At 37.6% G+C, this 71,194-nt stretch overlaps 3 protein-coding genes across 4 annotated transcripts; 2 read left to right on the top strand and 1 right to left on the bottom strand.

Moving 5' to 3' along the window:
* Positions 1-21,379: 21,379 nt before the first annotated feature.
* On the top strand, positions 21,380-22,426 carry LOC121737810 (transcription factor BTF3 homolog 4). The gene has a single exon (XM_042129518.1). It carries the CDS (start codon positions 21,555-21,557, stop codon positions 22,062-22,064), a length of 510 nt encoding a protein of 169 aa, XP_041985452.1. The 5' UTR covers positions 21,380-21,554; the 3' UTR covers positions 22,065-22,426.
* Positions 22,427-24,519: 2,093 nt separating this feature from the next.
* Positions 24,520-34,980, top strand: LOC121737807 (TGF-beta-activated kinase 1 and MAP3K7-binding protein 1-like). 2 transcript variants are annotated; one of them, XM_042129515.1, is made up of 8 exons: positions 24,520-24,739; positions 25,395-25,529; positions 26,153-26,258; positions 27,899-28,060; positions 28,956-29,058; positions 29,267-29,423; positions 30,120-30,657; positions 34,947-34,980. In XM_042129515.1, the coding sequence occupies exons 1-7, from the start codon at positions 24,603-24,605 to the stop codon at positions 30,655-30,657; spliced, it is 1,338 nt and encodes a 445-aa protein (XP_041985449.1). In that variant the 5' UTR covers positions 24,520-24,602; the 3' UTR covers positions 34,947-34,980. The 2 variants fall into 2 exon arrangements, with proteins under 2 accessions (XP_041985449.1, XP_041985448.1); XM_042129514.1 differs by lacking the exon at positions 34,947-34,980 and having other exon boundaries at positions 30,120-30,900.
* LOC121737808 (26S proteasome regulatory subunit 10B) lies at positions 32,926-44,299 on the bottom strand. The gene is made up of 9 exons (XM_042129516.1): positions 44,143-44,299; positions 43,635-43,754; positions 42,799-42,935; positions 42,411-42,509; positions 40,885-41,034; positions 39,092-39,215; positions 35,380-35,590; positions 34,206-34,371; positions 32,926-33,174 (listed from the first exon to the last, which is right to left on the bottom strand). The coding sequence occupies exons 1-9, from the start codon at positions 44,225-44,227 to the stop codon at positions 33,097-33,099; spliced, it is 1,170 nt and encodes a 389-aa protein (XP_041985450.1). The 5' UTR covers positions 44,228-44,299; the 3' UTR covers positions 32,926-33,096.
* Between the last annotated feature and the right edge of the window lie 26,895 nt (positions 44,300-71,194).

Consider the following 71,194-nt stretch of genomic DNA (forward strand, 5'->3'; position numbering starts at 1 on the left):
AAGAAAGAAACCTACAAAAATGTAACGAAGGACCAAAGTATAAAAATGTATCATCTAAACGTCCTTATAACGCGCCCTAACCTTATTTTGACCGCTTGTAAATTCCTCTTTTTGTGGTTAGTGTGATTAATACGCTATTATATCTAACTTTAATAGGTGTTGCCCTCTCCCGGGCCCTTTTTTGCCCCTTTTTTACCCTCGCAGCCTTAAAATTAATAGTTTTATGATCATTGTGTTATTCTAACAAGCTTATCGAATGATTTGTGAAGTGGTCTATTATAATTAGTGATATAAATATGGTAATAAGCTTTGGAGAGTTTTTTTAAACAATTTGGATCAAGAATTTTTTGACGTTTCTACTAGCATTGTCGTCATGAACATCAGTCTCACCTTCTTCAATATTTTCATGAAGATTTGAGACAGTCGCCCGCAACTCCGTTTCGCCAAAATTAGTTTATCGCATGAGGACCGTACATTTTTCCGGGATAAAAAGTATCCTTTCCCGGGACTCAAAGTATCTCCATGCCAAATTTCAGGAAAATCGGTTCAGCGGTTTGGGCGTGAAGAGGTAGACAGACACACTTTCTTATAATATTAGTATGGAGTCCCAATACTAAGCACCTGTTGGAACTTGGAAGAGATCATTAGTAACGGTTATTTGTATGGAGCGATTAATTTGAATAGTTTTTTGTTTGTTATGTCCCTTTGTGGCGCAAGTTATAAGCGTTTGGATTGTAAAATTATAAGGAAACGCTTAAGCGGTTAGCGATTAGAACTCACATACCTGCAATTTGATCTCTAGCTCGAAAATTAAACTACGACGAATATTATATTTATCCAACCAAAATATTAATTTTATTTAAGCTATAATCTATGAGAAAAAGATGATATCTCTAAAAATTACAAATTAACTAACTTCACTAAGGCTTACTTTACTAACTCTACATATTAATCAAAATAAATTATTATTATTTATTTTGATTAATATGTACAGTTAGTAAAGTAAGGTAAAGTAAGGCAAAAGATATTAGGTATTTGTAGTAGTAAGTATAAAGTCTCACCTTCTTCAATATTTTCATAAAAGCTTGAGATAAAAAAATGATTAAAATTCCTTGTGTCTTCTGATTACATTCATGCCTTTCTGTTAAGAACAATTATTATTATTATTCGTGCATGAATAAAAGTCACCGACTTGATTTCTACATAAGATAATGCAGTGTGTACAGTTTTTATTATAATTACTTACAGTCCGCTACCGCTTATGCTTATTACCCCGCTACCGCCTGTACCTCGCGCCCGCTTGTTAGTGACGTGAGAATTTGGCTATTGACCATCTTAGTATGCTTTTTATGCTTGGGCATAAAAAAATATAATTATAAATTGTTATTAGTAATTTCTGATATTTTTGCTGTAATAATAGTTTTATAATATTACGATCACGATTAACTTTATTGGAATATTAGCAATCCGCTGCCGCTTATGCTACCGCTACTGCTTGTGCCTCGCGTCCGCTTATTAGTGACGTGAGAATTTGGTTATTGGCCGCTATCAATTACGGGTCAGAGTGTAAGCTCGTTACATCACTACGTGTTGGAATTTTATTAGTTTTTTTTTTCTTGGGAATTGTTTGAACAGTGTTGGAGATGAGGCTTTTTGTTTTTGAGAGGCTATTAAATATTATCCAACATACTAATAAATACACAGCGAATACGGCTTATTGTCTTTGTCTGGCACGTTATGATTTTGATTATATGATTTGAAAATTCGTAAGACAGATCGAGACTGCCGGCCTAGCGTCTCCCTTTTTGTCTACCGCATGGTGAAAATGTGGCATACATGTGGCGTGTGGCGTTCTACTGTATCGTTTTACTTCCTGCAGCACTGTAAGAGTGCAACACGTTGCATTTTTTTTTACAAAATATCTTCCTTTTGTCATCCAGACTGCATAAATACTTTGTAATTATATCTATGGTGGTTATACCATACATTATTTTTTTAATAGAATAGAATTAGAATAAAATAGAATTTTCATACCTTGGGAAAAATAAGCTGACAAACCATAGGCCGCTTCTATAATATAATTAATGGTACTACATTTTTACATACTGTGTAATTTTGCTTAAGCTATTATTGTTATTTTCCACCTTTTTGGTAAAAGGTGGCCCCGTGCGAGTTTCTTACGCCGGTTCTTCTCGGCGGGTTAGTTCCCGAGCCGGTGGTAGGCCTTATGTAGACGTTCTAAAAGTGTTAAATTTGTTATAACCTACTTAGAAATAAATATTTTTCATTTATTACAACATTATAAGTTATAACAAATACTTACTATGTAATTCTCTACTGCAAGCTTATTTCTTATTTTGTTTTTTTTTTATTTCTTTCTTTTGTCAATTAGCTATTGGTACACCGCTTATCGGACATCGCTTTTGGAATTCAGCGGCCATTCTCGAACAAATCAGCTAACTGGTATAATGTGTATAATGTGATGACAAAAAAGCGTCCGCTCAGACGTCCGCGAGATTCTCATAAATAAATACATATTAGCTGTGTGGCCCAAGTTACGAGATGAAGCTGGTTGGACTTTTAAAGTACAGCGTTGAAACGTCGATTATCCGAATAGGTCAAATGGCTCACTGGTTGAGTATGTGGCAGCTCTGCCGGGGGTCTCAAGTTCGAATCTAGACGACAAAGAAAAAAGTCTTTAATGTATAAAAGTATGAAATATTACCAGTTGTCTGGTACTCGTAACACAAGCCCTTCAGGTACTTAGCAAGGGGCCAGATTGACTTGGTGTGATGCGTCATATATAACAAATATTCGGATAACCGATTCGTTCGGATAATCGAACTTTAGATATTGTATTCGTAACCTAAACTTGCCGTGTTTTGACTTAAAATCTTATACATAGCATGTAAGACGAGGAACCCATCACATTGTTTTTTTACGTTAGGGACGTAACAAAACAAAACAAATTTTTACCAATTTCTTACCAATATTATAAATTCGAAAGTGCATCTGCCTATCATTATATCTGTTTGTCTGTCTGTCTGCTGCCTCTTCGCGCTTAAACATATAGCCGATGAAATTTGGTATGAAGATACTATAAGGTCCAGGAAAGGACATAGAATAGTTTTACTATGGCAAAACGTACGATTCCCGCGCGATAAATGAATTTCTGAGGAGCGGAGTTTATACAGGACTGGATGCCCCCAGTCCTGTATAAACGCTCTGCTTAGCGGTCGCGTTCCACTACCGCTCATCACCCAGCCCACATCACGGGAGACAGCCGCTCGCAATGCATGAGGCGTCGCGAAAAACCTGTGAAACCGCGCGTAATGGTCGCAGAACATTTGTACCATTATACCGCGGCGCGGGGGACGGGCGGCAGCGGATTTATAGCGGGCGAGAGCACAGGGTAGGTTGACGTAGAGCCTTTAAGGCCCTAGGGCTTAGAGCTAGATTAAGCGTAAATGGAGAGAGGTAGAATTTGTCCTACTTATGACGCAACCCCCTGTCGTATTTAGAGTATGAAATTATGCATTTATATTTAACTACAACTAGTGAAATAATAGGCGTGTCATTTCCAATTAGATAAACTTTTAATGTGATAAACAAATTTCAAGTTTTTTTAATTGGTTGACAATACGCTGACTAAAAAAATGAATCTTATATTAACAATAATTAGCTACAAGACAAGCTATGGTAAATAATTAATGGCCTAAGAAAATATACTTAACATCGTAGGATGTAGATTATTTCCTAGGATTTAGAGTACCGCGCCAAATATTATCCTAAACTGTATTGACTTATTACTTGAATAAATGAACAAAAAACTTTGTTTAAAAATGATTTAGCGTATATTTGTGCGGTGTCTGTAAGAAACCTACTCTGTGCCGATTCAAAGCTAATTTTTTGCCGGCCGATTCCTAAATAATTTAAGTTATATGTTTAATTTATATTGTCATTTATTAAATAGCGCGACACGTATTCGGAATACGCTGGACATATTTTATGACACTATGTTCACTATGTTGTGCCAAAAACACAAGGAATAAGCCGCTATAAGCACTTTTTTATATTAAGTTTAGTTGCTAAAAGATTGGCATTTTTTTAATAACTTAGAATAACATAGACTATAATATAGCCTATGTTCTATCTCCTATATCATATTATTATATTGTCAGGTAACCAATAGATAGCTGTTAATGTTTCTTGCAAGGCTGCTATTGAAAAAGTTCTACAGAAGAATAGGCACAGAGTCAGATTTAATATAGACAAACTGACAAATATTAGGGATAAAATTAGGAAATTATGCTAAGCAGAGTATGTCAAAAAAGTCATGGAATTAAAAAGTGGCAACATCGTAGTGTCATCCCTTTCAAATAAATCTAAGAAAAAAGGGATGACACTACGATGTTGCCACTTTTTAACTTCATGACTTTTTTGACAGACTGTACTCACATACGGTTTTGCTCGATAGTTTTACTCCAAATCGAGCAATAACCACCGTGTGGACCGCAAAACTGACAGCTCGAAGGCTCGCTTCGAGCCGGTTCGATGGAATTAAATATGTCAAATATGTCATTTCTTTCGATTCGGAGTAAAACTATCGAGCAAAACCGTATGTGAGTACTTAGCATTAAACATTTTTGAAATAACATTGCTGTCAGGGCAATACGCCGCAGCCCTCAACGAAATATTGTAGCCTGATGTACTTTATCTCGTTGGGCCATGTTGGATAGCCAAGATAGCTCTTTAAACAACCGATGTCGATCATAGCCAATAATCTCTACCGCTCTACGTTCGTGATCGAATGTACCTTTCCATTATGGACCAATGTGGAGGGACCGGGCTATGCTTTTTTGTGACGTCGTATGAACGTCTAAAATAGTGTTTCATAATATTTTTCATTTCATTTCTGTCGCAAAATGGGTATATGCAAGAAGTTTACGGTATATGTTAGATGAAATATGAAACATCCACGACAGACAGACAATTCATACAATGACAGAGCTGAAATCTTGAATTGTTAGAAATCACTGTAGAGGTCCTTTCAAAATTGCACGACTGACTCTTTCGCCACTCACACTAACATTGGCAAAACACCAAGGAGTCATTTGTAAAAAGAAGAAGAAGAACAAATTCTCTCTCTCTCTCTCACTCAATGGTCCCAATCTCACCATTTTAGTCTCTCTGAAATACCGTTAGCTCAACACAATCATTAGGGTCCAAAAAACCCAACATTTTGACCACATAACTCAGCGCTCGTGGTGTGAATCAGTCCATTAGGTTTTTGCGACGGCATTAAGTTGTCAGGCCTAAGCAGATACAATTTAGCGCGGCAAGGCGGCCATTTTGATTTTTCGAAAATGGAACTGGGTGATTTTTTTATAGATTTAAACAATCGGCATAGAATTTAGACATATGAACATGTTTACAAAGCCATACCAATATTTTAAAATATTATATATAATATAAGTGTGTCTGTCTGTCTGTTACCTCTCTACTCTACATCTCCATGCACTACTTCCGTGAAGTACGTTCTACGCTGAAGCCGCTAAACCGTCAGTCAAAGTCAGTTTTTTTTATAAGCAACCCACAGTTTATATTTTTAAACTACCCACAATATATCAACCCTTAGCTTAAGGGCGCTCTAGGGCATATTTTCCCTTAGGGACTATACCTACGCCTTCTGATTTACCCTTAACTTATTTATGGGGTATGTAATGGGTTTTATGGTTTAAATATAAATTGCGATGACATGATACCTTATTGAGGGCTAGGAATTCCTACTAATATTATAAATACGAAAGTGTGTCTGTCTGTTTTTCACGCCCAACCCACTGAACCGATTTTGCTGAAATTTGGTATGGAGATACTTTGAGTCACAGGAAAGAACATAGGATACTTTTTCTTCCTAGAAAATGTACGGTCCCTGTACGATAAAAGAATTTTGACGCAACGGAGTGTGTTCTTTTTGGGGTTCCGTACCCAAAGGGTAAAAACAGGACCCTATTACTACAACTTCGTTGTCTGTCCGTCTGTCTGTCTGTATGTCGCCAGGCTGTATCTCAAGAACCGCTATAGCTAGACTTTTGAAATTTTTAACAGATTGTGTATATCTGTTGCCGCTATAACAACAAATACTAAAAACAAAATAATATTAATATTTAAGAGGGGCTCCCATACAACAAACGTTATTGTTTTGGCCTTTTTTGCTCGATATCAATAATGGCAACAGATGCATACCTAAAACTTTCACAAAGGCCTTAGATATACGTGTACTTAAATAATAAATATGTAATAATATTTAACCCTCCGTGCACCACGTGAATAAAAGTTACACCGTGCACCACGTGGGGTTTGTCAAACCCCAAGACTTATCTGGGCAAGGAATGCGTAATTTGTATTTATTTGTTCATTTTATATTAAATAACTGTTTTTTGTCTATTTAATTGTAATATAAAACGATACTTACCGAGATAACTCCCATTTTTAATCCTTTACACACAAAAATGAAAATTTAGTAATCTTTTACCAAGTAAAACATAGACTCTTTTTTGGTGAGCTCCCACAATTGAAAAGTTACCTCTTATTTCCCTTACTGATTTAAAATTTTAAAACTAACTATATAAGGAATACAAATTGAATAATATTAACTTAATATAATCAGTCTATACGATATTCAAGCAACTTGAAATCAGTACATTTTTTACAATGAAAGTGGGCACGGTATGTGTAAGCAAATAGGTCTATTATTGTGCTCACAACCGTATTTGAATTTTTAATTTATCTTCCTGATACAATCTGAATACTTCTTTATTGATCTTGATAATTTTTCTGGTGGTCCAGGGGCTGCTTTGCCAAGAAATTGGTGAAACTGTTTCAAGAACCTCTTAGTATCCATGGTTTATATCTTTGCGATTTTTTAAATCTTCTCCTATGAAAGTCACACTTCATTTGTTCATAAACCTGTCCACGAGTACTTATTAAATCGAAATGAATTCAAATATGCGAGAAAAATAGATTTTTTCACATTTCACAATACTCTGCCTATACAACTTTTTAACGACGTCCTGAACTACGTGGGGTTTGTGGGACCCCAGCACACTTTGTACACGTCTGTTCGTTGCATCGGTGAAGAAAATCCTAAGCTACTGCCGCCGAACGGTAAGGCAATGTCTTAGCTCCAGCTACATAAAGCGTCAAGAAAATCACACGAGTATTAAGAAAATTTTTGTACGTCTGGGGTTTGTCAGACCCCACGTGGTGCACGGAGGGTTAAATAAAATTCAAATTTAAATCCCATACATAAAAACACAATTTTTGGCCTATTTTTGCTCTATAACGAAACGGGACCCTTTGTGCGCGAGTCCGACTCGCACTTGGCCGATTTTTTAGAGATGAATAAGACAATATTATGTCAAAATCGCGTAAAGGCAAGGCCTGACCGAAAATTCGTAAGACAAAGTACCTATCCCGAAAGATTGTTGTATAAAGTCAATGACCTAAATTCTATCGAAATTCGAAAGTAAAGGATTTGAAGAATTTGCTGTACCGCTACCGATGTTGTTTTGTCCCGCGGTTGTCTCGCATTAGCGAGCTCCCTTTGTTCCCGCGCGTGTGTCAATCACTGCCAATCTCGGAAACTGTTAGGTGGAGGACACATGACCGACATAATATATTTTACTTTTAAATATGAAAATAGCCTTTGACCGCGCCTTCGCTCGGGATAATGAGTATTTTTATAATATACAATCTTTCATCCCCTATTTTATCCCCTTAGGGATGTAATTTATCAAAATCCTTTTTAGGAGATGACTACGTCATAGTAGCTTTATGCATGCAAAGCCTCAGCCCGATCGATTTAAAATTTAAAATTGACAAAGTTTCATACGAACTTTCATCCCCTATTTTAAACTCCTTAGGGATAGAATTAATCAAAATCCTTTCTTAGCGGATGCCTACGTATGCTGCATGCTAAATTTCAGCCCGATCCGTCCAATGGTTTGGGCTGTGCGTTGATAGACCAGTGACCACTATGTCAGTTAGTCAGTAAGCCCGTTAGTCACATTTACCTTTATCACCTACCTTACCTTAGTCACCTTTAAAACTTTCAGATGATAACAGAGGCCGTAGCCAAAGCCTTTTTCGTTAAAAACGATGACGAAATTCGTTATCGAAATGTATGGACTATGGGATTTGACATTAGTCTTCGCAAGCGAAATGTCATTTAGCGATGACTTATGTCAAACCGCATACATTTTGATAAGAATTTCGTCATCGTTTTTAACGAAAGATACTTTGTCTAGGCGGGCTGAGCCTGTAGACAAGTGGCAAAGCGCTAACGCTAACGCTAACGCTAGCGCTACAAAATGTATGCGATTTGACATAAGTCATCGCTTCGCTAGCGAATACTAATGTCAAATCCATACATTTTGTAGCGCTAGCGTTAGCCTTAGCGTTAACGTTTTGCCACTTGTCTACGGGGGCAGGGTATGGTATAGTGGAAAGCAACTGTCATAACCTGGGATACGAGATTCCTCATAAAGTTAATATACCTAGCGGAATAGAGAAACAAAGGCCTGAGCAAGAGAGATGTCACTATCAGTAACACTGCGTGGTAATTTTATAGAAATCATATTCAATCATGCTTGTGTAAGTGTATAAGTACGTACACATATTTTTCACACAGATGAAAACCAATTTCGGTTTCGTTTGACAGCTCGAGATTGTTGTTCTATTCCGCTAGGTATATTAACTTTATGATATTCCTACAGCCACCTGAGCTGAGCTAAGCTGCGTTGCGAGGAATGTGTTTTACAAGAACCAATAGAATTGCTCCATTTGCACTTCACTCAGGGCAAGGAATAAGGATGTTATTGGATCTCAAAAAACACATTCCTAGCCACGCTACTTAGCTCAGCTTTGATGGAAACGCGGCCTTATACTTTATCGAAGGTTAGGTAGACCTTCAGAGCTGGATACCTCCTAAGATAACCGCGACCGAAACTCCATAGATGCTGGTCGTTCTTACCTCCATAGGGGTCATATACAGGCAAACTTTCAGCTTTTATAAAATGACGAAACTTAAAATTAAGGTTTGATTGAAATAAAGATCATGAAAATAAACATTTTTGTTCGCGATTCAAAGCAAAAGAGCAGTACTTTCGTGCAAATTAGTGCAAGAGACAATAAGAGGAGTCCACAACACCGTTTTTCCATACAAACGTTGTCCCCTGTTTCCTCCCTGGATAATGCCGGTAGAGTTATGATTTTTTTCCTGAATATCTATGGCCACTATTAGCATGTCCCTATGTTTTCTTTTTTTTTCATAACTTTATTATTAAAAAAGATAAGAACGTCCAAAAACCCAAAAAAATGGCCAGATTTTCCTCTGTGTTCAAACACCCAGAAAACAAAACTGGCTGAAATATACAAAAAAAAATAAAACATAGGAACACAGTTCAAGCCTTGCTTTAATTCCTAATGAAAAAAGTACTTAAATCGGTTAAGTTTTGGAGAAGGAATCAGCGGACAACGATTCGAAGATTTTCTGTTCTTTTATTAGAACTTTTGTCGTATTGTCTCTATCGCGCTCTGCGGTCGGAGACTTGAGATTGGTGAGACAGCAATACATTTTCAAATACCTATTTTCAATTTTTCAATTTCTCTCGCCCCTGGTGTATCCTCTTAAGTTGTGTTGTAAATGTTTTTTTTTCTGGCTTATAGAGACAGTCGACGGAGTTAGAGTCCTTTCGTTAGCGAGTAGAAATGACAATTTTTTTTTTATGGAAATAAAGGGGCAAACGATCAAACGGGTCACCTGGTGGAAAGCAACTTCCGTCGCCCATGGACACTCGCAGCATCAGAAGAGCTGCAGGTGCGTTGCCGGCCTTTTAAGAGGGAATAGGGTAATAGGGGAGTTTAGGGAAGGGAATAGGGTGGGGATTGGGCCTCCGGTAAACTCACTCACTCGGCGAAACACAGCGCAAGCGCTGTTTCACGCCGGTTTTCTGTGAGAACGTGGTATTTCTCCGGTCGAGCCGGCCCATTCGTGCCGAAGCATGGCTCTCTCACGTCAAAATCACAATTTCTACCTACTCCGTATAACAGTGTAGACTTAGCTTTAAAAGTTGTCGATATTATCGACATAAGTTAGTGTTGTGGCGGACATTAGCGAGTCTAATGTCGATTTACGATAGCACAACACTCGGACACACATAGTTTGTTATATTATAGACTCACCATTTGGGGTAGCTTCCCAAATCCCAATCATGGTGACAATCAATAATCATGGTTTCTGCTCAATAATCATGGTTTCTGCTCTGAGCTTCGATCAAATATTTCTGGCTCTAAGATAACTAGACAGCCATTAATCAGTAATAACACTATAATTGGGGTTTTACGATCTTAACGACGGTCATAACTAAGAACAAATAACTAAACTATAGCGCCATTATGAAATGCTTGCCAATTATGACCGAAACACGTAAAAATCCACCCTATTATTTCCTATGTAGAGTTTAATTTCAATAAAATAGAAAATATACAAGACATTGTCTCGATTAAAACTTGCTGAAATGAATTCAACCTTACTGCTATCAATATAAAGTTCAAAATAATCTGCGTGGAGTTTTCCCGCTCAATCTAATTTTCCGACGTCAAATACGGGCGAGATGGCTATACCTGTCTCGCTCTAACACGCGACATCGCGTATACTTCTATCTCTGTCTGCGAGGGAGCTCTATTGATTTTCGCGGGATAAAATCTACATAGCGCAATTTGTAGTGATGACAGATTATATTATGCCCATATTTATTGGTCTTTAAAATGGCGGGGTGATGCAGATAAAATCGAATTAGTATTCATTATTCATAATAATTTAACATCGAATTTTTTAGGTGATAGTGCTTATTTTGGCAATTTTTCGTTGATAGTGCATATTTCGGTCGTATAATGCCCTCGTAGTCTCCAAAGTCAAAACTAGCTATCATAATACTCGCCGAGGCCGCGAAACAGACGTACCATAGAACAAAATACTTTAAATAGTTATGTGGCCCCACCCCTTTTTAAAAGAAGAAGAAAAAACCTGGATTTGATGGAATTATGAAAATTGGCGCATTTTGTACCTATAGCTAGGCAACACCGGATTTTTTTATGATGTGTGACTTTTGATTGTGCATAATATTTTGTGCATATTTCGGCCATTTTTCGTGCATATTTGCATGCATATTTCAGCACTTTGATTGTGCATATAATCCGAAGTTTAATAATAACGCTTTTTTAAAAAAGAAACCTAGCATAACAAACGTTATCTAAACTAATATTATCCCACCAAAAACACTTCATGTAAAATATTGCCAAGACGACCACAATCATAAGGTTTACCATGTAAAAAATAATATAATATGAGATCTCATGTAGAGCCAAGCTTCTGAATCTACACGGCCTAACTCTACAAATTCTACATACCAGTAGGTAAATATGTATGGCTTCGCCGTTTCGGTACCGTCGCGGAGGTGATCCGAATATTTAGTTTTTGATCTGAAGCAAAGAATGCATTCTGAAGTTAGTAACGAAACAGCCGAGCCATACATATAATTACTGATGTTATGTAGAATTTGTTTAAGTTAGGGACTAGGGTCAGTAGAGTTAGGCCGACTAGATCCAGAAGCTTGGTTCCACATGAGATCTCATATCTTTTTCACAGGGTTCCTTATGTTGTCATCTCGGCAACATTTTACAAGAAATATTTTTGGTGGGATTTCAGTTATTTTTGTAAGTTGGTTCTTGTAAGTAGGTAAGTACTTATTTAAAGATTTTTAATCAACCCAAAATTTTGTATAAATCGGTTCAGCGGTTTAAGCATGACAAGGAAATAAACAGAATATAGTCTTCTGCATTATATCATGCACCTTCGCCACGTTAAAAATCTAACTCATAAGATGCTACGTAGATAAATATCACCAATATGGTTACGTAATAATTTAAAATCATTAAAAAAAAAACAGAATTAATTGAATCCAATTAAAACTATTCCGTCTATAATTAACACGTAATTTATCAAAATTTATTTTCGCCCCAAAAACCGTAGACCCTCATGCGTTTGTCAACGCGTAAATTGACGTAAAAAAAAATAAAGACGCCATATTGCTTTCATCGGTTCCTTTTTTAAATTGCGCGCCACGATTAATCTGGCGCGTTCGTTAAGACAATTTAGGAGGAATCTTATCATTCTGTCACGGGAAATAGAATTTTACCCAAAACAATGTTTTCTGTTGTAAATAATGATCTTATTAGGCAAATAGATGGATTTATTTTAAAGTTAGTACAGCACTCTAATTCGCTTTCTATTGTAGTAAATTTAGAATTATATTTTGTCGTTTTTTTCTTTTATTTATTACTAGACGTTCCGCGCGGCTTCGCCCGCGTAAATTAGATATTTCACAGACAAATTAGTCCACAAAAAATTGCCTATGATCCTTCACGTGGTCTATTTCCTTATCTGTGCCAAATAACAGAAAAATTGCTCCAGTAGTTCGTAGTTCGTGAGCCCTTTCAAATAATTTCCCCCGTTTTTTCCACATTTTCCTCTATTTCTTCGCTCCTATTAGTCTTAGCATGATAAAATATAGCCTATAGCCTTCGTCGATAAATGGGTTATCTGACACAAAAATAATTTTTCAAATCGGACCAGTGGTTCCTGAGATTAGCGCGTTCAAACAAACAAACTCTTCCGCTTTATAATATTAGTAATTAGTAGTCTATTACTTACTAATATTATAAAATATTAGAATGAAATACACAATAATCAGAATAGGAAAAATTCTTTCTTTGAAACAAAAAAACTGCGATTTTGAACAGCCTGAAGAGCATGTGGAAAGGACAGAGTTTATCTATTTAAAAAATATATTATATAGCCGAACAAACCTCCCACTTCTTGGAAGTTGGTTAAAAAGTGCTGTTAATATTTTGATGAACACAACACAACAATCAAAAGCACTGTGACTAGTATACCTTGAAAATATTATTATATTATAATCACTTACCAAAAAGCCTCAGGAACTACACAAATGATTAATCATAGTTATTAATTACTTTAGTAGATAGCTAACAGCATAATATTCGTGGCTAATCAGTAATCACAAACATCCATAATTCCATACTAATCCTAATCTTTATTAATATTATAAATGAGAAAGTGTGTCTGTCTATCTATCTGTCTGTCTGTCTGTCTGTCTGTCTGTCTGTCTGTCTGTCTGTTTGTCGGTTACCACTTCACGCCCAAGCCGCTGAACCAATTTTGCTGGGTATGGATATACTTTGAGCCCCGGGAAAGGACATAAACACTTTTTATCCCGGGAAAAATGTACGGTTCTCGCGCGATAAACGATTTTTGGCGCAACGGAGTTGCGGGCGTCAGCCGTCATCTAGTAATATTATAAATGCGAAAGTGTGTATGTCTGTTACGTCTTCACGCCCAAGCCGCTAAAGAGGTTTTGTTGGGTAGGGAGAAACTTTAAAGTCCCGAAAAAATTTACTGTTCCCGGGCGATAAGCTTAATTTGGCGCAACGCAGTTGTGCGCGTCATCTAGTCTCAACTCTCAACCTACTTTAAAAACTTTTTTAATGCGCTTTTTTTTTGCAAAATGTCACGGGCCATCGAAACATCTGTCAAAAATTAAGCGCGCCCAATCTACCCGTGAAATTGCCGCCAAAACTTAACGACACAAAAAATGCAGTTTAAAATAACTAATATATCACATTAACGGTTAAGTTTAACGCTAACGGTTTAATTTTAACACCACTTAATCCATATCTTGTTAACTAACAAACACGCTATGGCAATTCATTTTAAAGATTATGTGTATTCGATGTGATATAACATGTAGATATTTCATCCGTATTCATTTAAATTCAAAATGAATTTGGCTTCAATTTGTTTTTTTTAATAATAAAATAAGGGGCAGACGAGCAAAGGGGTCATCTCAAGTCTCAACTATAGCGTCGCGCGTCATCCAGAAACATTCGCATCATCAGAAGAGTTGCAAGTGCGTTCCCGGTTTCATTTATACCGAGACTGCATAAAAATCATAATATTACTTAATTAATAAAACTATAAAATTTTCAGATTACAATATTTTCAGAAATTCCCCAATTACTTAAAGTGCGCCAAGTCCAAAAAGTCTTTCGTTTGGACGTTTCTTAAACGTTGAAAATAATGTTTGGTTGTTTCTCAGGATTGGGACTAGATCGAAAGTTATATCAATGTTGTACTTAAAATTGAGATTCGAGGTGCAGATTTTACTAATCCTTGGATTTGTGAAATCGCACCATGATTATCTAAAACGCGTGAAAACTAGAAGTTATTTCCTACAGAAGAAGATACAGTAGTTACTAGTTACGTTTAATTACGGATTCAAAATTTAGACTTTTGCCTCTTGCTAAGAAATTATGTATTTGCTATTATTATCGCCGGTCAAAAAGAGGGTTGTTATAAGTTTGAAGCGTCTGTTGATCTGTGTGTCCGTGGCATCGTAGCATCCAAAAAGAAAAGCCGATTTTGAACATATTTGATTTATGATTATTATTATAACTATTTTTTTTTTTATTCGAAAGCTCACATGATCGCGTTAATCATTAAAATATTATAATATTAATGAACAGTCTATAATTATACATCGATGGTAAAATGACATTTCCCGACCACCCAGATTCCGCAAAATATGACAGCTGTCACCCGCCATAGCGGCGCGCTCAAACTTCAAATGAGCGAGATTAGGAACGGATTAGGAATTAGTGGTATTAACTTATTAACTAATCTTGAGACATCTTTTTTCTAGCATGTTGGGTAACGAATATTTCATCGTAACGAAATGTGATTTTGTGACAGTTACGCCATTTTGTTTTATGTTTTTTTTTGTGATGCTAGAGAATGCGCACTTGTCGTACATTCGTTGCGCTAATACCCAAAACTTCGTATTGTGTTTTTGTGTTAGAAACTATGCCATTTTTTTTCTATCGGGACTCATAAGTATGCTGTATTTGAAAGCTCTCTAGTATCTCTTTCATAAACTTCATCAAATTCGGTGAACTTCGGATGCTCAAGCATGTAAAACAATTATTGACAAACAAACAAAAAGACTTTTTAATATAATATTGAGTATGGAAGTATAAAAAGCGCCTAGACGAGCAAACGGGTCGCCTGATGGAAAGCAACTACTGTCGGAGTCGCCCATGGACACTCGCAAGATCAGAAGAGCTGCAGGTGTGTTGCCGGTATTTTAAGAGGGAATACGCTCTTTTCTTGAAGGTTTGCAGGTCGTATTTTTAACTAAACCACAGATAACAATTGATAGTTAACTAATCAGTAAACAGTGAGTAGGTACGTCCTACAGTAAACTATGATTTAGTCAATGATTTTTAATGTATAAACTTTTTGCATAGCTTTTATCGCGTTTTTTTGAGCGCGGCGACCGAAACTAGAAATTCCGTAATGAAAATAAACCTAACACACTCCGCTAAAGCCGGCACAGCGGTGCGGTGCGGCGTTGCCGTGCATCGTCTAACGTCGCGTCTTTTCAATTCAGCAGACTTGACGGTGTTTGCGTGCGTGCGACTAGACGTACCGTATGCGAAGCTATAAGTTGATAAAAATGATATGCAATAGCTTTACCGCGGCAGTCCCCGAGTGCCACACGTATTTTTATTTTAATTACTTTCGCTAACTAAGCTACGATTTCGTCAATGATTTTTTTCCATTTTGTTTAAGTGGCACTTACGCACTCGCTTTACGATAATAAACCGACGCGCGAACGCAATCCATATTCATAAAACGAACTCGTTTATTCCAATCTGTTCAACATGGAAGCAACAATAAAATAAAATTGAACATAATAAACTCCCTTTTTATTTTTAGCGTCGTTTTGTGAAAGGATTCAGGGCACGGGCAAACAGAACAAATTCAATTTCTCGGTACGAAACGAAAAACCCCGGCACAATTTACAAAAACAATCCGACCTTTTTACACGTTCACAAAATGGCGGCCATTCCAATTTCCCGCGAGTTTTGTTTAAACAAGAAATGTCAGCGGCCATGTTTTTCTTAAAGATGCGTTCGAATTTCAAAACGGCCCAGTTGGGAGCGATTTTCGTTCGGAAACCGCCGAAAATAATATAGAATATTGTTTCCGCGCGGCTTTACTGTGGACACAATTGCTTTTTGTTTGGTTTATGTTTTCAATTCCTTTTATGTGATAGCGATTTGTGAGATTGCTTTTTTATTTTGGGTAACCTCCAGCCGCACTTTAAAACCTTTTTCTTAACTGCAAGGGTTTTCCACATTAAGCGGTACGATATCGCATGTCGCTCCGTTAAAACGCAGGTGAGGAATGAAGACTAGTTCTAGTTCATCAGAAGAGCTGCAGGTGCGTTGCCGGCCTTTTAAGAGGGAATAGGGTAATAGGGGAGGGTAGGGAAGGCAATAGGGGAAGGTAGAGAAGGAAATTATAACGGAGGGTAAGGAAAGGAAAAGGGTAGGGGATTGGGCCTCCGGTACTCCGGTTCTGTGAGAACGTGGTATTTCTCCGGTCGAGCCGGCCCATTCGTGCCGAAGCATGGCTCTCCCACGTATTCTGATAAAGACCTCTGAAACGAATCTGAAAAGACCCGAATTCGCAGGATAGCAGACAATCGAATCAGTGGAATCACAAAGACAAAATAAACACCATAAACACTCTCTCACGCTCGCATTGGAGACATTTACTAATTATTACTTTAATCACAGAATATTTCATAATCCTTAAGTTAAGGATACCTCAGGCTCAATCTCTCTCAGTGCGAGGCTTAAGAAGCATCCTCACAACATGTTAAAATCCATATTACCCCATAAGCTCACCGGTGAGCTCTCGCTCGTCAGTCAGCGAGACACAATAGAATAACAATTATAGATTTCCAAGAATCCACGATCGAAGGATTAATAATATAAATGCGAGATTGTGTTTTTCTGTCTGTTACCTACCTCTTGAACTGAACTGAAAACCGTTGAACTGATTTTGCTGACTTTGAGACCTGGGAAAATATATTATGACATAAGATACTTTTTATCCCGGAAAATGTATATAAATTTTGGCGCAACGCCGTTGTAGACGTCATGTAGTATTATGTAAGTATAGGAAAGGTTTTATATCACAAATAGTTTCGTCAACAAAACCCCTAGGAACTTTACGGTAGTTTCGACTGATCGTTTTAGTATTTATGAGTTCGCGCCAAAATTGCCTCTCCCGCCAATAAGTATCGAGTTACTTCAAATATCGCGTTACAATAGACATAGCGACTGGTGTATTATTTGACGGTATTGGAATTGGAAATCAAACAAGGGTCACGAATTACGATAAACTAGCATTTTCCCGCGGTCTCACCAGTAAAATTCCTCTTTGATCCCTCATGCCGGAACTCCTGTTTGGAAGATTCAAATATCCTGTTTAATCAAATCTACACCACAGAATATATATTAGTAGTACCAATCTACACTTTATATTATAAAGCGGAAGAGTTTGTTTGTTTTTTTGTTTGAACGCGCTAATCTCAGGAACTACTGGTCCGATTAAAAAAAATATTTTACTGTTAGATACCCCATTTATCGGGGAAGGCTATAGGCTATATTTTAGCACGCTAAAACTAATAGAAGCGAATTATTAGAGAAAATGTGAAAAAAACGGGGGAAATTATTTGAAAGGGTTTATCAACGAACTACTGGAGCAATTTTTCTGTTATTTGGCACAGATAAGAAGTAGAACCACGTGAAGGATCATAGGCTATTTTTTGTGGACTAATTTGTCTGTGAAATATCTAATTTACGCGGGCGAAGCCGCGCGGAACGTCTAGTTTTCTATAATAGTCCATGACATTATACGTGGGAGAGCCATTCTTCGGTACGAATGGGCCGGCTCGACCGGAGAAATACCACGTTCTCACAGAAAACCGGCGTGAAACAGCGCTTGCGTTGTGTTTCGTCGAGTGAGTGAGTTTACCGGAGGCCCAATCTCCTACCCTATTCCCTTCCCTACCCTACCCAAAAAAAACATTCATAGTCAACACATTTTTCTATTGGTCAAAAAACATGTTTCGTCTTTACTTCTGCCTGCACTCCAGAGTGCTCTTGTCTGATGTCATGGGCGTACCCAGGCAGCTAGCCCCCAGAAGATAAAATAAACGTCAATTTTTCTGGCAACTGGGATTTTTTTTTATGAAATAAGGGGGCAAACGAGCAATCAGGTCACCTGATAGAAATCAACTTCCGCCGCCCATGGACACTCGCATCATCAGAAGAGCTGCAGGTGCGTTGCCGGCCTTTTAAGAGGGAATAGGGTAATAGGGGAGGGTAGGGAAGAGAATTATAGGGTAGACGCTTAGAAAAGGTATGGAAGAATAAGAACATCTATCGCAGCACAAAAATAACACTAATGCGTTCCCTAATCTTTTCAATATTTTTATATGCCTCCGAGACATGGACACTAAAAGCACGTACTCGAGCCAAGCTTCACGCTTTTGAAATGTGGTGCTGGCGCAAAATGCTCGGCATCCCTTGGACCGCACACCGGACCAACACGTCTATATTTCAGCAACAAAATTACCACCCGCCTGTCCACGCTTTGTCTACAACGATCACTTACCTTTTTTGGCCACATAGCCCGCCGGGAGCCTAATAATCTTGAGAGTCTCATACTAGCTGGGCAATTAGAGGGGAAAAGAGGCAGAGGCAGACTGGCTACACGATGGACAGACGCGATTGTCAAGGCTGCTGACGGCACGTTCCAGCCATGCGGATACGACTAGGAAGAATTTTCATTGCGGGAAAACGCACTATTTCATTTCGCGCGTAAAGAATCGCAGAAAAAATCCATGTTTTACTCATTTTTTTTCAATAACGACTTTATGAGGCAATCTTTTAGTCTCAAAATAAACTGACACAAATAAGTTTTATGAGCCCGAATATGAGTAGACTCTGAAATATGATTATAAAAAGTAATGATCAGCTAAAGTTGCCTAAATATAAACGCATTAGTATATTACTCATTGTACTGTTGCGCACGAAAGTGGTTAAAATAAATTAATATCTACGAAAAATCAAAGTGGCCATTTTAGCCTTGCAGAATTATTTTTTAAATTTTTATTTATAATATCTCTTAAACAGTATACAATCAAACGAAATCTCTTATCTATTTCTCACCAACTTTAATATTCATAGTGTTTTTAAAAATATATTTGAATAAAAGCGTACATAGTGTTATTAGTTTAAGAAACTGAAGACATGAGTGGACTCACACTTTACAACCTAAGAGCAATTACCTACCGTATTAATAAAAAATATAGGAGTGAAGAGAGTTGCGGGGTGAGAGGCATTTAATCTCAGTGCGTTTGCTCATATTTTGTTAAAAACCACGAATTCAAAGTTTAGGATTTGCCCCCCCCCCCCCCCCCCATTACATACTTCATAATCTAGCTATACTATTATCTAGTTATAAATATTACATGGAATCCTTTTTTTTATAGGATACTTTCTATGTCCTTTCACGGAACTTAAAGTATCTCTATGGCAAATTTCAGCAAAATCGGTTCAGCTGTTTTGGAGTGAAGAGGTAACTCCTAGGTACCTCTTCACTGGACGGACGGACGGACGACAGACAGACGGACAGACAGAGTACAGACAGACACACTTTCGCATTTATAATATCAGTGTGGACTTATTTATTTCGTTAATTCATGTTCGGTAACGTTTATTTTCTGTGGGTAGGTTCTAAGCCGTGATAGGCGAAGCATTTTAGTATTCTTATTTATGATCTATATTATTATTACGTTTTATGACTAAGCACATGCCCGCAGGCATTGACAAACGTAAATAAAACACCTCTATTCATTACCCTACTCCCCCAAGGGCGTGAAACTAAAACAACATCAAAAAGTCACCCTAATTTTAATTAAACTTTTCCACTCGAGCGTACATCTGTCATCGCGCGCGGTAAGTGTTTGGCGCGTTTTAGCAAATTCGATATTTGAATCATATCGACGCGTTCGGAAACATTAATAGCTGTCATGTTTAAGATGGCGCGAAGCGATCGCGCTGACAGCTCGTTTCAAGCAATTTCGAAGTGCATTTAGTAAATTCAGTTAAATATTTATGAGCGGGTAACGAAATGTTTATTTTACAATCTGTTTTGCCTCTAATTTGACCTTTATGCTGAGGTGCTAGGGAGTAATTTTATACAAACTCGGGGGTAAAATAATTTTGAACGGATAAGTGCTGTGTTGTGTAAATCTGCTTATATAAAACTCAAAGGTGACTGACTGATTGACATAGTGATCTATCAACGCACAGCCCAAGCCACTGGACGGATCGGGCTGAAATTTGGCATGCAGGTAAATGTTATAACGTAGGCATCCGTAAGAAAGGATTTTGATAAATTCCAACTCCAAGGGGTTCAAATAGGGGATGAAAGTTTGTATATAATAATACTTCTTAACGCGAGCGAAGCCGCGGGCAAAAGCTCGTATTATTATAAATGCGAAAGTTTGTCTGTCTGTTACCTCGTCACGTCCAAACCGCTGAACCGATTTTGCTGAAATTTGGTATGGAGATACTTTGAGTCCCGGGAAAGAACATAGGATACTTTTTATCCCGGAAAATTTACGGTTCCGACGCGATAAATTAATTTTGGCGCAACGGAGTTGCGGGCGTCATGATAATACCTACTTATCTTAGATATTTTTTTAGATTCCTAATTTTCAAACAATGCAAATATACGAGTTTAACAGCTGAAAATGTATGGAGCTTTGAATATTAACAAAATTCAGTACTTAAATTATTAGAATTTAAATTTTGAGGCTCTCAACGCCATCTACATTATTTACGTCGAAATTAAGATGACGCATTGCAGGCTTTGATTGATAAAGCGACATCTAGGCGTTGTACAAATCAACAAAATGTTCGACTAAAAGCGCTATCTATGTTCCATTTGTGGAACTTGTAAGTAAGAACATTCCGTTTTACTAAATTTTATGTTTAAGATGTTATAATAAATAACTTATTTTCAAAAATTTTAACTCAATAAAATTTTTAAACAATAAGCTGTAAAATAATTAAATAAAAAAAGAAGTATTAAAAGTTAAAAAAAAAAAATACAACAACATTCACCTATTAGGAGTTTTTATCTTATTTGTGTTGTTTAAAAATTATATTCACCAATTTTATAAGATAAAACATAGATTTTGTTTACAGTAAATTTTTAATACGTTGCTAAATTTTTACAAGAAAAACTTTGCCTGCGTAAAATGGACCGGCTTTTCTGCAGTAGTACCAACTGCGTGACGTCAAAATTCAGAAATAACTTGTCGAAAATCCACCATTTTCCCTTTGTAACTAACCGGTGTTCAAAACACGTGTGTACTATCAAGTTACATGGAAAACCGTAGTGTTTGCGTCTAAATATCTAATAAAACACAACTAAAAAGTGCGTCGCGTCGCTCCTCGCAAGTGTAACGTACAGAAACGACAAAATGAACACGGAAAAGTTGAAGAAACTACAATCACAAGTGCGCATAGGCGGCAAGGGCACCCCGAGGCGTAAGAAGAAGGTGGTCCACGCGACGGCCGCGACCGACGATAAGAAACTGCAGTCCTCCCTCAAGAAGCTCTCAGTGAACACGATCCCTGGGATAGAGGAGGTAAATATGATCAAAGAGGACGGCACGGTGATACACTTCAACAACCCCAAAGCGCAGGCCTCGCTCGCCGCGAACACTTTCGCGATCACGGGGCACGGGGAGAACAAACAGATCGCCGAGATGCTGCCCGGCATCCTCAGTCAGCTCGGGCCCGACGGCCTCAACCAGCTGAAAAAGATCGCCTCGAGCGTGGCCCCCCCTAAGCCCCTTGAGGAGGACGACGACGTTCCCAATCTCGTCGGGAACTTCGAAGAAGCCGCGAAACAGGAGGCCAAGGAGGTAGTCTCAGACGACAAGGACAAAAAGGAGGAAACCAAAGCCGTGGACAAGAAAGTCGACTAAAGTGCTCCATAATAGTTTTTATTTCGCTCGCCCCGTTCCGAAGTGGTGTCCAATTTGAGTTCATAGACGTTTAGTGGGTAACGGTGACGGAGTCCATATTGCCGTTCCTCGCAGCACTAACCTCCAGCGTGCAGATATATTTATAAGATGTGTAACGACACTATTTTTTAATGAAGTTTTTTTATGTTCGAAACAATTTTGCTTTGTCTCAATAAAAACTTAATATAAATAGGTTATAATAAATTTAGTCACAGTAACTCTAGAGAGAGAACATTGTATATTAAAAAATGGTAAAAATTGCAAAATGTATAAATGTAAGGTTCACTGTTATGTTTGAAACATGACATAAACTTTATTCCAAATATAGACTTTTATTTCATCTCTGTTTACGGGTAAAAGTTAAAAATTTTGGTGGTCAACACTTCCTATTTTTTTCCTAATATTATTTGTAAATAATAACTTTAATTTTGACTACTCTTTCTAGGAATACCTAATAATCTTACCTTTCAGGAATATTAGGAAATTTAGGAATATAATACCTAATTTGTTTACCGTTTGGTTCATAATGGCATGTCAATAATTGGTAAGCAAATGTCGCTGTCTTTAGACATCTGCAGTGCTATGACAGGTGTTCCTTATGAAATTGTAGCCAGTCTTTATTTTACTATGTTTAATATTGATGCAAATTTATTCCTTTACATAGGTATTAGGTGCCTATTGCCTATGTACAATAGAATTTAAATATTTAATGCCATTTAAACTTTTCAGCTTCATAAATCGCATGTTGATTGACTTAACTGTTAATGGATGAATCAAAAACTAAATAGGCATTCACCCATCAATCCCCAAGCGGCACTCGGCTGTCTCATAACTATTAAAAATCTATAATTGTGTCTGGGATTCCCACAATCGAGGTATTACAGAAAGAATCAATATAAGTAGATATAATTTGTCTCCTTAGCATTCTCAATTCTTTGCATCTGCAATCTATACAGAATTATAAAACCTCTGTTTCTATAATAGTAATTCTTAAAGTGATAGGTGTAAGAGGCCTAAAGGTATAACAAACTATAGGTATGTCTAGTTTAGGCATAGTAGCATCTGCACATTTGGACTTTGGATCTGTCCTTAAGTAATTTGCTAATGTAACTTGTGAGTGCAAGGACAGCCTGATTCTTATGTAATTCTACTTAGTACTTGTTAATGGAAAGCTAAACAAGAAATCCACGACAGCTGATGTTGATGATGAATTGTAGGATAATATATTTTACGAGGTATATTATTATGATGCCATAGACACACGGAAATATAAATAATAGTACTTGTATGTTTTCATTTGAGGTTTTCGTGGTTGGATATCGCTGTCGATCCTGGCGACAGTAGATACAGTGATGGGAATGTGTGGCGGGCCATTTGTGGTGAAAAGGGTAGCATATTAGGCTCACTAGGGTGTTACATCATTAAAGTGTTAGGTAGGTAATTAAAGTTTTCTAGGTAAGTACAGTCAGTCAAGAATTTAATGATTAGCAAACTGTAAAATAGCAAATAGCAGACAGTAACTTGTAAGTCTGTAAAGTACCTTAATCTATAAAAATGAATTACCTACCTATATTGTGTGACGTGTCAGTTACGCTAAAACTCAAGAACGGCTGAACCTTAACTAATTTCAGTCTTGAATTATTATTGTTCATGAAAGTCCGGGGGAGGTTTATTATAATATTATAGAGGGAAGTGATACGAAGTTCATCGGGTCAACTAGGTATATTGGTACCTAAATACAATCCTTCTGAGACTATTCCGATACTTTAGTACTTTCAAATAATTTTTCGCCGCTATTTGGTAGCAGTGACTCAGGTAACAGATGGTGATAAAAATCCGATTAGTCATATCAGCGTGAGACCAACTTTATCGAGTGCGGTCAAGTTGTTTCCTCGTATGGTTTGGTTAAAATTCGTTAAAAGTATACCAACATGCGTGCGTGGGAGGAGTGGGTTGGAGTGCCGCACAAACTATATAGAATGTTAATGGAGTGCCGAGTGGGTACTCTACCTCCGCGAGTAATTTGTATTCTGAGTACTCTACTGGGTAGGCGGTAGCCCATGGGTAGCCTATCTGCTATCACTTATCAGTTAGCTATCACCACAACACTATACTCCTACCGGAGTATACCGGAGGCTATCTTGTATATTATATGAGTGTAACTTGTAAGTTATTTAGAAATAAGCCGATATGAGTATAATCAGTAATTATGCTTCTTTTGGTAAAAAATATAAAACTAAAAATAATTTGTTTATTCGGTTTGGAAGAAAAATTACTTTTATGTACTTTTGAGTTTTGAGCAATAGCAAAATTATAGTCTTGGCATATTATTTTGTTGGTTTAAAAAAAATTACATTGACCTGTGGGCTGTGACACATGTCATTGTTGATTGTCAGATTTCAACAAAAACATTTGTGTCCTTCCAGTGTTAAAAATAAATATTGAATTTTTGTTAAAAGACGGGCTTAAAAATTAAATCAATAACAAGATATCGTTAAAATGATCGCTAGGCCGTGGACCGACGACTTGCCGAAGTGTAAAAATACGTGTGTAGCCTCTTATTTCTCACAACTCGGCGGTGGTAGTTCTTCCAACGATGACTATCTTTGCTTTTATTGTCAGACGGAGGATAATTCGTGAGTAAAATAACTATTTTACCTTTGCAAGATCCTATATGCTAACAACATACCATAATATAAGCGGTGGGATTAGTTTTCTCATACTCTTGTACTGTGAGTTAAAAGTCACTAACAATCAAACATAGTGCTGAGTAATGAGAGTCAGTTGTAAGGCACACACGACTTTAAGATGGCTCGCTGAAACTGGTGGCGCTAATCTGCGAATGAGTACTATACTTAGCAATAATATACAAGTTCGCTACCATAAACATGTTTCTGTTTAATCAAATATACATACTGATCTACCAATAATATGTCCCAGTATACTCGCACTCGCTCTGCTCACTCCTTGCTCAAGTCCCCACCAATGAGACCTAAGAACCAAACATTGCCTCTTTCATCTTAGCTGCATAGTCATAAATGAGCTTTTGCCTGCTTCTTCGCTTGCGTTAAGAAGTATTGTTATATACAAACTTTCCTCCCGTATTTTAACCCCTTGGAGGTGGAATTGATCAAAATCTTCTCTTAGTGGATGCCTATGTCATAATATCTACCTGCATGTCAAATTTCAGCCCGATCCGTCCAGTGGTTTGGGCTGTGCGTTGTTAGATCACCATGTCAGTCAGTCACCTTTGAATTTTATATATATAGAAGTTACATAATGTGATTTCAGATGCCTGTATGGAGTTTTCGAGCCTCATAATGGCCTTGACGCAGCTCGATTTATCATGCAGAGGATGGCTGCAGAGTTGCTGTTCCCACCACCCTCCATTAATAATTCTGAAGACGAGATCAGAGAAAGACTGCGGTTAGTATAAGTTTGAAGTTAAAATATTGTTATTCCCTCTAAATAAAAATATTTAAGTATATAAGTACATTGGAAAAGGCATAATATGACAGACAAAGTCTATCTTTATTATTTAAAGAGGGTCATATCAGTCTAAAGCAGCTATCCCCAACCCGCGGCACGCCGGGACTTTATTTGTGGCCCACGTGATGTTAAATCATTTTTAAATTTACAACCACCGGTAAAATAATGTAAAGTTGTCGTGAAAGTCGTGATTTTTTATTTTCACTTTTAAATTGTTAATTTTGAAGAATGTTATTTTTAACCCTAACAATTTTTGTTGCGGCCCGTGACACCAAGACCAAACCACGTTTGAGGCCCGCATGAAAAAAAGTTTGGGGACCACTGGTCTAAAGAAATGACAAGATTACAAAATATCTACTCAGTTATATCACATTTTGTTATCATTATTTTATGAAAAATACAGGAACACTCTTCTTTTCCTTGTCAAATTTTGCACTGAATAAAAGCTTTTACTTTATAATATTATTAACAATATAGATATCCAATATCACCTAGTACAATATTTTAAAGGAATTCATTCATAAAACTTTAATATATAATATTTTGTTTGGTGTTTTCAGTAATGCATTTGTATCAGTAGAAAAGGCATACATAGAGAACTATGACGGTATGATAGCTGAGAGAACGAGCTTGCAATATAGACTGCAGACGTTGAATGAAACACAGGTAATGCTAGCTTTAACATGGTGCCAGGTGGTGCACTTGCACCCCTTGGGAATCTTGGGATCAACAGGCATTATTGAAATAGAAAGCCTATTACCATGCCGATTGCCGTACAAAGATAGTTTGCACTATATGTATTCTCTTCACGTAAATAGTCACTGTTGTTCGCAAAAAGTAAAAAGACAAGAAAAAAAGAGAACTAAAATCTGCACCCCTTGAAAATTATTTCTGCCGGTGCTCATGGGCATACCCAGATATTTAGCTAGGGAGATTTTCGAGAAGATTGGTCTCAGGTCTGGTATATTGAAACTAGAAGTCATGAATATTGACTTTTATTAATCTGACTGAAAATATATTTAGTTTCCAACACTTCATTTTGCGCAGAGTAGGTAACACGTTCTTAAGAGGATTCACCAGGGGCTAGAGAAATGAAAAAAAAGCATGTGTAATATCTATAGCTGTCTCCCTTACCTCAAGCCTATACCGCAGAACGCGATAGAGACAACTGCAGAAAATCAACGATTCGTTGTCCCCTGATTCCTTCTCCAAAACTTAACCGATTTAAGTACTTTTTTCATTAAACATTAAAAAAGCCTTGAGCTGTGTTCCTATGTTTTGCTTTTTTTTGTATAATCTAGCCAAATCTGTTTTCTGGACGTTTGATCACAGTGGAAAATCTGGCATTTTTTTGGGTTTTTGAACGTTCATATCTTATTTAATAATTAAATTATGAAAAAAAAAAAGAAAACATAGGGACATCGTATTAGTGGTCGTAGATATTCAGGTAAAAAATTATAACTCTACTAGCATTATCCAGGGAGGAAACAGGGGACAACGTTTGTATGGAAAAAAGTGCGGTGTGGACTCCTCTTAATTCCCACTTGCCAGGAAAATTTACGTTTATTTTATCTTCCAGCTGCCCGCCCATGAGCTAAACATTGCCTGAGGGCATTTGTAAAAACAGCTATAGATGTTATAGTTATACAATATTTTGAACTTGATAGTAAAGCCACTTTTGTAACAAATATCCAAGAATACCTAGGTCTTAGGACATAGTTTGCAATAATATTGTGAAAATAAAACATCCAATCATTTCTAAATCATTTAGAGGTTCTAGAAATGAAAAATATTATTTTTATGTATGGTATAACAAGTTTGTAGCAACACAAATATGGTAAAACAAGAACTTGCAATGACATACATATTTTCGTATGTAGAAACTAGAAATTAAAGCCGAATTTTGAATCAATATCTTAAAAATACAACACCAATCCTCAATGTAAATTAACCTACAAAGATTAAATTATTTTTTTTCAAATGCTTCCAACACTCTTTGTCCACACTGTGCCTTTTTCTGTTCATCAAGGGCATGCGTTATAGCGCAGTCAACATGGCACGTGAGGCATGCTTGCGAGGCTATGACACCTTTCTTACCAACGCGGGTGGATTTTGACGCATTCAATTATTGAATATGCCAAACAAAAGTTGAATAAAAAGATGATGACGAAAATTGAAGAGGAAATTGCATAGTGTGTACATAGCTATTGACTATCAAAATCTTTAAATTACCAGATATTACATAATTCATCCCATCTTTTTTGGAGACTTTATCCATTGATCAATAATCTTAAAACCTATTCCAGATATCCCAAAACTGCGACAACATATTACTCCGGTTGAAGGAGATAGACCAGCACCTCTCTGGTGGTGCGACAGTCGCCCTAGCGTTGGTTCACAACGACCGACTGTATGTCGCCAACGTTGGCGAGACGAGGGCGTTGCTGTGCAAGACTGATGACAACTCGGTAACGGCCAGGCCGCACCTGCGTCTGTCGTCCGAAGCTTCGTGCTATGAGAGGATACTATTGGACGATACGCGCAGCGGGGCTAAAATGGTCGCTTTGGAGAATCATATAATTAATCATAATATGATTAATTTTTAAACTCCACTTTGCGTGCAATTCATATAGTGATTCACATAGATTAATGATTGGTCCCGCGAGCGGCGTTCGCGCGCGGTTACCAATCATTAATCGAAGCGAATCACTTTTAAACTCCACTTTGCGTGCAATTCATATAGTGATTCGCTGACATCAATGATTGGTCTCTCGCGCAGCGCTCGGGCGCGGCGACCAATCATTAATCGAAGCGAATCACTATATGAATTGCACGCAAAGTGAAGTTTAAAAATGAATCATATTATGATTCAATATATGATTCTCCAAAGCGACCATTTTAGCCCCGCAGATCGTCCAATAGTATCGGTTTTAGCGTGAAGCACTACGCATATGCGGCCGCGGCATTAGATGAATAAAATACTTATTTCAGAGAATGTAGTTACTATAATTGGACGCCGTTAAGCATTTGTGTATCATCTCAGAAAAAAAATTACGTATTTAGTTATGAATGCAGTCATGTTCTTAGATCATTTTGAATATAACCCAACAAAAAAAATTCTAGGTTAATACACAAAAGCTTAACAGCATCCAGACTATAAATATTGTAAAAGTGTGTCTGTCTGTCACCTCTTCACGCACAAACCGCTGAACCAATCTAGCTGGGTGTGGAGATACCTGAGTCCCGGGAAAGGACACAGGATACTTTTTATACCGGAAAAATTTACGGTTCCCGCGCGATAAACGTATTTTCGGCGTCACCCAGTAAAGAATATTTCATACATTCGTTCATTCATTTTTCCAGGTGTTACGAGTGGTACAGCTAACTGTAGACCACAGTCTACACAACGAGGATGAGCTTCTACGGCTATCACAGCTTGGGTTGGACGTCAATAAGCTGAGGAATGGTGAGCTGCATTTATAACTTAATAGTTAATACCTCGGCAACTACCGAGTGACAACTACAATGTGTCTGAGCCACTATATTGCCCAAGTGTGTGTGCAATACATAACGTTTATTCTACAGCTCAGTACCTCGCCAACCAGCCGAGAACCTGCTCCCTTGGCACTATATTGCCGAAGTGTGTGTGCAATACATATATTCTCTCTCCACAGCCCAATACCTCGGCAACCAGCCCGGCACCCGCTGCCTCGGCAACTACCTAGTGAAGGGCCTGTACCGGGCGTTCCCGTCGCTCGGCGCGGCCGCCTCGGAGCCCGTGCTAGCGGAGCCCGAGATACACGGACCCATACCGTTGGATGAGTCGTGCAGGTGACATTGTTGTAAAATTATCAACTCTTATGTAAGAACTCTGCCGCCCCTCCTAGGATGCCACAGGACGCTGCCGCCCATGGGCCATGGCCTGTACATAAATCCAGAGCTGGTCTAAAGCAGGGGTTCCCAAACTTATTTCGTCTACTGCCCACTTTGAGAACAAATTACATATGTTTTAGCGTCCCCCTTGTTTTAATTTAAAATGCATCCAGATAAAATAAAGCACCCCCAAGCCTTAACACAATGCCCCCATTTTTTTTTCTGGGTCCTACACGAAACTTCTTTATATTAGGTGCATTGAGAGCATAAAGTTAATATACCTAGCGGAATAGAGCAACAATCTCGAGCTGTCAAACGAAACCGAAATTGGTTTACGTCTGTGTGTAAAAATATGTGTACGTATACAGTACACAAGCATGATTGAACATGATTTCTATGAGATTAAATTGTCAACGTGCGGCACGTGCCGACTGGACGTCAAAATAAGAGATTGTAGCAATATGCCCCTTTCAGGCTGCTTGCTTCGGATTTGAGGCTGGTTTTATCAATAATCGTTTCGGCAGTAAAAGCTGCCGAAACGCTTAACTTTAAAAATTTATCGCATCGCAACATTGCTATGTTAATTGAGCCTTTATGGAATATTTCGAACATTATTCATTAGCTTAAATTAATTTCGCTAATGTCTTATTTCAGATTCCTAGTCCTAGTCAGCGCGGCGGTATACAAACGCATACAAGAAGTGAAAGGATACGAACAGACGAACAAACAACTCGTCCAAACCATAGTAGAGAACTTTCGTAAGCAGACGGACTTTAGGAAATCCAGCCAGACGGTCCTACAGGAAATTGAAGAAGAATTCGTCTCGTACTGCGTCAAAAACAACCTAACTCCTAAACCAAATACTCATACGTCACTGCTAATAAGAAATTTCAACTTTTTACCACCCATACAAAGCGAAGTCAAACCGAATGTAAGATTCAATCCGATAGTGCAGTCAAAATCAAATACGTTACTAAACGAAATCGATTTTTCGAACGAGCAATCGGATACGAATCGGTCTATCGATAGTCGATCGATTGATACGAATCGATCTATCGAATCGTCGGATATCTATCCGAGTCAGCCTTACGATAGGGATAGGAGAATTAAGGGATATGTAGATTTCTCTTGTTATTATGAAAATGTGGCGAAAGCGAGGAAAAATGGCACTCTACCGGGTTTTATTAAATAATTATGATCCAAAGATGTATATTATATGAGAAGTATGTACTTAATTTTTATTGTATTTATTTGTATTTACATAATTTATTTTCCATACTAATAGTATTATAAAGTATGTCTTTCTCTCTGTTACCTTTTCACTACTGAATCGATGAAGATTTGAATAACCCGGAAAATGTAAGGTCCCGTCCCGTGTGATAAATTGGGAGTTGCGACTTGCGAGATAGGGCCTGTTTCACCACTTCCTGATAGGTGCCGAATAGGCTATTCACAACTTTTTTGATAGATTCTCCATACTTGATCTGTCAAGTTAATTTGTGGATAGCCTATTCGTCATTTATCAAGAAGTGCTGAAACAGGTCCTAAGTAGTGATTTTATACTGACTTTTGTAAGTTACACACACTTATTTATAACTATAATAATGTTGATATGGAGGCTAAATGCTGAAATAAATAAAAGCAGAAAACTCTTTCTGGATAAAAATGTAAAAAAAAACTTAAGAAGGTGCCTTAAAATATCAAATAAAAATTAAGCAAATTACAAAGGATTTTACTTCCTACAAACATATTAGATTTATGACAAGAGACGAACACCAATATTGTTTTTAAAATAAAAAGAAATGACGCTTAAAATAAACTCCTAATGTAAACCTTCCCTGGACTTACACGAATATTTCAAGACTGAAATAATAAGCCTAATCGGTTGAGCCGTTCTTGAGTTTTGGCGACAATAACAAAATTTAAAAAAAATTAGAAGAGTAACATTGTCCAACAAATAGAACAATCCATATTTTAGGACCATCAATTCAAACTATGAAATCCTTTCTATCTCTGTTGGCTACCACTTTCGAGATTTTTCGCAAATAAAAATGTTGTTCGTCTGATCAAAATGAAGCTACTCACAAAACATTAGCTTGATAGTAATAAAAAAATGTTCTGGGGCTCCCGTATTATCTTCTCTTTATAGATATAATTTCAGATAGACTTAAATTAAACCAACATTAAGTTACAATATAGTTTATTATAAAATATCATCACTAGTACAGATACACGGTAAAATTCTAAAGCAATCTTAACTGCATTGTTTCATAGTATACTTATCAGTTATCGTGTATTCATATTAGCGGTTGGGTACAGATTATTGATTTACATACATACAGATGACTGAGTTTCGGATTACTGTTCAATCCCAACATCCAGTATCTCTATCGATGTAACTCACTACGTCAATTCTGCTAGTTCAATCCAAAATTATAGTCTGTCAAAAAAGTGAAGAAATTAAAAAGTGGCAACATCGTAGTGTCATCCCTTTTTTCTTAGATTGATTTGAAAGGGATGACACTATGATGTTGCCACTTTTTAATTTCTTCACTTTTTTGACAGACTATACAGTTTTGATACTGTCGTAACTCGTAAAGCAGAATAATTAAAAATATTAATTTCACAAGTGTTAGCAGTTACAAAATATGTCGAATGATTTTTGTAGTTTTCACCAACTAGATCGTGTTTGACTTTGAAATTTTTTTGTTTTGCTATCTATACTTATGTTAAAAATCGGCCAAGTGCGAGTCGGACTCGCGCACGAAGGGTTCCGTATCAATATAGAGCAAAAATAGCCCAAAAATTGTGATTTCTGTACTGTAAGGGGCCACCCCTTAAATATTAATTTTATTTTTAGTATTTGTTGTTATAGCGGCAACAAATATACATATTCTGTGAAAATTTCAGATGTCTAGCTATAGCCGTTCTTGAGTATCTCAATACAGCCTGGAGACAGACAGACGGACAGACAGACATCGAAGTCTTAGTAATGGTAATAGGGTCTCGTTTTTACCCTTTGGGTACCCTAGAAAGCTGAAGAGTTTATTCGAACGCGTTAATCTTACGAACTGCTTGACTTAATTTTATGTACTGGTAATTTGGTTCAGATGTTTTTTTTTTTTTTATGAAATAAGGGGGCAAACGAGCAAACGGGTCACCTGATGGAAAGCAACTTCCGTCGCCCATGGACACTCGCAGCATCAGAAGAGCCGCAAGTGCGTTGCCGACCTTTTAAGAGGGAATAGGGTAATAGGGGAGGGTAGGGAAGGGAAGGGAATAGGGTAGGGGTTAGGGGATTGGGCCTCCGGTAAACTCACTCACTCGGCGAAACACAGCGCAAGCGCTGTTTCACGCCGGTTTTCTGTGAGAACGTGGTATTTATCCGGTCGAGCCGGCCCATTCGTGCCGAAGCATGGCTCTCCCACGTATAACACGTTATAGAGTAGACCACGAGGAAGCCATTTTTTTGCGGGAAAATGTAAGGTTCACGAGCAATTTCCTATTTTTGTGGACAGAGCCACGCAGAAAGTCTAGTCGGTTTAAACCAAACCACTGTATCGAAACTGTAATAATGTCTTGAATAGCAGAATCAGCGTATAACTCTTAACTTGACTATGACTAAAATGCTTTAAACGGGCTTGTAGTCCAGCTTGCTCTCCAACTTCTTGTTGTCAGCAACCTTGCGCACCGCTTTCATGAGATCCTCCTGAAAATATACACCACATCAGTTGGGTACTAGGGTAAAATTGGAATTTGGCTCCCATAAAATAGTCGTAGTACTTAACACCGGACTAAAAGAAAAGGGACAACGCTGGCTGTAAATTTCAATGTAATTAATATCAAGTCATATATTTAAGTTAAAGTTTTTAGATGCTTACTGTATAATATACAGGTTGTAACAAAACTAAGTAACAATACTTTAGGGTTTGTATGTGTCCCTTATTATAGAGTTCACCGTGAGAACCGCTGCTGCAGTGCTAAAAGAGCAATTTTTTTCTGATTTGTATTGGAGCATCAGCCACATGAATTTGACCATACAAAAGTTTAAAAAAAGTTACTCTTCCAGCGCTGCTACTTTCACAGTGAACTCTACATATACAGGGGACTTATATAAAATCTAAAGTTAGTATCCGACCGAAATTGATTTTTCAGCCGAAACCGAAACCGAACTTTCGGCCTTACTCTCAGTTTCGGCCGAAACCGAAACCGAAACTTGGTATAACATTTAAAATTACGATTATTTACTGAAATTTATTGTTTTTTAACATAAATTACAACTTTTTCAACTAAAGTACCACATTGAATTTTTTACTTTTTGCGACATTTCTTAAAATAAATATTATTAATCTTGGACTCGAATATTATGTTCCCTAGAAAATTTTTTTTGGTTCACCAATATTGTTTGGTTGTGCTATGTCAAGTCAATATTAGCCGAGAAGTTTAGTCTGGGTTTGATAATTTTAATAAAACCCGACAAAACCTCTTAGGTCCACCACCTGCCTATGAATCAACTTCTCTAATAGTATCTTGTACTTAAACTATATACAGTTGGTATACTCGCACTTTATATTCTTATGTACTATCAGAGAAGTTGATTCCTATGCAAATACCTAAGTAGTTTGGTTGCGTTACGTCAAACCCAGCTGACAGATCACAATTAACATTGAATTGACATATTCGACCAAATAACGTTGGTCTGTCAATTGCATAGGAATCAACTTCCTCGATGGTACATACCTGCACAATATACTCCCGCTCGGCACGAATAGCGAAGAGGCCGGCCTCGGTGCACACGTTCCTCAGGTCGGCGCCGTTGAACGTGTCCGACAGCTTCACCACAGCCTCGTAGTCCATCTCGCCGTGCTTGGCGATCGGCGACGCGTGGATCTTCAGGATTTCCAGTCTGGAAGTAGAAATAATATTGTGATAATTTATTACATAATAATGAGAGTGTTTAATATTCTAGTTGCCACTGCTGGGCTGGGCGTGGCATACATTTGTATTTGACAGATTTCAATTACGTGAAACGTCTTGCGAATCTGTCAAATCCATATAAATTTAGAAATGCATCGACGTGTCGCGGTCTGAATCAACCCTTAGGGCCAGTAGGCCTACTACGAAACCGTTTTGAGACTCAAACAATCTGACGAGAATGCCGCGTCCTGCTCTAACAACGTCATTTCACGTTTGTTAGAGTGGGACGCAACATTCTCCTACGATTGTTTGAGTCTAAAAACCGTTTCGTGGTACGGGCCCAGGCCACAACACTGCGTTGCGGTGTCTAAAAAAAAAAACTACATTGCTTTTCAAAGTTTGCTTTTGCGATACGACGCCGCAACGCAGTGTTGTGGCCTGGCCCTTTGGGGTCTATCGTGTTGTCAAATACGCACATTAGCGTGGCACATGACAGCTATATCGTGACATACGACAGCAGTTTGACCCTAAGGCTACATAGCGACACCTGGTGGCAAATATAATTTATACGTGGGAGAGCCGTGCTTCGGTACGAATGGGCCGGCTCGTACGGAGAAATACCACGGGCTCACAGAAAAAAGCGTGAAACAGCGCTTGCGCCGTGTTTCGCCGAGTGAGTGAGTTTACCGGAGGCCCAATTCCCTTCCCTATCCTCCCCTATTCCCTTCTCTTCCCATCCCTACCCTTCCCTATTACCCTATTCTCTCCTAAAAGGCCGGCAACGCACCTGCAGCTCTTCTGATGCTGCGAGTGTACATGGGCGACGGAAGTTGCTTTCCATCTGGTGACCCGTTTGCTCGTTCGCCCCCTTATTTCATAAAAAAAAACCCTTATTGAAATTGGTTCAGCAGTGTAATTGGAGGAGGTAAAAAAGGTTTCAAGACGCCTAGGACGATATTCATCCCGTCTTGTTTGTATTTCTATAGACAACACTAACCTGGCTTGCTCATTAGGCAACGGGATCTCAATCTTCCTATCCAAGCGACCAGGTCTGAGCAAAGCCGGGTCCAGGGTGTCGGGCCGGTTGGTCGCCATGATGATCTTCACCTGACCCAGGGAGTCGAACCCGTCCATCTGGTTGAGGAGTTCCATGAGGGTTCTCTGGATCTCGCGGTCAGCTGATGTGCCCTCGGAGAAACGGCGGCCACCTGAATTGAGATATTTCAAATTATACAGAAAATCAAATTTAAGATGCAATGTGTAATAGTTTAATAATGAGCTCTAATCCAGACATTATCTATTCATAAGGCCAAATGCGAGAAGGTCTCCTACACGAAGGATTTTTGTATGGGAGCCCTTCTAAAATATTTATTTTATTATATGATTAATTAAAAAAGTACTATTAAAGAAGTTGATTCCTAGGCAGATAGGGGACTTAAGAGTGTATACTGTTTGCAGATGACACAACACTGATAGTTAAATGTAAAAATAAAAATATGCTAAAAACTATCGCAATTAAAGAGTTAAACAAAATAGTTAAATGGTTGTATAATAATAATTTAAATATTAACATAGAGAAAACAAAATTTATAAAATTTCAATCTATAAATAAAAAAGAAAATAAAATTGACATCACCTGTAATATAAACAACAAAACTAATTCAATAGAGGAGGTTAATATGACAACATTTTTGGGAATAACTATTGACAAGTACCTTAACTGGAAAGCTCACATTGACACTATTGTAACAAAATTGGACCGGTTTGTTTACGCTCTCAATAGATTAAGACAAATTGCATCGAAACAAGCTGCCTTGACTGCTTATCACGGATATGTGTCCTCAACTCTACGGTATGGAATTATACTATGGGGCAATTCAACCGATACTACTAGAGCATTCAAGGTCCAAAAAAAATGTGTAAGATCTGTATGCGGCGCAGGGTATTTGGACAGTTGCAAGCCGCTGTTTAAAAAGTTGAATGTACTGCCTTTGCCTTGTCTTTACATTTACGAAACGGCTATATTTGTTTATAAACATATATACTTATTTGCTAAAAACAAGGACTGTTCTAAATATCGAGGTAGGAAACGTGAAAACTTGTGCATTCCCGACCAGAAGCTAGCTCTATTTTCTAAAAATGCATACTGCATGGCTATCCGTATATATAACAACTTACCTAACGATTTAAAAAAAATGTCATTAAACAAATTTAAAAATAATTTATTTCAATTACTATTAGCCAAAATGTATTATACCATTGACGATTTTATTAATGATGATAATATAATATTGTAATAATTATAAGTAACATTTCATTTTGACAATTTTTAATTTATTTTTTGCATAGTTGTACTGTTTGACATTTGATTAATTTATTATAATTTTTACTAACAATATTGTACTGCAACCTATGAATAATAAAAACTAACTGCAACTAAATATTATGTGTCAAAGAATTAAGAAAATTAAATGTAACTTTTATTTCCACAATATTTGCACGTCGAGATGTATCCGACAAAACATGAGCTCTATTTCTCATTGTACCATCTAATATTGTCATTACCATGTTTTTGCAAATAAACGTTATTATTATTATTATTATAAGTCATTTGGTCGCACTAAGTTATTACTATTACTAATTACCTCGAGGGTATACATATAATTGAGGGTTTTGTGAAAATTTCAATTGCCCACCACTTGAAATTTTCACTTAACCTGTAGCTATACGTGGGTCACACTGAAAGTGTTTAGAATTAGCTAGTTAGAAACATTACTAATGATAACTTTTTTTAAATTACAATTTTAGAACTCTTTGGTAACATAATCTGGTATATTACATTTATTTGTCATTTGTTTTGGTGAATTGGCAGCAAATCTAACTCTTGTTACACGTGAAAATTAACTTAACGCCAGAAAATTTTCAGTTAATGATTTTTTATGACTTTCGTTGTGGGCTTACTCAATAACAAAGCTTTGATAGGCTGCTATTACCATTTCATAATAAAGCCCCACCTCGTGTCACTATTTACAATTGACTTAACGAGTTTAAACGTGGACGTAGCAATCTCACTGATGATCCGCGTGAGGGACGTCCCTTAACAGCGACTACTGAAGTTAACATTAGTGTTGTGCGACGCATGATAGAGGGAGATAAAAGAGTGACCTACCAGCAGATACGGGCAAGCCTAGGCATTGCTATGAGTCAAGTTCAACAAATATTACATGAATATTTAGGCGTCAGGAAGCTTTGTACCAGATGCATTCCCCATACTTCAATCGACGACCAGAAACGCCTTCGCATGGACTGATGTCGCCAAATGTTAGATAAGTTTAACGGCGGTGACTCAAATGCTGTATTTGACAACCTCACAGGTGATATATTGCTACGAACCCGAAACCAAAAGACAATCAGCTCAAGGGGTGTTTCCTTTCGAGGTTTGGCCAACTAAGGTAAAGAAAGGAAGAAGTCAAGGCAAAAAGATGATTGCCTCATTACTTGGTCGGAAATGTAATTATGCGGCAGTTGTGCTAGAAGATGAAAGGACAGTTACTGGAGAATGGTATGTCAATCGCTGTGTGCCTGTCGTCTTGGAAATATTTTAACAGCAGCGCCCTCGAAGCAGGACACTCCTTCACCACAACAATGCTTCAGCGCACTCCGCGAGACGGACTGTTGAATATTTGACTATGGCACGTGTTGAGATATTGAGTCATACGCCATATAGTCCTGGCCTGGCGCCCTGCGGCTTTAATTTATTCCCAAGAAATAAAGATAAAATTCGAGGTACTCGCTTTACGAGCCCTGAAGATGCGATTAAAGCGTACGAAAATGCCACAGAAGAGACCCCTAAGGAAGACTGGACCCACTGCTTTTTCGGTGATTCCATCGAATGTGACGATGTGTAGAGAGGAACGGAGATTACTTCTAAAAACAATAAAAGTATTGGCAACTTTCTACATTAGGCTGTTTTTCATTTTCTAAACATTTCCAGTGTTACCTAGGTATGTCATATAGTGACATTTAGCATTGCTATGCGCTGTGCCAGGTCTCCTGGCGCCAGTAAGGACGCTATCACAAAAATTATAAAAAAAATTAGCAGGTCAGTACGAATATCGACGTTAAGGACATTAAAATAACATTCATATCAGCGCGCCTTGTACAGTGGCGGTTACGACGCTCTCCGCTTTGTTGATAGGGCGAAAATGTATGAAGAAATTTGAGAGTGTTTCTTATTTTTCTTATAAATAGAAATGTTATTTATTTTTATATAAAATATTTAGCTATTCGTATGGGGGACTAATTGGGGATATATTGAGTATGGGGGATTTGTATACTCTTTTAAGAAATATGTATTCATCATATCATATCAAACCCCATTTTTTAAATATTTTGCGATTATTATGATGGTTAAAACGTATGTATGTAAAAATTTTTGTATGCGGCTATTAAAATTTTATGGTCTACACCATAAAATTTTTATAGCCGCATACAAAAATTTTTTATGCGGCTATAAAAATATATCTCCATTATCTCCACGTGTAGACGTGGAGATAATATATTCATCTGAATATATTATCTTTCATTTGAAACCAGAATATCCTTGCAGTGTGACTCCGATTTCTTTAAAATGGTACCTGAAAATCGCTGATATTTGTAAAAAAATGTGATAGCGTCCTTAAATTGAGTAACTATTAAGTGTAACTGACCGATGGCGTCAATCTCGTCCATGAATATGATGCAGGGCTGGTGGTCGCGCGCGTAGTTGAACATCTCGCGGATGAGACGGGCCGATTCCCCGATGTATTTGTCGACAATAGCCGAGGATACCACCTGGAGAAAGAAAACGTAAAGAATTAAGATACAGTAGGATATATTACAATATTACTTACTAAGTATAGGCTTAACTACCTAGTACAGTTTAGACACTATGTACTTATCGTTTAATTCTTTAAGAGGAGTCCACACCGCCCTTTTTTCCATACAAACGCTGTCCCCTGTTTCCTCCCTGGATAATGCTGGTAAAATTATATTTTTTTTCCTGAATATCTACGGCCACTAATACAATGTCCCTATGTTTTTCTTTTTTTCATAATTTAATTATTAAATAAGATATGAACGTTCAAAAACCCCAAAAAAAAATAAATGGCCAGATTTTCCGCTGTATTCAAACGTCCAGAAAACGGATTTGGCTAGATTATACAAAAAAAGCAAAACATAGGAACACAGCTCAAACCTTTCTTTAATCTTTAGTGAAAAAAGTACTTAAATCGGTTAAGTTTTGGAGAAGGAACCAGGGGACAACGAATCGTTGATTTTTTGCAGTTGTCTCTATCGTTTTCTGCGGTATAGGCTTGAGGCAAGGGAGACAGCTATAGATATTACACGTACTTTTTTTTCATTTCTCTAGCCCCTGGTGTATCCTCTTAAATCTACAAATCAGAAATCATATTTTGTATTATGATTTGTATGGATATGCTATATCTATAGTTTATCTTCTATTTATTGTATATTTTGTCTACATCTGCCCCTTTACTGAGTGCGTTGTTTTAATTCATTATATTGTAGTAATTTGTAGTTAAAGTTGTTGGTACCACAGTTAATAAGATTGATTTGTATACTCAGAGAAGTTGATTCCTATGCAAATCGGGGACCTAAGTAGTTTGGTTGCGTTACGTCAAACCCAGCTGACAGATCACAATTAACATTGAATTGACATATTCGACCAAATAACGTTGGTCTGTCAATTGCATAGGAATCAACACAATCGATGGCACTTTGGTTACTGTTTGTTGACTCTAATAAATAAATAAAAAAATCTATATTTTAACACTAGACAGCAGCACCAGCATGGACAGTAAAGAAAAATTTTTATTCGACGTTAGCTGGCCCCTAGACAAGCAATTTTATTGTTAATATCACGTATTGCGTGATATTATCGACCGCCTAGGGTTGATATTGTACGATCAGAGAAGTTGATTCTTATGCAGAAGGCAGACCTAAGTAATTTGGTCGCGTTATGTCATACCCAGCCGACAGATCACAACTTATATTGAACTGACATATTCCGGCCAAATGATGTAGGTCCGTCAACTGCATAGGAATCAATTTCCTCGATGGTAACGACGAACGTTTTTTGGGCTTCGGTATGGGTATTTTTGTAAGCTAAAAAGATATTTTATAAGTTTATTAACACTTTATTCGTGCTATATAATGCCTTAGTGCTAAAAATATCACATCAATTAATAATTTGGCTATAAAAATTGCATAGCTTTTTACGTGTGTTTACGGATTCTCATCACTTGAACTATAGTTAATCGATATCATAAACTAATTGACTTTCTTTCCTGTATCATAATGTGCTTCGAAATAATTGACAAATAGAAATATTCAAGAAAATAAACGCACACTACTTGTATGAAAATAAGCACAAAATGGCCACACGATGACGGGCTAAGACTACATCTATACTATGATACTTTATCTATGGACATAAAAGTACCTTCAGGAAGTTAGCATCAAGCTGCGACGCCACCGCCCTAGCCAGCAGCGTCTTGCCGGTACCGGGGGGACCGTACAGCAGGCAGCCTTTCGGAGGTGTGATGCCAACACGGACGAACAGCTCCGGATTGAGAAGGGGTAGCTCGATCACCTGGAAATCAATCAAGTTCATACATTTGATAAAATATGTGTAATTTTTGTAATGATAATAATATGTACGCCTCCGTGGTCTAGTGGTATAGAGCGCGGCACTTGACTCGGAGGTCGTGGGTTGGATTCCTGCGTTGGAAACATGTTATTTCCAAGTTTGGTTAGGACAATGCAGGCTGATCACCTGATTGTCTGACAAGTAAGATGATCCATTCGTCGGATGGGCATGTAAAAAGTCGGTCCTGCGCCTGATCTCTCGCCAGTCATGTCGGTCTTCCGTCCCACTGGGTTATGAGAGTAAATGAATAGAGAGTGCTCTTGTGTACTGCGCACACACTTGGGTACTATAAATTTTATAGTACCCAAGTGCTCCTGCGTAGCTGGCCTATTTTCAATGAAACCGGCCACCGTCACCAAAACCGGTGTGGGAGCTATTATTATTACTATTATTATTAATATGTACGCCGGTTCTTCTCGGCGGGGTAGTTCCCGAACCGGTGGTAGGCCTCATGTAGACACGACGTTCTAAAAGTTTTAATTTTGTTAACCTATTTGGAAATAAATATTTTTGATTTTGATTATGCTATAAAATGTCTAAATAAATTCTTGTTTTTATTTAGACACGTTACATGCTTATTTTTATATAATATTTACAAGTATTTTAGGAATCAAAACAATGCTATTTTTGTCGCAACACATTAAGTATCAACAACCGAATTTCATCTAAATTGGTTCGGAAGTTTTACAGTTGGAGGTACCATCGAGGAAATTGATTCCTAGGCAGTTGAACTTGACAGACCAACGTCATTTGGTCGTATCATGTCAATTTAATGTTAATATTATAGTTTCTTACTTATATCAATGGTTAATTGTGATCTGTCAGTTGGGTTTGACATAACACATTACGTACATACGTAGGTCTCCCATCTGCCTAGGAATCAACTTCCTTGATAGTACAATAAACAACTTTCACTTTTTGCTCTGGAAAAGGACGGCAGTTCACTTTGGCTATAACATTTTGCCAATATGAACTGCCATCATATTCAAACTATGAATGAAGTTGCAATGTCTTATGAATAAACCTATCAGGGCTTTCTGTTGCTGTATTTTATATATGACCATACTTTTATTTGGTTAAATAAGAAGTGAAAATAATTTAAGTGTTAAGGTACAAGTTCGAAGCCGGCTACATGAAGTTGCAGTAGACGACGTGTCGTCGCGAAACTACTTGTTTCTATGTATTTCTATGAATAAGTGTCACTAGCTGCTCAGGGTATTTCGTAGAAATACATACAAACCAGTAGTGTCGCGACGATACATCGTCTGTGGTTGCTTCATGTCGTCCGCTGCCAAACGGTACCTTTACACAGCACCTACCTCTCTCAGCTGTCTGATCTGCTCCTGCAGCCCACCGATGGCGGAGTACGTCACGTCTCCGGGGTCCTCGTGACTCATGTTGTACACCAGAGGGTCAACCTGCATATTATCAAGAGTGTGGTTATAATATTGTAGTATTAACTAATACAAATAATTTCATTTTCAAAAAATTACAATACATGTCAAAAATTTATGGCAAATCCTGACACCAGGCACCACGTAACCGGTTTGAGACTCAAACAATTGAAAGAGAATGCCACTTCCTGCTCTAAACAACGTCATTCCTCATTTGTTAGAACAGGACTTGGCATTTTTGTGTCATTGTTTGAGTCTCAAAACAGTTTTGTGGTACGGCCCCAGGACCTTTGATAGTGAAAATTGGACATACCTCTCTGGGTAAATGCCTCATGATAGTCAGTGTGGTCATATCAAGCGCTACACGAGTTCCACCCTTCAGCTTGTTCTTGTCTAACTGTCTGCGGCAGCCCACCACGTACCGAGGACCGTTTGTAGCTTTGACGATGACTGGAAATGTGTAAAATATATTATTATTATCCTTAGGTAACTAACACTAATGTGGTAGTACCCACAATTCACCTAACATTCCTGCATCACACTATCGCGTCAATATATATTATATGACAGCTGAAATGTATCACATGGGCTCCGGCCTGACCGAGCATACCACCTCACTCGGTCGGGTCTTGTATCCCACATGATTGAACTTATATCCCACACTAATAATATCTCCCCTCTCTTAGCCGTGTCAGTAAAAAAAAACTTGAGAGATGTTAACTGACACCCAAATGGAACGAAGTTATTTCTTATGTTTAAAAAACCTATATATATATACCCAGGAATACTAACAATACGTCGGTTTCTGCTTTCTTCTCAAAAAACACCATCTAGTTGATGCACAGGAATACTATTAACACCCTCTGACCCTACCATGCAGGTACTAATAAAAAAGTGTTGAGGTCAAATATTATTCTGTCTAGCCTATCGAAGCTTGACTCCGAACGCGCGATAAGGAACTTCGTTCCAACTGCCATTGAAAAAAAAACTCCTGCATGGTGGCTTGTACCATTGAAAAAATCAATTCATAGGCAGGTGTCGGACCTACATACAGGAGCAAATTACATGCCGATTTGTTTCAAGAACCATTGATTTTCTGAATTATATTATATTAGCTGGTACAGAGAATCAATCATGAGTGATACTTACATTTCTCTTCTGTCAGTTGTTTAAGCACTTCCCCAACTATCTGACCAACACTTTGCAGAGCTTTGAGGTCATTTTCACTCTTATCATACTGCTTTGTCAGGTCTTTCAGCTGTTCTCGCACTGAAAATGTAAATTTTATGGGTAAAACCATGTCCTTTGTTTGATTAAAATTTATCACTTTTAGGAACTTTCTTACAATAATTAATATTATGCCTGAACTGATGAGTGTGTTACACATTAAATTATGTGTGTATTACACACATAAACATTATAAAATGTATAATTTATTAACTTTGTTATCTCACTTACCGTAGGTAAGTCAAATGAATTTGTTGAAAGTTTAGTCATCAAGAGAGCAATATTATATTTTTTATATTAAAGAGTAAAATTTTGACGTGTATTTGCTTAGTAAATGCCTTAAAATACCGATTTATATCTGAATTCAAGTATAAACAATACAAAAGTAAGATGAATCGGCAGAAAGTGGAAATTGTCGATCAAAACTCACTGTCCTTCAGCCGGGATTCCACCTCCTTGTGCTCCATCAGTTTCTTCCGGTAATCCTGAAACGCTTTTTCGCGTGTAGAATCCATGTTTAATTATTTGTTTTACTGAATTTCTAAATTAAAAATGCTAGCGCTCGGCCAGCACAATGACTTTTAGAAAATTTGACGTTGACATTTAGCGATGACAGTTGTTATTTTTTTTACAGCTCGTCGACACTCGACTCAGACCGTCAGACGTAAAGGATTAGGCTAGTAATTTTGGTTAGTCGGCAGTTTCGTATCATATTATAGCTTTCCTGATCGCCATGCAAGTTGGACATAAAGATTAGAATATAGGAAAAAATAACTGAAGTTTGATCAAGAATTTGGAAAAATGGCTTCATAATATGAAGCCATTCTTCCTAATACTTGCTATAATACTTTAGATACCAAGATATAAGTATTTCACAAGGCCAATTTCACCGCAGTCAGTGAAAATTACCTATACCTAATAATCCAGCTTTCCCCAACCCGCGGCCCACCGGGACTTTATTTGTGGCCCGCGTGATGTTAAACCATTATGAAAATTACAAATTACAACTACCGGTAAAATAATGTAAAGTCGTCGTGAAAGTCGTGATTTTTTTTCACTTTTAAATCGTTAATTTTGAAGAACGTTATTTTTAACCCTAAACAATTATTTTTGTTGCGACTGCCGACTTGTGGCCCGCGACACCAAGACCAAACCACGTTTGGGGCCGCATGAAAAATAGGTTGGGGACGACTGTAATAATCGATTTAGACTCAATTTCACCAACGTCTGTTCGTGTTAACAGCTTGTTAATTAACCGCTGAACCGATTGTATTGTTTGGTATGGACATACTTTAGAGTCCCGGGAAAGATGTTTAGAATTTTGGCTCAACGGAGTTACAGGCGTAATCTATTTAGTATAACAGTGCTCCCAAAGTGATAATGCGCATAGAAGTTTCCGAAATGTTTCGGCAACGGTCGTATTTCCAGAGCGACGGTAGACGATATTGCATTTTCTAATTGCATTGCGTTTAAGATACATGACGTCAAAGTTCGTCAATCGTCGTGATAATATTCTTTAGTTACCTGTAGCTTTTGTAACACGGTCATTATTCACGGTCATTCATGCGCATTATTAATTTTGGAGTACTATAGGTATTTTTATAAAATAGGAGCTAGCAGCAACGAATGTAGTTTAAGTAACAGAATTACCAAACAATACAACACGGTAGAACAAAGCCACGTTTGGCAACAGCGCTACAAAAGTTTGTTTTTGTTTATTTTTGTTTCGATTGTGGTTGGTAACGAATAAATACATTACATGGTGCATTTATAACACTAAAATATATAACGTCCGTGAAACATGGGTTAAAATAGAGCGCCTAAATTCATTTAAGTAGGAACCGTACATTTCTCAAAGCATATCCATACCATAAAGTTAATATACCTAGCGGAATAGATAAACAATCTCGAGCTGTGAAACGAAACCGAAATTGGTTTCTTCTGTGTGGAAAATATTATGTGTACGTATACACTTACACAAGCATGATTGAACATGAATTCTATGAGATTAAATTGTCAACGTGCGGCACGTGCCGACTGGACGTCAAAAAAAGAGTGCTGCTGTCATGTATCACACGTCTCTTTTTACCACGCAGTGTTACTGATAGTGACATCTCGCTTGCTCAGGCTTTTGTTTCTCTATTCCGCTAGGTATAATATTAACTTTATGCTCCATACCTAACAGCTAAATCGGTTTAACGGTTTGGGCACAAAAAAGTGGCAGACAGACGACACTTTCATATATTTTATGTTATTACTAGATGACGCCCGCAACTCCATTGCGCCGAAATTCGTTTTGCGCGCGGGAACCGTACATTTTTCTGGTATAAACAGTACGAGCTATGTCTCTTCCCGGTACTCAAAGTATCTAAATTCTAAAATGTATCTAAAATCAGGTTCATACCAAATTTTAGCAAAATCGGTTTAGCTGTTTAAGCGTGAGGTGAGGAGGTAACAGACACGCAGACAGACACACTTTCGCATTTATAATATTAGTACGGATATTCGTAATATGGATATGGATGAGAGTAGGCCACTTTATTTTCGCCGCCTCAAGTACTATATATCTGAGCAGTTGATTCCTGGGCAGATGGCGGACCGGGCCAACCCACACGTACCACAACCACACGACAACCACACAAGGGCGTCGCCAGCCGATGGCGCAGGGGGGGCCAAGTTGACTTTACCTACTACAATCTACTACAATTCATACTTTTCTCATTCTCTATGAATGAGAAAAGTAGATATGCATTGTAGGTAAAGTCGACAGCACATGAAGCTTTTCACTTGTACTACGAGCCTTACATCTATAGCGATTGTAATAACAGTATCTTAGTACTATATAAATATATATTATCTGACAGTATAGAGTCCAATGTGTAAAGCTACGAGCACGAGCTCTTGACTATGCAATAAAAACCTTGTAAATAAGTTACAATAACATTGTAAATTTTTATTATTATCAGATTTTAATTTATAGTGGTCGTTGTTTGCATTATATTTGGCAACTTTTTTAGAATCTCTAGGGGGGCAGCTGCCCCACTTTGCCCCCCCTTGGCGACGCCCTTGCAACCACAACCACACCACGTAGTCGGGCGTATACAGTGTGTTAGTGTAAACACCGTTATCCTTGAAACCATTAAATGAGACCGACAAAATGAACAACTTTTTATATGAGAAGAATGCTGGGAACTCAAAAAAAAAAAATCCGTCTTCATACCCATACGGATTCCCGGATCGGCAATTTGTATGGATTTCTCATAGAAAAAGTTGTTCATTTTGACGGTCTCATTTGATGGTTTCAAGGATAACGGTGTTTACACAAACACACTGTATATCGTATTATAAATGAACTGGACTATTCACACGTACCACATTTTGCAGTCGTCGTCGACCACTTGTATGATACCGACCACAAGCGAACTAGTGGCCGACCACATCGCAACTACAACGTTGCGTCGATGCAATGACAGTGCGCGCACACCACCCGCGCTCTCCCCCCCTCCGTTTCATTGACTTTTGTACATAACCACGTCGCAACCACTGGCGACAACGCAACCACGTCGGCATTTTGTCGGTACCACAATGCAACTACAAAAAGCTGCAGCGACACCATTCACACGTAACCACTGCTCGACGACATTTTGTCGTTGCGACGTGGTGTGGTCGCGTGTCATAAGCCGACCAAATGACGTAGGTCCGTCAACTGCCTAGAAATCATCAATCATTTCCTCGATGGTACATAATCTGAATCTCTATGGACGCTGCCGTCCTAGGCCGTGGCCTAAAACTATTTATAAATCCGGAGCTGAGTATACTGGGATATATTTCAGAACACACTCCCAGGATTATTATTCAGCTACACCGTATAACTAGAGATTGTTAAAAGTTACCAATACCCAATACGAGGCGTATAAACATAACTTCGGTCCAAACATAACTTCGTTAGACTCCGTTATTGTTAGTTAATACCTATTGTTATGTACAAACTGTTGTGGAATATGAATTAGAGATAGAGGTGATACGGTTGAAAATTGACTTTCTATACGATATCTATATTTAAATCTATATCTATACATAATATTATAAAATAAATACTTACATAATACATAATATTATAAAATAAAGTCGTTTTTTTCCCTCATGTCCCTTTGTTCGCTTTAATCTTTAAAACTACGCAACGGGTTTTGATGATTCTTTCAGTGTTATATAGCCCATTTATCGAGGAAGGCTATAGGCGATATATTATCATTTATCACGCTGACTAATAGGAGAATGTGGAAAAAACGGGGCAAATTATTTGAAAGGGCTTATCTCGCGAACTACTGGAGCAATTTTTATGTTATTTGGCACAGATAAGAAGTAGACCACGTGAAGGATCATGGGCTATCGATTTTAATCATTTTTTCAGTGGCTATAATATATTTTATACCCGTGCGACCCCGGGGCGGGTCGCTAGTATATTATATAGAAATGCATTATTTGTGATTTAATAATTACTTTTTTTGATGAGGTTTTTTAACAGAAAGTGATTGAAGAGGAAGATTTGTAAAATTATGCGCGTCATGGCGGCTCTCGACATAGGCGAACGCGTTGGCCAACGCGTCTGCAGACGCGTTGGCCCAATGTGTAGAACGGGCTTTCGCGCGTTGGCCGTAGGTATTTAGACGTTGGCCAACGCGCGAACGCCCGTTCTACACATTGGGCCAACGCGTCTGCAGACGCGTTGGCCAACGCGTTCGCCTATGTCGAGAGCCGCCATATGTCGAGAGCCGCCATCATATGTAGCAAAAGAACATATTTTGCCAGATCAGCATTCAGCTAGTTCTTTATTTTAATTAAGTACTTAAAGAGGACATTAAGATTATAATTGGATGCTGTTAAGCATTGGTGTGTCATCCCACATCGGACTAGTTTTGAGTAATCGGTGATTTAAGTTTTTTAGGAATAATCTTTACTTTCTGCTTATTTTAAGCAAAAAAATGTTATTGTGCGATGTCTTTTTTTGTTGAAATGCGGAGATTATGATTATGAAAAAACATTTTAATTTTACATTCAGTTTTAAGAGAAAACGTATAAAAATGGTTAATGCAATATTATTATTATTCATTAATGTCCTTTGTGCTATTTCACATAAATATGCAAAATCCTGATTTGTCCTTTCAATACAAATTTAAGTGATTTAATTTTAACAAAATGTTATAAAATTACGTTGTCACGCCCAAACCTCTGAACCGGTTCTTCTGAAATTTGGTATGGAGATACTTTGAGTCCCGGGAAAGGACATAGGGGCCTTTTTATTTTAAAAAAAGTACGTTTCCCAGGCATTAAATAAAAATGACTTCAGCTTATACCGCTACTGGCTACGTGGATTCGATATCGATGATATTTGGTATACAGATGCGTTATGTCTCTGGAAAGTACATAAGAGACTTTACATCCGGGAAAAAGGTACGGTACCCGTATGATAAACAAAAATGATTTGCGCCTAAACCACAGAACCGATTTTGATGAAGATTGGTGTGCACATACTTTGACTCTCGTGAAAGGACATAAGATAATTAGTGTCTTGAAAAATGTACGGTTACCCCGTTATAAAATTTCATATTTTGTGCCTAAACCGCTGAACAGGTTTTGATGAAACTTGGTATGGAGATGCTTTGAGTCCCGGAAAAGGCCATAGGATCCTTTTTGTCTCGGAAAAATGAACGGTTCCCAGGCGTTAAATAAAATGATTTCTGCTTATACCGCTACATGGATTTTGATGATATTTGGTATGCAGATACGTTATGTATCGGAAAAGGACAGAGAGTTCCCGCTTCTTCTTTCCTTCCCGCGCTTCCCGCAGAGTGCTCTTATGTATCGCGCACACATTTGGGCACTACGATATTACTCCTGCGTAACTGGCCTGGTTTTATTGAAACCGGCCACCGCCCCGAAATCGGTGAGGGAGTTTTTTTATCTATAATATAAAAATGAGTCGCTTAATGTGTTGCTAAGAGCAAAACTGGAGAACGGTTGGACTGATTTCGCTAATTCTTTTTTTAAAATATTCCTTGAAGTACGCGGATGGTTCTTACGGAGAGAAAAATTCTAAAAAAAATAATTAATATCCTGAAAAAGTCTAAAAACAACAGTTTTCTATACTCCCATACAAAAGATTTGTGATAATACTTAAAAGTCAAATATATAAAAATAGATTTTCAATTATGTTAGTAACGCTAAAACTCGAAAACGGCTGAACGGGTTGGGCTAATTTTAGTCTTAAAATATTCGTAGAAGTCCAGGGAAGGTTTTAAAGTGACACGAAGTTCACCGGGACAGCTAGTTTATTATAATTACAAGCATTGGACATTGGGCATAATTATTGAAATACTCGTTAGTCTAATTAAATTATTAATCTAATTGCAAACTAAAATAATTAGAATACATTTAATACATATTATTATATATTAATCAACTTACGGGTAATTTCAGATGCACAATTACTTCATCAATCTGATTCATTTGTAATCTGAATAAAATTACTAATCACTTTTTTCCCAACTCTGCACGTGATAAACTAATTATTTCTACATTAACTAAATTTAATCAAAATCGGTTCAGCAGCTTAAACGCAAATTAATAAAGTTTATAGCGTGAAAACCGAACATTTTTCATCATAAAAAATATTATCCTATGTCCTTCTCCAAAACCTTACGTAATATCTACATGTACTCAATATCGATATCTTATGCCAAATTCATTGTTGTTGACTGTGCGGGAACTGTACATTTTCCGGGACAAAAAGTATTTAATGTCATTTTAATTGATTCAAAGTATCCACATACAAAATGTTATCAAAATCGGTTCCGCGGTTTAAGCGCAAATCATTTAAGAAACATAGTACATTAATGCTATAATATACAAAACCTCACTAAGAGGAATAAGCATTAACCATTTTTGTACTCTAGAATATGCTACAGTGGGTTTTCAAAAAAATGGATTTCACTGTCGTAAACCTTATGTTATAAAGAACAAAACTGCATTATTAACTCAAAACCCGATTTTATGTGGGATGAAACACCAATGCTTAACAGCAGCCATATAAGATTCCGAAACTGCAAAATTTGGGGCATAGATAGGCATTTAAGTTTTTGTATTCCTAGCATTTTTCCCATAGCACAGGCGCGGCGTTGCCAGACTTCGACAGTCGTAGGCGGCACCGGGTTTGTGTGCGCGTGCGTATGTATGCGAATTATAATTGCGTAAGTTGAAAAATGCTTTGCATAGCTTTACCGCGGCAGTCCCCGAGTGCCACACGTATTTTATTGTTGGTAAATATCAACTTTTGTGTTATGTAACAAAGTTGTTTTAATGAGTAATTTCCATGCTTACATCTCACCAAACCATCCACAATTATAATTGTAATCACCACTATAACAGTTAGAAGTATGCCACTTTAACCCCCCCCCCCCCTCACCCCCCCCCCTCCCCCCCCGAGGCGGTTTTATCGCTCAATAGAATGTGTACACAATATCACTTAATGCCGTCATTCCACGCGGTTAACTGCGTGTGGAAAGATCCGCTGTACAGTGGGGTGCTGAAAAAACGGCCCGGTGAATAATTACAAACAAAAATGAGTAATTTCCCCCGTTTTTTTCCCCACATTTTTCACCGATTCTTCGCACCGAAATATGGCCTAAACCCTAAAGACTTCCTTAAATGGACTATCCGACACAAAAGTATATTTAAATCCGAACCATAAAGTTATTAATATACCTAGCGGAATAGAGCAACAATCTCGAGCTGTGAAACGAAACCGAAATTGGTTTTCATCTGTGTGTAAAAATATGTGTACGTATACACTTACACAAGCATGATTGAACATGATTTCTATGAGATTAAATTGTCAACGTGCGGCACGTGCCGACTGGACGTCAAAAAAAGAGTGCTGCTGTAAAAAAAAAAATTTTTATTTCTGAGTAGATTTTAAGAAAATACTTTCAGAATGTTAATATTAGCTACGGTGCCTACCACCGGTTCGGGAACTATCCCGGCGAGAAGAACCGGCGTAAGAAACTCGCACGGGGCCCACTTTTTTTACCAAAAAAAGTGAGGTAAAAAAATTAATCTCAGTCATGTATCTCACGTCTCTTAAAAGGTCGGCAACGCATTTGCAGTTTTTCTGATGCTGCGAGTGTCCATGGGCGACGGAAGTTGCTTTCCATCAGGTGACCCGTTCTCTCGTTTTCCCCCTTATTTCATTAAAAAAAAATCTATTGTGTCTGCGATACCCACGATTGAGGTGAAGAGGTAACAGGCAGATACACTTTTACATAAAAAAAATTAAGGATATAAGGTGCCGGTTTTAGTGTCCTGTGATGGTCGCGGGATTGAGCATTCAGGGATCGTCCTATATTCGGATCATTAGCAGCAGTTTTGTCTGAGAGAGCTTTTCAACGAGCGGAGCACCTGATGGTATGCGTTTCTGATTAGATCTAAGTAGTGAAGCATTATCATTATTATCATCCAATGTTACAACTAGATGTGGCCCCCAAACTTTCGTTTATTGAACGAAAATCGTACAATTATCCTGGATAAAATATGTTCTTTAGTTATCGCTGAATAAACTAGCTAAAATCCGAGATTTCTTGATCTTTAAGGCAGTTTTTAGGGTTCCGTAGCCAAATGGCAAAAAACGGAACCCTTATAGATTCGTCATGTCTGTCTGTCTGTCTGTTTGTCTGTCTGTTTGTCTGTCCGTCCGTCCGTCCGTCCGTCCGTATGTCACAGCCACTTTTCTCCGAAACTATTAGAGCTATACTTTTGAAACTTGGTAAGGAGATGTAGTCTGTAAACCGAATTAAGATTTTGATACAAAAATGGAAAAATAATTAAAAATTTTAGGGGTCCCCATAGGTACAACTGAAACAATTTTTTTTTTCATCTAACCTATGCGTGTGGGGTATCCATGGATAGGTCTTCAAAAATCATATTGAGGTTTCTGATATCATTTTTTTCTAACCAGAATAGTTTGTGAGAGAGACTCTTCCAAAGTGGTAAAATGTGTGTCCCCCTCTAACTTCTAAAATAGGGGCATGATAATTCTAAAAAATATATATGATGTACATTACTATAAAAACTACCAATGAAAATTGGTTTGAACGAGATCTAGCAAGCAGTTTTTTTATACGTCATAAATAGTAAACCTTAATTTAACTTTCATTAAATCAATTCTGAAATTATAAAAATAAATCGAAAACCTTTTAATTTCATAGAAATAAACCTTATTGCTACTGCGGAACCCTTCATGGGCGAGTCCAACTCGCACTTGGCCGGTTTTTTCAAATATTTTTTAATATTAACCTTGACTGACCGATGATAATTCATTGATAAAAAACTCTACATATGAATAAAAATTACTATGTTAAAGCAAATCAATAGGCATTAGGCGTGACAGTTTTCCGTAAAGTGTACCACAAAAGTGCTCAGGGATATACTCCCTTCGCTCGCCCTGATAATCCATGCACGTCTGCAAACACGCTTGAACAAGTTAAAAACACAACCTAGCTACGGTAGTCGGTTAAAAACCGCACGTTATTATTTTATTTCGTCGATCACGTACTCTTGTTAGTTTCCAAGGAATTTTCCGACGAAAATGAAATATTGCAGTCGGATGACTCGCATTGCAGTGAAGAAAAGCTAAGAATGCAGTGAGTGTTTAGTGCTAATGTCTTTGAATAGAAGCAAGTGTCTAATATTGCAACATTTGCACCCCCAGCTGTTTGATGCAGCCCACTAGCAGAGTAGACAGAATGATAGAGTATGCCGTCTTAGAACTGATGTTGAAATTTTTAAATTTGACGTATTATGACGAAAATCGTCGCTAGGGTTGTTAACTTGTTACCTACGAATTTAAAACTATGACATATTCGCTGGACGTGTTCCTCTTTAGTCGTATTGTTGTTTGTGTTTTGGCACATGCGATTAAAATTGTCAGAATCCAATTTTGAAATCTTTATTTTAAAAATAAATTATATCAGCCAGCGCGAGGCACAATCCGTTTATAATCCTAGTGAAACCCGACGAATTTGACAGATATTGAAACTTATGCGTTTCTTTGCAGTCGAACTACTGGTAGTTATGTCTATTGTGCCACTAGTACCGAACAAAGATATAGTTTTAAAATAAGAATTAAAATGTTTTGGACGTCTGATATTATTATGACGTTCTCGTCGAGTTGCGGCTATTTACTAATTAGTAATTAGGTACCATAATTGACGGCATATTGACGGCTACACGCTTAACCGAGGTATAAAGATTCTTTAAAGCGGGGAATTGACTATCGGGCCGCCCGCTACGGGCCGCCCGTCACGGGCAGGTCTGTCGCATGTCTGCTCGTCAATTCCTAGGTACGGACTACGGGCACAGAGTCTGTGCAGAGTCACACTTTCGCATTTCTAATATTAGTATGGATGTAAAATGTCGCATTCGACGTGAAGGTACATAACACTCGACTCAATCCGCTTCTCGTTTCTCAACCTCATAATTACTTCATTTGTACTTAACCAACAAGTGCAGTCGCTGACAAACTCATTCCGCCAGATTTCGACCGTATTCCTTTAGCCATAAGTTTCAAAATACGTTTAGTTTTTGTGACGGTGCCATTGTAGTTTTTAATTACTTCATATAATGATGGTACGTACCTAGGAATTGACGAGCAGACATGCGACAGACCTGCCCGTGACGGGCGGCCCGTAGCGGGCGGCCCGATAGTCAATTCCCCGCTTAAGTCCCGGGAAAGGATATAGGATACTTTTTATCCCGGAAAACTAAGCGCTTCCCGAAAGATTTTGGTGCAGCAGTGCCACATCTAGCATTTTTATAAATAATGGGAAATATTCAGCGGTTTGAGCGTTTCTTTTTTTTTTTATTATGAAATAAGAGGGCAAACGAGCAAACGGGTCACCTGATGGAAAGCAACTACCGTCGCCCATGGACACTCGCAGCATCAGAAGAGCTGCAGGTGCGTTGCCGGCCTTTTAAGAGGAAATAGGGTAATAGGGGAGCGTAGGGATGGGAAGGGAAGGGAAGGGAAGGGAATAGGGGAGGGGAGGGTAGGGACTAAATGCCTAAAAGTGCCGTATTGAGCTGTAGAAATTCAAATACATATAAACGTTGGCTAAGATAATGGACATGATTCTTATCATCGGTACGTCACAGCTGTAGGTAGGAAAAAAGTGACACGCTCGTTTTCGTACAAATGGAGCAACATGCGGTATCTATCTTGATCTATGTCTTTGTGTCCCTTATATTGTGTTCACTGTAAAAGTAGCAGCGCTGAAAGAGTAACATTTTTTGTGATTTGAATGGGCAAGCGCCTGCGCGTTATGAATTTTTCCATACAAAGTTAAAAGTTACTCTTTCAGCACTGCTACATTCACAGTAAACTATATATAGGGACCAATTCATATATTATATCTGTGAATATATACTAAAGTTTATCACTTAGTTTTACACCCTGTATACATACATATTTTATATCATACGCCTTATATACGCGTTATGTATAAGTATAAGTAACTTTTATACAGGAAAATATTATTAATATACTTTTTCTTATACCTTTGATCGAAGCCAATACAAAGTTTTCGCGTTTCTTCCCTTCCGGTAATAATATAATAACGTACAAACTTATTGACAAGTCGACAAACTTCCATCATGTTATGTCACGGTTGAGTTATACACGCATAAGTTGTTACTTTACTGCAATTTTTTCACGCTAGAGGCAGCACTATATCATACGTGGGAGAGCTATCCTTCGGCACGAATGGGCCGGCTCGACCGGAGAAAGACCACGGGCTCACAGAAAACGGGCGTGAAACAGCGCTTGCGCTGTGTTTCGCCGAGTTAGTGAGTTTACCGGAGGCCCAATCCCCTACCCTATTCCCTTCCCTTCCCTCCCCTATTACCCTCTTAAAAGGCCGGTAACGCACCTGCAGCTCTCCTGATGCTGCGAGTGTCCATGGGCGACGATAGTTGCTTTCCATCAGGTGACCCGTTTGCTCGTTTGCCCCCTTAATTCTTAAAAAAAGATGGTAAACAAAAAGTTTTGTCGACGTTTGACAACGTTTCTGTCGATATTCTGACATGACGTGTGCATGTAGCACACGTCATGTCAGAATAGTCAAGTCGGACTGTGGTCAGGTTGTTTACTTTATGTGCTAGTAGTTGCCTCTATTTCTCTAGTGGTTTGGTTAGGAGTTAGAACAATATTAGTAAGAATTTCTTAAGCTAACATTAAGGTTATTTTCATAAACTAACATTAACCGCTTACATTACTTAGCCAAGTGGTTCACTTAGTATTTTAACGATTGCCGGCTAACCGTGTAATATCCACTTAACTGTTACAGTTAATTCCTTCAGTTACAGACCTCTCGAGTTCAGAATAAGTTTAAATCTTAACTATATTCTCTCTCAGTTATGAAGATACGCAGCGTTTAACTATTCAATGTTTTCTATCTTGGCCTGTTAATATGATGTTTACAATGTGCCAGATAGAGACAAGCTGACCATGTATTATGAGATACTAGCTGTTTGACCGAGCTTTGCTCGGTATTCGATAAAACACGAAAAAAATGACATTTTCTAAAAATGATTCCTAGCTAGATATTTATCGCCACCGAAACCCCCTATATAATACTAAATTTCACGTAAATCGTTGGAGCCGATTCCGAGATTCCAATTATATATCATAATATATACAAGAATTGCTCGTTTAAAGATGTAAGATTATAGTTTTCTGTATATTATATTACTTACTAGATGTAACAAAAAGTAGTAGAGATAAACATAAACTTGTTATACCTGACCAAAGACTCAACATTTGTAGTAGAAACGCGTATTGTATGGCAGGTCGGATCTATAACAAATTACCTAACTGCTTCAAAGAACTGACTATAAAACAATATAAAAATAAACTATACATCTGGCTCCTTAACAAAATGTATTATTCAGTAAATGAATTTTTCGATGATAAAAATATTATGAATGAGTTAATTTAATAAACAAAATTAATGTGTAACTTATTGTTTCTAATAAAATATAAAATGCACCTGTCTATTGTAATGTAATCAATTAATTCATACGTGCCGGACCGGAGAAATACCACGTTCTCACAGAAAACCGGCGTGAAACAGCGCTTGCGCTGTGTTTCGCTGAGTGAGTGAGTTTACCGGAGGCCCAATTCCCTTTCCTATCCTCCCCTATTCCTTTCCCTTCCCATCCCTACCCTCCCCTATTACCCTATTCCCTCTTAAAAGGCCGGCAACGCACCTGCAGCTCTTCTGATGCTGCGAGTGTCCATGGGCGACGGAAGTTGCTTTCCATCAGGTGACCCGTTTGCTCGTTTGCCCCCTTCTTTCATAAAAAAAAAAATAACTATCAACATTTCTATTTCTATGTAATAAAACTTCTGACATTAACCTTAAATTATATGACTCAGTACTTTGTAGTTTGTAGTAATATTTGCACACTCATTGTAGTAGAATAATGTGTGGAAAATGTAAAAGCTAACACCTTATTGCACCATATTCCTAAGTAAATAAAATGATTTTGATTTGATTTGGATGACGCCAGCAACTCCGTTGCGCCAAAATTCGTTTAACGCACGGGAAGCGTACATTTTTCCGGGATAAAAAGTACTTATCCTATATCCTTTCCCGGGACTTAAAGTATATCTGTACCAAATTTTTAATAATTTACTATTATTTATTAGTTGAATAAATAATAGTAAATTATTACAACTCGAGACTGACGGCGACCATTGTTTGTGCGACGGGATAGCGATGGACGTTGCCATGGTGACATACTTATTTAGTCACTTCAATGGTCGATGCCGGTCGAAATACTTTATATTATGGCAAAGCAACGTTCGCCGGGACAGCTTTTATGGATTTTTGAATCCATATTTCTTCCTTCTTCCGTCGTACAGAGCCAATTATGTTTTACGACGTATACGTAATAAGATATAATAAAAATGGCGGGATATCTGGATTTGGCGGGAAACTGAGATGTCATAAAACTACTACGTGTTTGCTGCTATTACTCCACAACTTATTTATTACTAACGGGCCTGACGGACGTTGTCCCGTCTATAAAGTTTAGAAAAAGAACCAAACCAGTTTAGCTGTTTTTGAGATTAGCGCTTACAAATTTATTTGGCTATTAATTTTTATATTAAAATAAAGTGGTTTTACCAGTTGTTTACAGCGTGGATCTTGACTCGGTCGTGGGTTCGATTCCCAATAAAAAATGTTATGTAAAGACCTGACTGACCTGACCTGACTAAAAAATGTTATGAGAAGTCCCTTTCGTTAAAAACGATGACGAAATTGTATGGTATTTGACAATTTAGTCTTCGCAAGCGAAATGTCATTTAGCGATGACTTAATTCAAATCGCATACATTTTGATAACGAATTTCGTGATCGTTTTTAACGAAATATACTTTGTCTAAGGGGGCTGAGCATCTCTCGCCAGTCGTATGAGTCCTGTCATGTTCCACTGGGTTATAAGAGTAGAGGAGAGAGTGCTATTGTGTAATGCGCACACACTTAGGCACTGTCGTGTCCAGTTATTTGTGTTTCGTACAGTCTTTCACATCCATAAAATAAAAATAACAACATAACTTTATTTTTTATTTTCAATATCAACTTTTTCTGATTTTGCACTGCCCCTATTAAAAAATTCTAAAAGAGCGGGACAGCACATGGGTGAGAGGGATAGCAATAGACTCGTGACCAATGGAAAACAAAATAGACATACAGGACATAAACACATAGTTTTAATATATTTTCTTAGTACCAGCAGTGTTTATCAAAGAAAATATTATGTTTTACGTAAAGTTATTATTGTAACTTCAAATCACAAGGTTTTAAAATATTGACTTACAAAGTTACTAATCACTAAAATATAACTGATACTTTGAACAATTACAATAAATTTTAATACATAATATATTGTTCATGGACGTATTGTATAAATATTTATATAACCTTTAATTTGGTTGGATTTTAGTTATTTAGGAAATGCACTTTGTTTTGATATGTAATAAAAAATTTGAAGATTCAATATTTTGACAGTATATTTTTTTTAATAAAACGAGGCACGCGTTGAAAGCCACTGTCATCTTTAAATTATATACTATCTGTTATATTTGTTCTGTGTGTTATATTTGCATATAAATTAGGATCCGTACATTTTGCCACATAAAATATCACTTGTTCTTCTCGTCACTCAAAATCCCTCCATACCGAAATCAAATCTAAAATTTGCCACTGTATCTATGGCACATAATAATAATTTACACTTGGGAGAGCCATGCTTCGGCACGAATGGGTCGGCTCGACCGAAAAAAATACCACGTTCTCACAGAAAACCGGCGTGAAACAGCGCCTTCGCTGTGTTTCGCCGAGTGAGTGAGTTTACCGGAGGCCCAATCCCCTACCCTTTTCCCTTCCCTACCCTCCCCTATTCCCTTCTCTTCCCTACCCTCCCCTATTCCCTTCTCTTCCCTACCCTCCCCTATTACCTATTCCCTCTTAAAAGGCTTGCAACGCACCTACAGCTCTTCTAATGCTGCGAGTGTCCATGGGCGACGGAAGTTGCTTTCCATCAGGTGACCCATTTGCTCGTTTGCCCCTTATTTCATAAAAAAAAATATAAATATATATAATAGCACTCCTATAATAATAGTGTCCTTCTGTTAAGTTATCATTCTGTCTACTCTGGATAAGTACTCACATACGGTTTTGCTCGATAGTTTTCAAAACTGACAGCTCGAAGGCTCGCATCAAGCCGGCTCAATGGAATTAAATATATCGATTTAGAGTAAAACTATCGAGCTATGCTGAATGTGTGGATGAAATCCCGAGCCGCGGGTTTTGCTCGACGGTTATTGCAAAGCAAAACCGTATGATGAGCACTTAGCATTCGTACTGCGATTTTGTCTACAGCAGCGGTTCTCAACATTTTCAGTGGCAGAACCCTTTTATAAAGTTTTAAAGGAACTTCAAAAAATACTGTTTTGTTTTTGAATGAATGAATGATTTGTCTCTACGCCTGGTGTCTGATGTTATTTCTAAAACCAATTTATGTGTAGCCCGCTGAGTCCCTAGTGTCTACAGACCTTTGCGGAGCCCCAAGGCTCCGCGGAGCAAATTTTGAGAATAACTGGTGTAAAAATCTGTAGACAAAGTCACGATGTTAGCTCGTCACAGTTAACTCACCTCTTCATTTGAAAATCTCTTGACATCAAAAGATTATAGCCAAGGAGCCAGTGTAGAAGGGCACACAATATAAAAAAATCAATTACGAAATTATGAAAGAACGCCCGAATATAAACCAATAGGATTTTTACACACAATGCCATCTAGCGTCAACCTGTGGAACCACTAGGGGAACAAAGATAACTTTGTTCCCCTAATTGATGCTAGATGGCGTTAGATGCGCGAGTACATGCGCGAATTTTGTGGAAACATTCCACATTTGTTTACGCGAATCGGATACTTTCTGGAACTCGTCTCGGCCCATATAAATAGCCGAAGGTAGACAAACCAGTCAATCAGTTCAGTTTGAGCGATCTTCAAGGCGACTTCGGAGTGAAAACAAGTGATCAGTAGTGACACCTACGACTTGGCTACGACCTAGGACAGTGATAGTGCTTAGTGTTTTGGACCTAGTGCATTGTGTTAGACCAAGTGTTAGTGAATAAACTCTTTAAGAGAGTCAGCAGGTCTTTCTCTCCAAATCCTTCGAACCCTAGCACGTAATAGGATATTACTGCAATGTATTCACGCTAGGGACAGCACTAGCATAGATAGTTAACAAAAAGTTTCTCCAACGCTTGACAACGTTTCTGTCAATATTCTGGTATGACGTGTGCAACATGTCGGATTTTGGTCGGAATATTTTCGATTGAGTCAATAAAACAACTGGATGTTCCTTCCATGAATTAGACAAACACAAGTTTACTAACTAAAACTACTACTAAGAACTCTCGGTCATTTTAGCTTTCAAACAAAAAAAAATAATCAAAATCGGCCCACCCGTTTGGATGCTACGGTACCACGGACACACACACAGACAGTCAAACTTGTAACCAACTCTTTTTTGGGGTTAAAAATGAATTAAAAAGTAGTTCTATTAGATTCTTCACTCTACACCGATTACGAGACAAAAGCCTCTTCACAATCATTAAAAACTCTGTAACGTAACACCCATACACAATATACAAATAATATCGATAAATGTTATTGTCTACAGGGTGTGACAAAACAAAGTGATAATACTTTAGGGTGTGTATGCCCGGGCGCGCACTAGCGGCCAGGCCGCGGCGGCCATCGAAAGTATGGTGTGGCCGCAGGTCGCATTCCGGCCAGGTGCGCGCCGTTTATGGCGGTTTCATACGAAGGTGTCTATCTCGATGGCCGCTAGTGCGTGCCCGGCGTATGTAGGTATCTTATAAATTATAAGATTATAAATAATAAGAGTTTACTGTGAAAGCAGCGACGAAAGATTTTTTAGACACACTAGCTGTCCCGGTAAACGTTTCTTTGCCATATAAAGTATTTCGCCCGTATTATTTTATTGAAGTGACTAAATAAGTATGTCACCATGGCAACGTACATCGCTATCCCGTCGCACAAACAATGGTCGCCGTCAGTCTCGAGTTGTAATAATTTACTATTATATTTTATTCAACAAATGCAAGTTTATCAATATAAAAAGACCCAGTAGCCGATTCTCAGACCCACTGAATAAGCATATAAAATTTGGTTAAAATCAGTAAAGTCGTTTCGGAGGCGTACGCGGCCTAATATTATGACACGCGAATTTTATACATTCACTGTCGAAAGCTGTTGTGACTGTACAATATTATTATTAAGTATTTTGAACTACTTTATCATGACGTGATCTTCAAAATTCACTCTCAATGCATTTTATACGTGGGAGAGCCATGCTTCGGCGCGAATGGGCCGGCTCGACCGGATAAATACCACGTTCTCACAGAAAACCGGCGTGAAACAGCGCTTGCGCTGTGTTTCGCCGAGTGAGTGAGTTTACCGGAGGCCCAATCCCCTAACCCCTACCCTATTCCCTTCCCTACCCTCAACTATTCCCTTCCCTTCCCTACCCTCCCCTATTACCCTATTCCCTCTTAAAAGGCCGGCAACGCACTTGCAGCTCTTCTGATGCTGCGAGTGTCCATGGGCGACGGAAGTTGCTTTCCATCAGGTGACCCGTTTGCTCATTTGCCCCCTTATTTCATAAAATTCCAGCGTCCAGTCCTGTCCGTGTCCAGTATGTCTGGCCCCATGCTAAGTTCCTGAAGAAATCGTGTTACGAGTACCTACCAGAAAAATCTTACCTAGCTCCATCTTTAAGCGCTTCAGGGTACTTAGCCAGATTGCACTCGATAATTTCGACAACAAATTAAATATTAAAAATGAATAGAAAGCGTTATGCGATGTCTTATGTCGAATTCAACATTTTATCAATTTTATCTAACTTTATTGTCGAAATCGAAAGCAATTTGACTAAGTGCCCAGTTTTTAACAAAGTTACGAAAAGTTTGGGATAAGTCAAGCGTTTGGAAACGATAAGGTACCTACATTTTAAATTTAAATTTCAATCTTGGAATTTGTGAGTACAGTTGGTCGCAGATATTCGGTTTGAACGGTTTTGACTTGGATTTGAGTTTGGATTTAGAATGTTATTTGATAGAAGACGCTTTCAAATCTTGAAATAATTCTAAATTAAGTGCAAAATGTTTTATGCCTGTGTACTGAGATTTTACCAATTTCGTCAGAGTGGTTCAGCGGCTTAAACGAAACAGACAAACTGACTGACTTTTACTCATATCGTGTTACGGACGTTTTTATTTATTTATTTATTTATTTATTCGGTATAGTAACAGACAGCAAAGTAAGTAATACAATAATAAACAAAAAAAGTAACATTTTACCATGCAGTCCAATAAATACTTACAGATACACAACATTAAAAGAAAATCAATAATAATAATAATAGCAAATGTCAAGTACATACTCCAATAATTACACAAAAATATTTAAATAAGTAATTTAATAATAATTATTAGAATTTTGTGTATCATCCTACAAAAATTACGTATTGAGTTATGAATTATGTTCTTTAGATATTAATCTGCATTGATAACCTAAAACTCAAACAAAAAAGGTGGGTTAATACACAATTAATGCTTAACAGCAACCATTTATAAATCAAAAACGGCTTAGCTGATCAATTGGCACAGAGTAATTTGGCTGAAGATTGGTGGGTAGGTAAATTAGAACTAGAAGACGGACACAGGGTATAATACCTAGGGCGTACCGAGAGGGGGGGGGGGGGGGGCAGGGTGGGGGGGGCAGCTGCCCCCCCCCTGGATTATGTTGACGTCCCTACTAAGTATATTATCTAGTACTTTTATCTATAAAAATTAAAAATTAAGAACGAAATTTTGCCATTTGTTTGCAATACAATATATTTACAACTAAAAATTAATAATTTTTTATTCTTTATAAACACCTAGCTTATGAAAAATCTGATTTACCCCCCCCCTGGCCCAGAACCTGGGTGATTTCCCCCCCCCTGGCCCAGAACCTGGGTACGCCCATGCCTAGTATGAAACTTTTTAACACGCTTGGGCTGCACGCTTATGTAACGTAATCTTTGAGCACGATTGTTACCTATCTCCAGTAGTCTAATTAATTCCAAACTTTGCATACGTATCAAGAGTCAATGACAATGCAATAATTTGTTAAAATAAAAAAAAAAATTAATTCGAATAATTCTAATAAAAGATGAAAATAAATAAAGCTTCTAATTTTAGTTTTTTATACTAACTAGAGATCGCCCAATGGTCGAAATTCGACCTTAGTTTCAATGACATTAGGACTACTACCTATATTTTGTAAAAAAATATTGACTTTATCATATATTTTTTAACTCTTGTCTCTGGGACTCAGCTGATCTCAGACTGGCCGTGTAAGCATTGTCTAATAGTATCTAAGATTCAATAAAAAAAACTATAATCCATTTTCAATTTGTCACCTTGTTGTCAACAGACTTCAACCATAAATAAAAGAGTATAATTCGTATGTATAGGCTTGTCACTCAAAAACCTGTCATTTTCCTAGTGTGTGTGTTGTAGTGTGTGTAATGTTTTATTTGTTAAAAAAATGTATGATAAAAGCATAATTTTAAAATAATATTAGCTCGATGCACTCCTTCACCATATAAACTATAACTGTGCAAAATTTCATTCACCTACGTTTCCCCATTTCTCGTCAAAAGAGATACAAAGTTTTTGGCTCACGTATTAATATATAGATATTATTGCAAATATAAGATGATGATGATCAAAATTTGACTTTGACATTATTGAATTGTCGAGATTTGACTTGAAAACACCGAGAGGCCTAGTTCTGTTGACATATACAACTTAAAGCAAATATGTATGTCTGTTTGTACGTCAATATTTGTCTAAGTGCAAGTCAACAGCAAGTTGGAGTTTCAAAGTAAGGATGGGCTTCAAACACATAGCAATCATCATCAACATTATAATAGCGGCGTTGTTGCGGAGGACTTTTTTATCATACATTTTTATTAAACGTTTGATAAAATGGTCTCTTTTTATTCAGGGACTCAAAGCATCTCGATAGAAATATTCATAAAAAGTGTTTTAGCCAGAACAATTTCTCACGCTTTTACCGCTCTTAAAAACGCTTGTATAATATAAAATATATTACATTCTGTTAGCACAATTATTACGGAAAAAGTCCAAATTGCATAAAGGAACTTAAATTAATTTAGAATATTTTCAACTGTTGCATGAAATTCTATATCCACTCTTGTTTTCGTAATAATAATAACTATAATCATTTTGTTTGTATTTAGTATTCCAGATAAATAAAAAGGATATAATGAAGTTTTACAAAATGTAACGTTCCCATAGGTAAGCCACTTGGCTTTCTACTTGTTATAAGTAATCTTAAATTATTTTTATTTTTTTATTTTATTTATTTATTTATATCAGGCTACATAAGCCCATACAATATATACCTTAATGACTAACATACATAAAAATTATATACACTTAATAACTACACTTTATCACGATTTATCGGCGACGTGTCGCGCGCTTCATTCCGGAGTCTCCCCCGGAACCTTCGGTAGACCACATCAGTCGGCCAGAATTCCTCCGCTATTTTGCCACGTCCTGCATACTATTCTCAAGACTGCGCATCAGTGCCGTAAATAGAGCGGTGCCACCGGTGCCCAGGCACAGGGCGTAGACTCTGGGGGGCGCAAGAATGGGCAGGCCAGACAGATCCTTATTTTTCGAAACTTAAAAAAATTGCTCCCGATAAGTTCCCGCTGCGCCCCAGAAATTGTTGCCCCCGGAGTTTCCGAATGTAGTAAAAAAATATACACAGCCGAGCATATAACCTCTTCCTTTTTGGAAGTCGGTTAAAAGATAAAGGTGCAGTTATATAGAAGCTCGCACAGGGCGCAAAAAAGGCTATTTACGGCACTGCTGCGCATTGGCCCCACAATGTATCCTCGTTTGGAACACCGCTTAGCCTATCCTTACGCCAGTATCTAGTCAATGTTTGAGTCCCCTAACTTTCTAATTGAAAATTTAATCCAACCGTTTGTCTATTACGACTTGTGTCTTCGGACTTCGAGGCATTTTATGATTTAACTTTGTATACTATTTTGGTAATTTCTTGTCCGTAAATTTGTTAAAACAAAATCCTATGAAGACAGTTTAAGATGAACCAAAGATGTTAATTTCTTAAAAATATACAAACAATAATATATATAAGCCTTTTTTTGGCCCAATCGGTAAAAAGTTTAAAATAAATTAGTTCACATACTGCCTCGCCATTTTAATTCTGATAGTATTTCAAAAGTTTTATTTTAATATAATATATGCTAAGTTACGTAAGTAACGTACTGACCATAAAGTTAATATACCTACAATCTCGAGCTGTCAAACGAAACCGAAATTGGTTTTCATCTGTGTGAAAAATATGTGTACGTACTTATACACTTACACAAGCATGATTGAGCATGAATTCTATGAGATTAAATTGTCAACGTGCGGCACGTGCCGACTGGACGTCAAAAAAAGAGTGCTGTCATGTATCGAGTTGTGCGAGTTTCTTACGCCGGTTCTTCTCGCCGGGATAGTTCCCGAACCGGTGGTAGGCACCGTAGCTAATATTAACATTCTGAAAGTATTTTCTTAAAATCTACTCAGAAATAAAACATTTTTTATTTTATTTATTTATTTTATCACACGTCTCTTTTTAACACGCAGTGTTACTGATAGTGACATCTCTCCTGCTTAGGCCTTTGTTTCTCTATTCCGCTAGGTATATTAACTTTATGGTACTGACATAGGTAGTAGCGTAGCCGTAGCACGGTCGTAGCGCCACCGTAGCACGGTCGTAGCGCCACCGTAGCACGGTCGTAGCGCCACCGTAGCACGGTCGTAGCGCCACCGTAGCACGGTCGTAGCGCCACCGTAGCACGGTCGTAGCGCCACCGTAATGCTAAGTACATACAATACATACATGCGGTTTTGTTCGATAGTTTTACTCCAAATCGAGCAATAATTACTGTCTGGACCGCAAATCTCACAGCTCGTAGGCTCTCATCGAGCCAGCTCGAAGGCTTGCATCGAGCCGACTCGATGGAATTAAATATGTCGATTTAGAGTAAAACTATCGAGCAACGCTGAATGTGTGGACGAAAGCCCGAGCCGCGGGTTTTGCTTGACGTTATTGCAAAGCAAAACCGTATGTGAGTACTTAGCATAGTACTATCGTCGCCGTAAAACTGCTACGACGTAGCAGAATATTCTCATACGGCAGCAAAACATACGAAACTTTCATTTGACGAATACTGTTAGTTTCACAGATAGGGTGAACATGACGAGTGATTGGACAATACTAGTCATTGGACAGAGCACAAAAACACTATAATTTATTAAGGTTGATTTAAGAACTTTAAAATCAGGCGTTATATTACTTTAAAAACAGGTAGTTTTTAAAGCAACCTTAATAAATATTGTGTTATTGTGCTTTCATCTACTAGTGATAGACTAGTCATTTTACCGAATGAAAATGAGTCGTCTTTGAGTGTAAAATACTCAGATTAATACATTTAATCAAAAATGGCTGATTGTAATTAAAAAATAAAACAAGTAATAAAGATTGAATTTGTATATTTGGTACTTCGTATATTTTGTCATTTACAATTTTCAAGTCGGCAGAATAAATAATTAATCTTAGATAATTATTATAAAGATTATAAACACAACTTTATTTCGGAAAATCTTTAAAATTACCTTTAACAAATCACTATTCGATATAACTACTATTAATAATATTTAGAACAATATATTGAACGAGGCTAATTTTTTTATTTAATAATTATCAATACATATATCTAAGAGATTTGATTTTATCTATATAAACAATTATTTAAATATCGAAACTTTCTAATCGGTTAATAATTATTAATATTGGCATAATTTCCTTTATAAGAACTGTACAAAATATTATTAAAATTCTATACAGAGTTACGAAAATAATATTAAGTAGATTATTGCATCATTACTATTTTATTATTAATTATCCTAAAATAGAACGGCACAATAGGCAAGGGCTCTTTGCTCTATTGCGGGGTTCTAAAAAAGTTAACCCGTCATCTCAAACGTCAAGCGGCACAGATTCGAAAACTTTTCGTGCCAACTGTCAAACAGTTTTCACTAGCCTATGTTAAAATATGGTCAGTAGATAACTAATTATTACAGGTATAGTTAAAATCGAGGCACAGGACACAGTTAAAATTAACATCGGCGCCGAAAACTATATGGCGGCCATCTTGAAAACGAAAACCGTTCGACGGCGGCGCGATTTCGAATCCGTACTCTATGGAAATTTGGTGTTCCATAAATAAAATTACTAACACCACAGACATATCTGGAAGACAATATATGAAATTCATCAAAGAACGAAACGGCTTACGATACGGAACAGCGCTAACAGTTCTAGGAGGAATAATTTAACACCTATTTAGAATTAAATCTCGTTGTTCATATAACGATATTGGTAAAATTGTTACAGTATTTACATTATAAGATACATTCAGTCACAGGTATAGACTAGTCATAAGTATATTTATTGACATATGTACACTGCGCCCTACTACAGGTTCCCTACGAGTTACAGTAAAATTTGGTGTTCTCTTTTGTATATTACAAGTTTAAAATATTTACAAAATTATATTTACAAAGGAAACGGCGACCAGCGCTTTTAAGTGCACTAAGAAAACTATATACGAACGTCTTACATTAACTATGATAAAAGTAACTTTCGGCTCTTAAAATTATCATAATATATTTGTTAATTAACTAATGGTAAAGCGGTTAAGTATTGCTATAATTAGAGCATTATTAAAACTCTAAGAAAGAGAAAAAACGTCTCTATGTTTCATTTCAAAATCGCTTTGTTTCTTTTCTAGAGTTCTACGGTGCTCAATCCATGTTCTATGCTGTGTGAGTGACAGAAATGTGAGACAGCAAAATTTGGCCTTTGCGTCCTTTTCATTGGTCCTTTATAAATTAACTATGATTTATACTAACTACAAAACAACGTTGAAGAGCTACTAGTATAGTACTATCAATATTTCGGTGTTTTTAACTGGTCGCTGTTGAGTATTTGTGTACTTACACACAACGAATGCCACCGTGGTCCAATGGTTAAGAGCGTGGCTCTTGACTCGGAGGTCGACACGGTAGAGAGTGCTCTTGTGTACTGCGCACACACTTGGGCATTATAAAATTACTTCTGCGTACCTGGCCTGGTTTCAATGAAACCGGGTACCATCACCGACACCGGTGTTGGGGGGGCATTAATAACTGAATACGTAATTTTTTGTGGGACGATACACAATTGCTTAACAGCGTCCAACTATAAGGTTAAATAGACATTGCGAAAAAGAATTTAAATTACTTATTTTTAAACCAATACTAGATACAACGTTTAGAATGCGGTAAGTTATCAGTACCTACTGAGGGCCTAGACAAGCGGCAATCGATTACCGTAAACGCTAACGCCAACGCCACAAAATGTATGGGATTTGACATTAGTATTCGCTAGCTTAGCGATGACTTATGTCAAATCGCATACATTTTGTTAGCGTTTACGATAATCGGTTGCTGCTTGTCTAGGCCCTCTGAGTGCTTAGTCAAATTGAATTCGCTAGTTTTGATAACGAAGTTAGATGTCAAAAATGTATGGGATTTGACATAGCGCATCGCAACCGCCATGACAGCCATGCCACACGACGCGGTGCGGTGCCGCACCGGTGGCCATCTCGCCGAACTACCTGTCACAAGGTGAATGAGACTCGAGCTCCACCAATACATACACCCCGCCTCGTCTCGATTCCGGTGTATATCCTCCTCCTCCTATACCATACATTTTTATATGCAGGAAACCGGAGCGGCATCAGGCACCGTACCACCGCCGCACCGCATCGTGTGGCATGGTACTGATACGCGATGCGTTACATCAAATCCCATAACAATTTGACATCTAAACTCGTTATCGAAACTATCGAATTCCACTTGACTAAGCACTCTGGCTCTTTTTCTCAAAAGTAACCATATTCTTATTTTTATCTAATCTGGTTTCATACTAAGGCCCGTAATAATAAACCGCTCTCATACTCCTACTCAATACCAATCTTGGCTGATACGCTCTCAGCGTTTTAAGATAGTCTTTTGTTATTAGTTTGATATCTACTTTGACAGCACTTAAGTCAAGGTTTGAGCCCACCTAACAGCCTCTCAAGTACCAGTTTGACATCACAGTTGAGAGGCGAGTTTCGTTTATTAACACGTTCGCACTTAGTTGATAGGTAACGCATAAGTACGGAACTTATGTACCGAGTGTTCAATTATGCTGACAAATTATTGATTGAGAGGCTGTTTCAAGGTGTGGACAATCCTTGACTTAAGCGCCACATGTTATTGACATCAAAATAATAAAAATTAAACACTATCTTGAGAAGCGGAGAGCATTTCAGCCAAGATTGATATTGAGCAGGAGTATCTAAGAGTGGTTTATTAATATCGGCCATGGCCAGTCTCAATAAGAACTTAGGCATCCATTACATGGTAAATTTTCCTGTCAGTTTTACCACAGTCATGGCTGTAAGTTGTAACTGATGGATAACTTACCGTGTAAAAGCGTGACAGACGGTTGCATGAAGCTGATTGACGAAAATCTGGATATCTTGATTTTTGCTTCATGCAACCATCAGTCACGAATTTTGAGTGAGTGTTGTCACATCTGACAAAATAGGAAAAAAATTAGAAACATATCTTTGAAAATTTTGGCGTTGACAGACATAAAACTGAAGAGAATTGAGTGACCGTCTAATACCATTCGTCAGCCCATTAGTCAAACATAATTCATGATTGACGGAATTGACTGTCGCTTGCATGAGCGTGTAATGGATACTTTAAAGATGATCACATGATGCATTACTACAGCAAAGTCTCTCGACACTACATACCTGCAAGGATGTCTTATAGATGACATTTTCATGGAAATCAGCTGTCATTTAAAATAACTCCAATGACAATTCAAAATACGGTTACACGCAAAATGATACTTAGACGACATTGAAAGAGTATGGGCGTGAAACCTACATTTTGCAAGATATCAAGGTGGTAGCGTTAATTCCTTTGATGACATCTGAAGTCACGCATGAAACCACTCTTGAAACACACCTGCAAGGATGGTTTTATGCGTGACTTAGGGCCTGTTTCACCACCTGCTGATAAGTGCCAAATAGGCTATCCACCACTTAACTTGACAGATGAAGTATGGAGAATCTGTCAAAAAAGCTGTGAATAGCCTATTTGGAACTTTATCAGAAAGTGGTGAAACAGGCCCTTAGTAAATTGTTTTTGTCGCCCATTTTAGCAAACATAATCATGATATGGCAGATAAAATGATTAGATTAATTAAAATACTTACATTATTTTAATGGACATAAGTTCTTCAAACGAGATAAAACTATTTACAACATAAAGTTAATATACCTAGCGGAATAGAGCAACAATCTCGAGCTGTCAAACGAAACCGAAATTGGTTTCATCTGTGTGTAAAAATATGTGTACGTATACACTTACACAAGCATGATTGAACATGATTTCTATGAGATTAAATTGTCAACGTGCGGCACGTGCCGACTGGACGTCAAAAAAGAGTGCTGCTGTCATGTATCACACGTCTCTTTTTACCACGCAGTGTTACTGATAGTGACATCTCTCTTGCTCAGGCCTTTGTTTCTCTATTCCGCTAGATATATTAACTTTATGATTTACAAACA

Source organism: Aricia agestis, chromosome 21, assembly GCF_905147365.1.
Source record: "Aricia agestis chromosome 21, ilAriAges1.1, whole genome shotgun sequence".
NCBI classification, from domain to species: domain Eukaryota; kingdom Metazoa; phylum Arthropoda; class Insecta; order Lepidoptera; family Lycaenidae; genus Aricia; species Aricia agestis.

What these genes read in the sequence shown, in the direction of transcription:
- LOC121737808 (XM_042129516.1), bottom strand. Translation starts at nt 44,227, where the DNA reads ATGGATTCTACACGCGAAAAAGCGTTTCAGGATTACCGGAAGAAACTG. An exon ending in GGAATCCCGGCTGAAGGACA is followed by an intron (nt 43,755 to 44,142) that starts GTGAGTTTTGAT and finishes TTACATTTTCAG; the next exon opens with TGCGAGAACAGCTGAAAGAC. An exon ending in TGAGGCATTTACCCAGAGAG is followed by an intron (nt 42,510 to 42,798) that starts GTATGTCCAATT and finishes GATAATATGCAG; the next exon opens with GTTGACCCTCTGGTGTACAA.
- LOC121737807 (XM_042129515.1), top strand. Translation starts at nt 24,603, where the DNA reads ATGATCGCTAGGCCGTGGACCGACGACTTGCCGAAGTGTAAAAATACG. An exon ending in AGACGTTGAATGAAACACAG is followed by an intron (nt 26,259 to 27,898) that starts GTAATGCTAGCT and finishes AACCTATTCCAG; the next exon opens with ATATCCCAAAACTGCGACAA. An exon ending in CGTCAATAAGCTGAGGAATG is followed by an intron (nt 29,059 to 29,266) that starts GTGAGCTGCATT and finishes CTCTCTCCACAG; the next exon opens with CCCAATACCTCGGCAACCAG.
- LOC121737810 (XM_042129518.1), top strand. Translation starts at nt 21,555, where the DNA reads ATGAACACGGAAAAGTTGAAGAAACTACAATCACAAGTGCGCATAGGC.